We start from the raw sequence: 60948 nt of genomic DNA, 5'->3' as shown, positions 1-60948 counted from the left end.
GACTCCTTCTGCCTCCCCGCCCTCAGCTTGTTGAAAACATGTGCTGCTTGTTGCCTCGTTGTCATTACATGGCTATGTAGATTTGAACACAGCAAGTCTGTCCAGAGATTAAAATCTTTACTTTTCCTTCATAAAAATTTTTTTAAAATATTTATTTTTATGTGTCTGAGTGTTTTGCCTATATGTATGTGTGTACACTGTATGGATATGGTACCAATGGAGGCCAGAAGAGAGCATTAGATCTCCTCATACTAGAATTACAGAGAGTTGTGAGTTGCCCTGTGGTGCTGGGAAGAAAATCCTGGGTATTCTGCAATAAACCCTAGTGCTCCTTACCACTCCTTATCTCTCCAGCCACTGATACCCCTGTTTAAAAGGCATGTTTTGTTTTAAATTATATGTATGTGTCTTTGTGTGGTAAAGTGCTTGTAAATGGCATTGGGTCCTGGGAATCTTTAGTTACAGCTAATTGTGAGCCATCCAATGTGAATGCTGGAAACCCAAACTTGGATCCTCTGCATAAACAGTTCATGTTCTTAGCTAGTGAACCATCGTTCTTGGAAAAATCACTGGAGGACGAGGGAGTGTATGGTTGGTGTAGCAAAGAGACATAACTCACTGGAATGAGGTAGGACCCAACCCTCTCTGAAAACAAGTTTTGTCTACAACTTCTAAAGCCAACTGTGGTTCTATTTGATAGAAACTGATGGGGAACAATGGTGAGTAGGCAGTAATTTCTGCCATGTCTTTACATCAAAGAATATTCCATTCTTTTAAAAGAGAGAGAGAGAATGCTTTAAGGCTTTCATTTTAAAACACACTAAATAAATTCATTTAAAAGGTTTAATATTTTCATAATAGTTTTTTTTATCAAGAACCATTATGAATCCCTGTCTATTTTGAGCCTGTTTTAAAAATTCTAATAACATTTTGGGCTTCCTTAATATAACTCCTACATCTCTCTGGTTCAATATAAGCCCACATAAATATTTTAGAGTATTTGTGTAAATGGCTAATGGAATCTTTCCCACTGTTTACAATCACTTGTAGGCACAAATCCCTCATGCCCTGACACCTTTCTATAGTATGTCATGATGAAAATTCTTCACAACACTTAATAACGTGAGATCTAACCTAAGGAGAGCCACTTTTGACCCAATTTCTTTCTTTCTTTCTTTCTTTCTTTCTTTCTTTCTTTCTTTCTTTCTTTCTTTTTTTATTTTTCAAGACAGGGTTTCTCTGTGTAACCCTGGCTGTCCTGGAACTCACTCTGTAGACCAGGCTGGACTTGAACTCAGAAATCCACCTGCCTCTGCCTCCCAAGTGCTGGGATTAAAGGCGTGTGCCACCACTGTCTGGCACTATCTGTATGACTGTCTTTGGGTTTCTATTCCTATGATAAAACACCATGACCAAAACAACTTGGGTAATTATTTATTTCATCTTACATCATCAAGGGAAACCAAGACAGAAACTTAAAGCAGAAACCTGGAGACAAGAACAGAAGCAAAGACCATAGCGGAATGCTGCTTACTGGCTTGCTCCCCAAGGGCTTGCTCAAACTACTTTATATCTACTCCAAAACCACTGGTACCATTACCCTCACTGAGTGGGAACCCTATCATATTAATTATTAATCAATGTCGCACAGATTTGCCTCTGACACTTAGATGGCGGAATTTTCTTAGTTGAAATTCTTCCCAGATAACCCTAGCTTGTATTAAGTTGACAGAAGACTAACAAGGATAGAGACTTAGTCAAGTTACTACTCCTGATCAACTTCCTTGTCTGCAGAATAAGTAATGATGCTTTTAGAGTCTGTTACAAGGATTTGAGTGTCACACATATAAAGACTTACGCAGTCCTTGGTACATAATAAATTATATACTAAGAAGTTCTATGATTATAAAATAACATCTTGGGGATGGTGCTGGGTATTAAAGCCAGGGTCTTGCCCATGCAGGGAAATTTTCCTATTACTAAATCAAGTCCCAAGCCAATTGATTAATTCCCATCATTTTAGAAATAGAATATCTTGAGTTATCTAAAGATGTAGCCATTGTATTAGCAAAAAGAGGTAGTGTTCTTGCCCAAAGTATACAATTGTTATTTGCTTTTATTGAACTTATCTTCCACTATTATGGAGGCACAATGCTAGTAGTTTGTTTAATTAAAATTAGCATCATTCTATTTATTATATTTGGATTTGGGTCTTGGTAAAGAGCCTCTTTTTTATTTGTTTGAATTGATTTATTCTTGTTTAATTTAAAGATGTTATTGGGAAAAGATGTGATTAGTTATTTTTTTTTAATTTTTACACTTTACTAAATCTCTTTTGGCATCTGATAACAAAGTGAGCAAATTTGTTGCACTAGACTGATAGATCTACTGGTGTTTCCTTTGTTAGGTTCAATTCTACTTTAGTTATTGTTCTTGTTTTGGTTCCTGCTGCCATGATAAAATATCCAGACGAATGCAACTTAAAGGAAGAAGAGCTTCCTTGGCTCACAATTCTAGGTGACACACAGTCCATCATTTTAAGGAATCAAGCGTATCAAGAACAGCTAGTCTTATCCTCAGTCAAGAGCAGAAAAAGTGGAACTGCACACATACTTAATCTTCACTTACCTTTCCCTCTATCACCTGAGCTCCGTTTAGAGCTCAAACCCACACCAATCTCCACAGGTATGCCAAAGGCTACCTGACCTAGACAGCTCTTCATTAACAGCTCCTTCCTACTTGGGAGGCAAAGGCAGGCAGATTTCTGAGTTCGAGGCCAGCCTGGTCTACAGAGTGAGTTCCAGGACAGCCAGGGCTACACAGAAAAACCTTGTCTTGAAAAACAACAACAACAACAACAAAAAAGAGCCCCTTCCTGCCCCTCACTTGGTCCTTTCTGCTGGGGCAGACTCTTAGCTGGTCTGCTCCCCTGAAGACACCATATCTTGACCCATCCTAGAGGTACTTACAGCCACAGACAGTCTACTGCACTCAGAGCACTTGAGGAAGCTGGATTCTCAGGAGGTCTAACATACCAAGGATCATAGGATATCAGGATCCCCAAAGAGCCAAAGGAGCTCTTCTACCCAAGATCTCAGGATCACAAGATCACTGAAACAGCTGGACTCTTGAGAAGTTCTGACACAAGCAAGATAACAGGAGAGACAAGCTCCAGTCAGAGACAGTGAGTGAAGGTAGCACTAGAGATAACAAGATGGCGAAAGGCAAGAACATAAGCAACAGAAACCAAGGTTACCCGGCATCATCAGAACCCAGTTCTCCCACCATAGCAAGTCTTGGACACCCCATCATGCCAGAAAAGAAGCCCACAGAACTCCAAATAGACTAGAACAGAAAAGAAATTCCTCCTGTCACATAATAATCAAAACATCAAATGTACAAAACAAAGAAAAATATTAAAAGCAGTAAGGAAAAAAAGTCCAAGTCACATATAAAGACAGACCTATAAGAATTACACCAGACTTCTCACAAGAGACTATAAAAGGCAGAAGATCCTGGGCTGATATCATACAGACCCTAAGAGAACACAAATGCCAGCCCAGACTACTATATCTAGCAAAACTCTCAATCACTATAGATGGAGAAACCAAGATATTCCATGACAAAACCAAATTTACATAATATCTTTCCATAAACCCAGCCCTACAAAGGATAATAGATGGAAAACTCCCAACACAAGGAGGGAAACTACAACCTAGAAAAAGCAAAAAAGTGATCTTCCAACAAACCCAAAAGAAGATAGCTACACAAACATAATTCAACCTCTAAGAACAAAAATAACAGGAAGCAACAATCATTTTTCCTTAATATCTCTTAACATCAATGGACTCAATTCCCCAATAAAAAGACATAGACTAACAGACTGGATATGTAAACAGGACCCAGAATTTTGCTGCATACATGAAACGCACCTCAGTGACAAAGACAGACACTATCTCAAAGTAAAAGGCTGGAAAACAATTTTCCAAGCAAATGGTCCCAAGAAACAAGCTGGTGTAGCCATTCTAATATCAAATAAAATTGACTTTCAACGAGAAGTTATCAAAAAAAGAAAGAAAGAAAGAAAAGAAAAGAAAAGAAAAGAAAAGAAAAGAAAAGAAAGGACACTTCATACACATCAAAGGAAAAATCTACCAAGATGAACTCTCAATTCTGAACATCTACACTCCAAATGCAAGGATTTTTTACACATTGATAAAAGAAACTTTACTAAAGTTCAAAGCACACATTGCACCTCACACAATAATAGTGAGGGATTTCAATACCCCACTCTCAGCAATGGACAGATCATGGAAACAGAAATTAAACAGAGACACAATGAAACTAAAAAACTTATGAACCAAATGGATTTAACAGATATCTATAGAACATTTCATCCTAAAACAAAAGAATATATTTTTTTCTCAGCACCTCATGGTACCTTCTCCAAAATAGACCACATAATTGGTCACAAACCAGGCCTCAACAGGTACAAAAAGATTGAAATAATTACTTGCATCCTATCAGATCACCATGGACTAAAGCTGGTCTTCAATAATAATAACCAATGGAAAGCTCACATATATGTGAAAACTGAACAATGCTCTACTCAATGATAACTTAGTCAAGGAAGAAATAAAGAAATTAAAGACTTTAGAATTTAATGAAAATGAAGGGTCGTCATACCAAAACTTATGGGACACAATGAAAGCAGTGTTAAGAGGAAAACTCATGGCTCTAAGTGCCTACAAAAAAGAAACTGGAGAGAGCACACACTAGCAGCTTGACAGCACACTTGAAAGCTCAAGAACAAAAAAAAGCAAATAGACCCAAGAGGACTAGACAGCAGGAAATAATCAAACTCAGGGCTCAAATCAACTAAGTAGAAACAAAAAGAAGTATATAAAGTATCAACAAAACCAGGAGCTGGTTCTTTGAGAAAATCAACAAGATAGATAAACCCTTAGCCAGACTAACCAGAGGGCACAGAGACAGTATCCAAATTAATAAAATCAGAACTGAAAAGGGAGACATAACAACAGAAACTGAGGAAATTCAAAAAAAAAATCATCAGATTTAACTACAAAAGTCTATACTCAACAAAACTGGAAAACCTGGATGAAATGAATAATTTTTTAGACAGATACCAGGCACCAAAGTTAAATCAGGAGCAGACAAACCATCTAAACAGTCCCATAACCCCTAAAGAAATAGCAGAAGTCATTAAAAGTCTCTTCACCCCCAAAAGCCCAAAACCACATGGTTTTAGTGGAGAATTCTATCAGACCTTCCAGGAAGACCTAATACCAATTCTCTTCAAACTATTCCACAAAATAGAAACAGAAGGAACACTACCCATTCGTTCTACGAAGCCACAATTACGGTCATACCTAAACCACACAAAAACACAACAAAGAAAGAAAACTTCAGACAAATCTCCCTTATGAATATCGATGCAAAAATACTCAATAAAATTCTTTCAAACCTAATCCAAGAACACATCAAAACAATCATCCATCATGATCGAGTAGGTTTTATCCCAGGAATGCAGGGATGGTTCAATATTCAGAAATCCATCAATGTAATCCACTATATAAACAAACTTAAAGAAAAAAACCCCACATGATCATCTCACTAGATGCTGAGAAAGCATTTGACAAAATTTAACATCCCTTCATGGTAAAGGTCCTGGAGAGATCAAGAATTCAAGGCCCACACCTAAACATAGTAAAAGCAATATACAACAAGCCAGTAGCCAACATCAAACTAAACGGAGAGAAACTTGAAGCAATCCCACTAAAATCAGGGACTAGACAAGGATGCCCACTCTCTCCCTACCTATTCGATATAGTACTGGAAGTCCTAGACAGAGCAATTAGACAACAAAAGGAAGTCAAAGGGATACAAATAGGAAAGGAGGAAGTCAAAATATCACTATTTGCAGATGATATGATAGTATAGTTAAGTGACCCCAAAGCGTCCACCAGAGAACTCCTAAACCTGATAAACAACCTCAGAAAATGGCTGGATATAAAATTAATTTGAACAGATCAGTAACCTTCCTCTACTCAAAAAATAAATAGGCTGAGAAAGAAATTAGGGAAATGACACCCTTCACAATAGTCACAAATAATATAAAATACCTTGGGGTGACTCTAACCGAGCAAGTGAAAGATCTGTATGACAAGAACTTCAAATCCCTGAAGAAAGAAATCGAAGCAGATCTCAGAAGATGGAAAGATCTCCCATGTTCATGGATTGGCAGGATTAATATAGTAAAAATTATCATCTCGCCAAAAGCAATCTACAGATTTAATGCAATCCCCATCAAAATTCCAACTCAATTCTTCACAGAGATAGAAAGAGCAATTCTCAAATTCATTTGGAATAACAAAAACAAAACAAAACAAAACAAAAAACCCAGGATAGCAAAAACTATTCTCAACAATAAAAAACCTCTGGGGGAATCACCATCCCTGACTTCAAACTGTACTACAGAGCAGTAGTGATAAAAACTGCATGGTATTGATACGGAGACGGGCAAGAAGATCAATGGAATAGAATTGAAGACCCAGAAAGGAACCCACACACCTATGTCACTTGATCTTTGACAAAGGAGCTAAAACCGTCCAGTGGAAAAAGGACAGCATTTTCAACAAATGGTGCTGATTCAACTGGAGGTCAGCATGTAGAAGAATGCAAATAGATCCATTCTTATCTCCTTGTACAAAGCTCAAGTCCAAATGGATAAAGGACCTCCACATAAAACCAGATACACTGAAACTAATAGAAGAGAAGGTGGGGAAAAGCCTTAAATACTTGGGGCCCGGGGGAAAAGTTCCTGAACAGAATACCAATGGCTTATGCTCTAAGAGCAAGAATTGACAAATGGGACCTCATAAAATTGCAAAGCTTCTGTAAAGCAAAGGTCACTGTCAATAGGACAAAACAGCAACCAACAGATTGGGAAAAGATCTTTACCAATCCTACATCTGATAGAAGGCTAATATCTAATATATACAAAGAACTCAGGAAATTAGACTCCAGACAACCAAATAGCTCTATTAAAAAATGGGGTACAGAGCTAAACAAAGAATTCTCAACTGAGGAAACTCAAATGGCCAAGAAGCACCTAAAGAAATGTTCAACATCCTTAGTCATCAGGGAAATGCAAATCAAAACAACCCTGAGATTCCACCTCACACCAGTCAGAATTGCTAAGATAAAAAACTCAGGTGATAGTAGATGCTGGCAAGGAGATTCAGAAGGAAGAAAGATTGTAAGAGCCAGGGGTGATGGATGGCCCCAAGGAAACAGTGTCTTTCAGACACAATGGGATTAATGCTCACATGAACTCAGAGACTATAGCAGCATGGACAAGATTTACAGAGGTTCAAGCCAGACCTGGAGTCCCACCACTACCAGTGAAGTTATTAGCAATTGATACCTGCTGGCAAAGGGGAGATCTATTTGCTCCAATGGAGAGGATACCATACTCCAAGACCATACCCAGGAGTGTTGGCCAGTTCAAAATGAACTCTACGGTTTTGTTGTTTTTCTTCTTTTGTTATGTTTTGGTAAACTTTTTGTTTGGTTTTATTTTGTTTTGTCCTATTTTGTCTTATGGATATTTGTGTTTGATTTTTTTTATTCTTCTTTCATACAATACATCTAAATCACAGCCTCCCCTCCCTCCACACCTCCCAACACACACAACTCCCCTCTCCCTCAGGTCCCTGGATCCTCTATTTCCCTTTAGAAAAGGGCAGGCTTCCTAGGGATATCAATTAAACATGACATAACAAGATGCAATAAGTTTATCTTTGTTTTATGTGTTTTTTTTAAAGGGAGATGAAGAGAGGATGGAAGTTGGGAGGGAGAGGGAGAGAGGGAGAGAGGGAGAGAGAGAGAGGGGGAGGGGAAGGAAGAGGGAGAGAGGGAGAGGAGAGAGGAGGGGGAGGGGGAGAGGGAGAGGGAGGGGGAGAGGGAGAGGGGGAGGGGGAGGGGGAGAAGGAGAGGGAGGAGAGGAGAGAGGGAGAGGGAGAGGAGAGAGGGGAGGGGGGAGGGGGCAGGGGGCAGGGGAGAGGGGGCAGGGGAGAGGGGAGAGGGGAGAGAGGAGAGAGGAGGAGAGGGAGAGGGAGGAAAGGAGAGAGGGAGAGGGAGAGGGAGGAAAGGAGAGAGGGAGGAAAGGAGAGAGGGAGAGGGAGAGGGAGAGGGAGAGGGAGAGGGAGAGGGAGAGGGAGAGGGAGAGGGAGAGGGAGAGGGAGAGGGAGAGGGAGAGGGAGAGGGAGAGGGAGAGGGAGGAGAGGGAGAGGGAGAGGGAGAGGGAGAGGGAGAGGGAGAGAGGGAGGAGAGGGAGAGGGAGGAGAGGGAGAGGGAGAGGGAGAGGGAGAGGGAGAGGGAGAGGGAGAGGGAGAGGGAGAGGGAGAGGGAGAGGGAGAGGGAGAGGGAGAGGGAGAGGGAGAGGGAGAGGGAGAGGGAGAGGGAGAGGGAGAGGGAGAGGGAGAGGGAGAGGGAGAGGGAGAGTTGAGAGGGAGAGGGAGAGGGAGAGGGAGAGGGAGAGAGAAGTGGGCAGGGCGGTAGGGGGAAATTGGGGATGAGTTTGGGTAATGGAAAAACATGATCAAAATGTATTTTATGAAAAAAATAAATTAAAAAGAATGGAAAAAGCAAGGATTCCCTTCCCAGGAGATTCTAGATTGAGTCAAGCTGACAGTTAAAACTAACTGCTGTGTAAGCCTAAGCCGTCATGCTGCTGAAGCACTTCATGATGTGGAGTTCAGGCTGAGCACATAAAAAAGAACAACTACCTGTCCAGCTGTCATCATTACAGAATGGCAAAGCTTTCCGTTTCTAACTTTCACACCTCTGAAATCAGGTCATACATTACAACCAATGACATCCTATCCTACAGTGACTATTATCTGAACACCAGATACGACCTTGTTTCTATGGCCCAAGAACCTGTCAGTGTGGTCATAACTGTTCAGGTCACGGACCCCTTATTTGAATTATGTACACTATGTGTTTTTAAATTATATATATATGGCAAAATTGGAGGTAGCTGGAGAATACACATATGTTGTAAGAGTCTGAAAAATCGCTGAAGGAAAATTCCAGACTCACATAGTATGCAAGAACAAAGAGCACTTATCCTGCAGAAACAACCAGCATACAGGGGTCAAGCATTTTTTGAAATGGTGACCCCAGACAAAGGCACACAGGCTGTCTTATAGGGAACCATAGGAACTCTCTAGAATAATTCAGTAATCCAAAATGTTATTAGTAGCTGCTATGTGGTCTGCATTCCTATGTCATGAACATTTAGCCATAGAATGAGACAGGGCTGTCCAGCACAGCTGGCCCATACTGAGATAAGATATTTCCCCATTTTTGTGGTTATCTCCAGACTGTTCTTTGGGAGTGGGTTTTATGACCTTGTTTATGATCTGTTCCTGGAGCTGGTGCCTTATGGCCTAGTTTCTGGAAGTTATAGTCTGTTCCTGGAGTTAATGTTTATGGTCTTATTTTCAAAATCAGGCCTGGTCCTTAAATGGAGACAAATGGGGTTTATGTTGTCCTTTCTTCTTTCTTTTTTCTTTTTTCTTTTTTTCTTTTCTTTTTTTTCTTTCGTTTGTTTGTTTGTTTGTTTTGTTTGTTTGTTTTTCGAGACAGGGTTTCTCTGTATAGCCTTGGCAGTCCTGGAACTCACTCAGTAGACCAGGCTGGCCTCAAACTCAGAAATCTGCCTGCCTCTGCCTCCCAAGTGCTGGGATTAAAGGTGTACATCACCACCACCCGGCTTATGTTGCCCTTTCAATGTGAAGACAGGTGCCTACAGAGTTCATAAGGGGACATCAGCCCCCTTGGAGCTAAAATTGCAGGTAGTTGCAAGCTTTTCAATGTAGGTGCTAGGAACTAATCTCAGATCCTCTGCAAGTACATACTCTTAGCCACAGAGTCCTTTTCTCCTGCCCCTACGTACATTTTTATACTGTATGAGTTACATTGCCTTACTGTGTAAATCAACTGAGAGTATAAAGTATCATACTATCAGTTGGTACTGACCTGAAAAGGTCCTACCCACCTTTATGTAACCTGAGCTGGCAAACATAAATTTGATAACAATTGTCTTCATTAGGGTTTTATTGCTATGAAGAGATAATGTGACCAAAGCAACTCTTATATAGGACAATATTTAATCCTTTAAGGGGCTGGCTTACAGGTTCAGAGGTTCAGTCCTTTACCATCAAGGTGGGAAGCATGACAGAATCCAGGCAGGCATGGTGCTGGAGAAGAAGCTGAGAGTTCTACATCTTGATCCAAAGGTAGCTAGGAGAAGACTGTCTCCCGGGCAGCTAGGAAAAGGGTCTCCATCCTTCAACAAGGCCACAACTCCTAATAGTGTCACTTCCCATGGGTCAAACATATTCAAATCACCATAACAATGAAATAACTTTTATCATCAATGTTGACTTGATTTCCTTATTTTCTTGTAAAATAGATGAAAGACTTACAGTACTGAGGAAGAAAGGAACACAGCACACTTAAATGGAATCCTTTGTGTTCGTTGTGTTTGAGGATTGAGACACATAGCAAAGAACTGTAGTATACTATCAAAATTGCTGAATCTTTTAACATATGTAAGAAATTCCAAAGAATGAGAGGTTACAGTTAACATGTATGTGTTTTACTTTTTGTATTTTTGTTAGTTTTGTTGTTATTTTGAGATAGCTTCAATAAGCCCATACTGGCCTTCAACTCTTGATTTTCCCACCCATTTCTCCCAGATGAAGAGTTGGGACTCACATGTTCTGAGAGACCATCATTAAGGTGAAGAACTTGTCTTTATCTCACCTAATACTTCCACAACTTCAACAGCATGTTGTCCACAGTGACAGCATCCCTTAACAGGTACTGTGTCAGCTGGGCTGGTGCTGCAGGTTTCAACCACACAATTTGGACCACAAGTTTCATGTGAGCCTGTGGAACATAGCGTGATTGGGACTCAAAAAAATAAAATAAAAACTCAAACAAGCAAAATACAGACACACAAAGAAAGAAGAGGACATTCTTGGTAACTAATCTTTTGTTAGCCAGCTGATAATATTGTGTGCAAATCTAGACATCAATGAGTCTAAAAATAGCACAGTTAGCTTTGGTTGCAAAAAATGTAAGGGAGGAATGGAATGCCCTAACATGTTTGTTTCATTTCTGTTTTTATTCTAGATCCACAGTGATACTGACTGATACCAATCAGAGTACAACTTTACTGAGGCCACGGGACCAGACATCTCAGGAAAGCCCTGGTTCATTCATTTCTTACTGTGTAGATGTTCTCTTCATGATGGGTTCTAAGAACCATTTCAGAATGACTACAGCAGAATCAGCTTTAGCTACCAACTTGTGACTAACAGAGCAAGGAAGCAAATGAACCAGGGTCACTTCCACACAATTTGGGGGTAGGGTGTGTGTGTGTGTGTGTGTGTGTGTGTGTAAATAAAACCTTCCTAACTGAACACAGACCTGGTTGATAGGATAATAGAGGACGCCATAGAAGCCTTCTTCTTTAATCTAGAGAGAATGATCCCACCACTCATCCTCCAATCAGTCATTTGTTTATCTGATAATCTACTGGGAAGGCTCTAGAAAGAGCTCTGCTGACTTCGCTGTGAGGTACTCTATGAAACAAGGGCATCCTCATGCTTCAAAAAGTAAGGGAAACCCCAGGCATGATGATGCATTGGTAATCCCAGCACCCAGTAAGTGCAGACAGAAGCACAAGAATATGAGAACAAAAGAGGTGAATGGAGAATATTGACAAGTCAGGAAGAGCTGTGTAGCTCATCAGTGCCCACCCATTTTGTGGTTCATGGACAATTCTTGGTCTTAATTTGACTTTGTGTGCATATACAGGATAGGACTATGGACCTGTAGCAATAAAGTCAGGTACCAATTTTTGACATTTTGCATTAAATGCTAGCTTCTTCTTGAACTCTTCCCCTGTGAGCCCAAATGCTGTAGGGCTTTAAAGAAGCATGTCATGATGCCTGCTTGGGACACTGTGGAGCAAGAAGATGAAGATGGCTGAGTCTAAGGATGCCGGCCACTGAGTGATGAGTTTTTACCCAGCTCTGTCTCCCATTTTTACTGTTTGCTCTCTGCTCTAATGGCACTAGTGGTGCAAAATGTAACCTAATCCATCAAGATGGTAACATCCATGTTACCTAAGCTGTCCCCAGGCTTCCAGACAGCTTTAACTTTTATCTCCTTGGGTTCAAATTCTAAGGCTAACCAGGCATGACATAATCTCAGCACTCAGGAACTGAGGCAGGAGGATTACAAGTTTCAGGCAGCACAGGCAACATAACAACACCCTGCTCCAAAACAAATCTATCTTGTGACCTTTATAAGTCTAGAATTGCCTTTCTCTTTAAATCTTTCAGGGTACATGGATTTTGGCAGTGGGGATAGTTTCTGGTTTAGGGTTTTACTGCTGTTGTTGTTCTTGTTTTTCTTTTGAGACAAGATTTCAACGCATCCAAGGTTGGCTTTGAACTACCACAGAGTAGGTTGAACTTCTTATCCATCTGCCTTTACCTTCCAATTTCCAGTTCCTGGAATTGCAAGCATGTACTACTTACAAAGTTGACCCTAGGCTGGGAATCGAACCTGAACCCAGGACTTCATGCAATCACTCTGGTTAGCTACAGCCCCAGCCTATTATTCCAGGGTTTTGTTTTTGATCTTTTAAAATCTGCTGAGCTTTATAAATAAGTTTTTCTGTGTTGGCTTTCTCATAACTTATTTTTTCTGGTCTGCTGGCAGCTTAATGAGTTCAGTCTGTGCCTCCTTGAACAAAGGGAAACTTGGGATATTGGGTGCATGTTAATTAGCTCCCAGAACCAGTCTTTTCTTCTGAGGTCCAGAGATTTGGGATGTTAAAGAATCATAAATATAAGCATGTCATCTTACATTTGAGTAGTATGTATATCACAGCAGACTCTTAGTATCCCCCATCCAAGAATTCTATTGCTTTTAAACAGATGGCATTAACCATAATCATTAACCATCAAGCTCTGAATGCCCATGTCTCCAAGAACTGGCTTTCTGTTTTAGTCACAGTAGCAACCCCTGGGAATCTTCCTCACCTTTTGCCAATGTTCCTATTTCAGGCCAGATGCATAGTAAGAAATGAGGTGCATGTGAGAAAAGTCTTCCGGGAGTGGTGGTGAATTGGCATTTTATAAGTACACTCACACTGTACCAAATTATACTAAATCTTTTCCATGAAAGGTCAGATCTCTCAGGCTAATGACCATTGTCAGTTTAGACCTTTTATCTTTCACAACCCTCTCAGGTACATCTGGACGCTATTCTAGGACCAGGCTCTGGGATCCTAGCAGTGAAACAAAGATACTTATAATATGGCTCAGGAGAGCTCTCTGAACAGACTCTCTTGGTTGAATATTGCTATACATTTATATGGAATGTGAGGTTGACTATGAACTTGGGAGGCAAATCTGGAAAGTCTTTGGATATTGTACACCACTAGGTGTTTCCCAGGTGAACAGGATAGGGGAACACTGCTGCGGAATGATGATCTCCTCGGTTTGGGATATAGCTCAGCGGGTAACAGTACTTTCTGCTCAAGCATGGGAACCTGATTCCATACCCTTGGTATCATTAAAAATACAGATGTGATTGCAATAGTACAGGCTTGGAATCTCAGTGCTCTGGTGGGCAGAAATAGAAGGCTCACTGCAGCTTGCTGGCTACCAGCCTAGCTCCAGGTTCTGAGCGTAAGAAATACATCATTCCAGTATATCAGGAGGCACAAGGACTCTGCTCTCCCCCAGCTGTCAGATAACACCTATTTGTTTAAGTGCTCTGTTTATCTTAGAGTGGAAAGTTAGTTTACTACTGGGATGGCTAATTTTATGTCAACCTGACACAAGCTGGAGTCTGGAGAGGAGGGAGGTTCAATTGAGAAAATGCCTTCATAAAATCAGAATGCAGGCAAGCCACCAAACAGCACCCCTCCACCGTCTGTTTTTCAGCTTTGTCTCCAGGTTCCTGCCCTGTTTGAGTTCCTACCCTGACTTCCTTCAGAGATGGGCTATGATGTGGAAGTGTAAGCCAAATAAACCCTTTCCTCCCCAACCTGCTTTTGCTCCTGGTATTTCAGCATAATAGTAACCCTAATTAGGGCAGCTACTGACTAAGCTACTTATCAGGAAAGCAGAGTAGAGGCTCCAGCTCTAGAAGGAATGGGGCTTTGGTGTTGGGATGATGCTTTTGAGTAGGAATGACTGTAATTCTCCAAAGCATGCCACTGATGGAGAAGAGAGGACAAGAATGTTCATGATCAGGGCTGTACAAAGCATGTATAGCTAGACACCAAATAGGCAGGCCAGCCTTTTTTGTTTAACCTTTTGTCTAGCGTAACACCCAGTTCTACAAGATAGTAAAATAAAAAAAATCTTAAAAACAAAACAAAACAAAAAACCTGTCTTACCTTCCCTAGTCTCTTGAATTTGTTATTACATAGCAAGAGGCTTGCTTCTTACCGTGAGAAACATGAGAGGAAGGTAAAGACCAGGACAGCCTAGTCCTCTGGCCAGGCGCTCAGGCCCACACATGTGGACACCTCTAACACACACAGGACAGATGACCATTTCTGACCAGTGTGCTTGTCTGGCTACTGTAATACTTTTTTTGCAAACTGCTCTGTGATCTCTTTTTGCCTCTGTTTTCCCCACCCCCAAATTTAACTCTTCTCTGTGAGCCAGTTAATTCTCTCTCTTAAACTGTTCTGACTACAACTTTTATCCGACAGTAATGAACACTTATTACAGGAGTGAGAAAAATGGGTGAAAGCCAGGCATGGAGGCACACGCCTGTAATCCCAGCACCTAGGGAACTGCAGCAGGAGGATGAACAATTCCAGACCAGTCTGAGCTACATTACACAAACAACTACGAAAGAGTGAAAGACAAGCCTGCTACAGGGTTACTCCGAACCTAGAGGAGCTGGTATTATCCTTAGAGCCAGTTCTCAGCTGCTTTTCTTCATTCTGATAATCAGCATTTAGGGGTGAAGACATCAACAACCCCCCCTCCCACCCCCACCCCCCAACACACACAGAAAACTCTAGTTCCTAACTAGCGCTGTGGCCTTGGAAAGCGGCGAGCAAAGAAGAACCGCCCTAAGGCGACCCCAGTTCTAATCCAGTCTACAGGTCTGGAGCTGCGGGGGCGTATCTGTCACGTGAAAGTGGCGCGGTGGCGTAGGCGCCGAGCTGCGCAGGCGCGGGGAGAGCTTGGTGCCATGGGCTCTCAAAGCTGGGTTACAACGGAGGAGGCACCTGCTCCCACTGGCAGCTCAGGGGGCCTGTGAGGTCCGTGGAGGCGGGGTCCTTGGGGTGCAGGTGAGGATCGAGGCAGGCCAAGGGCCTCAGAGAGTGGATGCCGGATGGAGGATGCGGCCCGATCCTCTCCAGGTACCACTCTCCGATGTGCCCTCCGCCCACCACGGCGGTCTGGACAAACTCCACGCTTGGGGCCCAGAGACTCCCATCCCGGAATGGCGCTAGTGGCACCTAGCTGTCTGAATTGTTGAGACAGAGGATAGAAAACTCTTGTCCACCTTGCACCCAGATGTTTGAATTGTTGGGACAGAGGACTGGGGAAAAAAATAACGCTTGTCCACCACACGGGGGGTGGGGGTGGGGCATCCACCCAACGTGGGCTGAAGGCTGCCAGGGGTGGCTGTAGCTATCCAATTTCAGTGTTTGGGTGTCCTGTGAGGAAGTCTCTGAGATACCTGTTCCTCTTTCTCTTCCAAAGGTTACACACCTTTGACTTAGAAAGCTCAGTTGTAAATTTCAAAATGCTACTGAGGTGTGGTAATAAGAAGATAATAAGAGCTCCAGGACCGCCCGTCCTCCGAATTGTTAGGTTGTTGGAGTTGGCACGGGGAGGGCACTTTCCCAGAGTCCCACTGGCGTGCCTCCTATGGTTTCACAGCCCTGTTACCTAGGTTTTTGGTTTTATTTTTACTTCAACTTTTTTTTTTCTTGGTAATGATTTTTTTTTTCGAAAGGAAAATACTCCTTTCGTGGATTTTTATTTGGAAAAGCATTGGCATGGAACCTGCTAATAGAGTCTTACAAGTTCCTGTTTTGGACCATCCATGGAGACAAAATTAGGGTTCACTCTGCACACCCTGAGTCCTCAGAAGATATTCATCAGAAAATCCCTCGTTTCAAATATTTGGGGTGATCACTGACTAATCCAGGAATAAGTAAGAATTTACATCTTTGACAGTCTTTGTAAAGAGCTTATAGCATCTTCAGTGATTCATCTCTGTAGATGGTAATTAAGAAATTGTTCCCATTTTGCCAATGGCTGGTCCAGGCTCATACAACTTGTAGGTATTGGACTTAGTTCTTGGTCTGACCTTTCCTTAGTCTAACTTCCTTATAAGGGATGGCATTTATCTGAGACCCTTTGTGTTGTTCCTAAAGGGGTACAAAGCATTCATACCCCCACCTCTTTCCCCTTTTCTTCTTGGGGGGCTGTGTGCGTCTTATGTAGTTCAGGGTAGCTTTGAATTTCCCAGAAGCTTTCTTTGAATTTGCAGTCCTCCTCTCTCTGCCTCCTGAGTGCTGGGATTGCAGTCTTCATGTCTAATGATCATTTCAAGCTTGTGTGGCACCAGAAGGTTTGGTCAGGTCTGGTGCATGCCCCGACTTCATTAGTGTCTCAGATTAAAAGCAATTCTCCTGTTTGTTGGCTCTCTGTGTCTTTGAAATGCTAAGCTCAGAGTCTGTTTGGACAGAGGCTTGTGTGGCCGAAACTGTCCAGGGTGAGGAAGGAACCAGCCTCACCCATGAGCTCAGTGGCCCCTGCCAAGGGAGATTGCAGTTGAGCAGTAACCTTTGCCTTTGGCACTGCCAGAAGCAGTGTGAGAAAGCTCAAGAGTTAACTCAAAGTATGTGCTGGGGAGAATTGTGGACACAAGGCAAGGCTCCCCCAGACCTGGAACTTCCACCCAGAAAGCTGACTTGCAGTGACATTGCTGGAGAAATTGTTCCATTTTCGGTGTCTGTCTTACCCTCCTAGGACAGTGAATCTGAACCTGGGAAAAGATAAAGACCACCCAGTGGGGTGGTCCATACCTAAAATTCCAGCACTAAGGAGGCTGAGGTAGGAAGGTGGCAAGTTCTAGGCTATCCTGGGCCTCGTAGCAAGATCTTGTCTTTTTTAAAAGGGGAAAAGAATAAGAAAATGAAAAAACCATAATGAAGCCTTTTCAGTTTCCTAGAGTGTTGTTGTGTTTCATGTGTTCTTCTCAAACATGTACCACCACTGGATGCAGCTTGTTTTTCAGAAGATCCCAAGATAATAAGCTAGAAAATGGTCTCTGGGGGCCAGAATGAGAGTTGGGATTTGCTTGCCAGAACCCAGTGTCTTTTGAAGGTTTGTCTTTGTCTTCCTGTCCATCTTCATATGACTTGAGAGAGCATGTCTTCTGAGCCAAGGCAAGAGGCTGAAAAGTCAGCAGAATGCCCAGATCTTTGGAGGGAACCACTTCTCAGAGGAAAGGATTTCCCAGCCAGCTAATCCCCACTCCCAACTGTGTCTGTTTCTCAGTCTCTGAGTGTGTTGTCTTATTCTCCTCTGATCATATGTTCACAATGTTGACTCTGAGAGGCTCAGTGGAGGGTGGGACAGAGGCAGGCATTCACCCCAGACAACAGAACTGACTGTGGCAGATGAGTACAGGTCACTGCAGTGGCCATTTCCACAGGTGCTTGTGGAAGTCCTCTGCTGTCTCTCACTGTGACAGTAACCACTAACTAAGCTGGCATTTTCAATGGCATCCAAAATTAACAGGACCTTGTCACTGTGTATAGGAAAAAAAAAACAAAAACAAAAACAAAAAACAAAAACCACAGACTAGCTTCTCAGCAGAGAATGGGCAGAATGATCCTTAAGAAAACATTTGGCATTGGTTTGTGAGCTGCTTGCCAAGGATTGGACCTGGGAGAGACTGGGGTTCTCTCCAGACACCAGGCCCCATTCAGGAGGACTCTTGCTCTCAGCTTGTTCAAGGCCAGTGATCAGGATTCAGCTCCCGCTGTATCTGACATCAATGTATGTGCATATTATCCTATCTTTAGGCATCTGGTTCATGCCGGGCTATGTGGACCTTGAGAATCTAAAGCAGGGTAAGCTGCTATGGAATGGGAATTGGGAGACCCATACCTGAGTCCCAATGTAGACATTAGTGCCCTTCTTACCCATGTGACTTTGGGCTAGCCAGCTTCTCTGGGCCTTAGCTTTCCACTTACTCAATGAAGGGGTTACTGAAGTAGAGCTTTAAGAGCAGGGGATGGTAGAGGAGAGGTGAGGAACCATCTTTCCAGTCTGCTTACTGAAGGCCTGAGCCAAGGAAGTCATGTGCCTCTTCCCCTTGCTTTCCCTCCTTTTCCTTTCTTCCATCCCCTGGGTCTGCCTCAGGCCAGCTTTTTCTGAGATGGGAAGAGTCCCTGGGTGAGGCTGGGCAGGGCAGGTGTTCCCTTGCTGTTTAGAATTTTATGCTGTCCCTACTTGTTTCAGACAGGAGTTAACCCACCCACTGCTGATGCTTTTGTTTTGTTAAGACTTTATCGGTTCCTGCCTAGAGGCAGCTCTTTGAACAAGCATCTGCTTCCATGTGTGTGCCTGTGAGAGTGTGCTCACGCAGAAGGAGCTCAGTAGTGCTGGGTGCCCTCAAGACTCTCCCTGTGGGTGTAGTCATCGGGCTACGCAGAGCGTGGGTGTGAGCGTGGGGATTTCGAGTTTCTTCCTTCTATTCAGTGAGAACACTCGGCCTCAACTGTGTTAGCTCACCTTGCCAGTGAGCAGGGAGCTGGGACTCAACGCAAGGTCAAGTCCCTAGCTTGAGTATTTTCTCTGACGTCAGGCTAGCAGTGTCCAGAATGACTTTTCATGCAGAGGTAAAATTGGGCAGCAACAACTAGTACCAACTTTGCTCCACTGTGAAATTTCAAGAGTAAAATCCAAATCCCTTCGTTTGTGGCTTGATGCATTACATGTACATTATATTACCTGCATTACATGTAGCAGGTCCTCGGCAAGTTCTCTTGATGCAGGAGTTAATGCCCCTTGCCCTCTGTGTCCTGTGAAGTCAGACAGACAACTGAAACACAATGTATGAGGCCTGTTTTTTGAAGTATGCAGAGATGTTCACATAAACATGAACCCTATAATCAGTTGGCAATGCTTTCAAGAAAGAGTTTGCCACTTAAGTGGCTTCTCTGAACCTATCCACCCTTCCTAGGAGACCTGACCTACTTCCAATAGTACACCCACTGGCATGGCAATACCCTCCAAGACCCCATTCCTCTTTCAGACTCAACGTTTCCAGGTAGTGGGTGTTATATGGATCCTTTGCAGTATATCCAAAACTGACCTCCATCCACTACTGACTTCTAGAGCTCCGTAGTCAGTGAGTGACACAAGTATCCAGCCAAGAAACCAGAAACCTAGAGTCAGTTTTCCTTTCTTTGGTCTACACTTTACCAGTCAAAATTCTGTCCATCTCATACGAGTCTGCTCTCCAGCTTCTTCTTCCCTGACTGCTACAGTCTAAGTGCAGATCCCCATTATTCTGAGCTGCCCAGAACCAAATGAACTTGGCCAGGCTCTACTTGGGTTCACTTCACTTTCCATACTGTAGCCAGAGTGATTTCGATTTATTAATAATTGTATTCATGTGTAGGGAGAGCTGTTTTGCCTGCATGTACATCTGTGTACCATGTGCATACCTGCCGGGTGCCAGTGAGAACAGAATTGAGCTTCAGATCCCTGGACCTGGCATTTCAGATGGTTATGAGCTGCCATATAGGTGCTGGGACTGGAACCCAGGCCTCCAGAAGCCTCTGTAGTGCTTGTGCTCTTAACTGCTGAACCATCTCACCAGTCCCTAGCCAGAATGATTGTATCGCTCCGAAACCTTTATGTCAGCTTCTCATACAAAGAGCGTCTCACCTGAGCTGACAGGGCCTAACTTCAGCTCCCATTCTGGTCTCATCCCTGGCCACTACAGCATCCTCACCAAGCACTCTTCTTTCAAGACTATACTATTCACTACTTATACCATTCTTTTACCCAGAGATCCCTCACTCTGCCACTCTGAGTTCTCACACTCTGAGTTCTCACATGCCAACGAGGTGAATGCCTGCCTGTTGATAAGATCAGGATAAACAGTACTTTCTACCCAAACCTTTTCCTGAAAGCATTGCCACCTGAAGGCTCTATCTGATCTCAGGGCCCATGCCTAAGTGAGCACACATACACCTTTGCGCACTGAGAAGGGAAAAGAAAAGGGGGTGATGAATAGATACCAGGTAAGGATCCTTGGCAGTCCAGTTGACTTCTTGGATGTAGAGTAAGAAATGATTATAGAGCAGGCTGAGCAAAGAGCCTTGGACACAAGGACCTGTCCCTTTGATGCTGAGTGTGACATGTGGGCTGTGTTAAGAGTTTAGTATTGTACCCATAGCAAAGGGGAGTCTGCTGGCACTTAAGAAATGTTACCATCTGCATGGCTGCAAATTGCAAATGACTCAAAACTTTGCTCAATTTTTTGAAGAGCTAGGGGGCCTTGGCAGCTGGCCACTTCGATGCTTTCTGGAGATTAACCATTGGCAGCTGAAGGAGCCCCAGGGTTTCTGTGTGGCCCAGTCCTGCCTGTGGAGTGGCTAAGCTTAGGGGCCTAGGCAAGACTCCAGAGCTCCACCTCCAGCCCTCCCTGTGCCTGGTCACCCTGCCTACATACACAGCCTGTGGGTCAGAGTCCTTTGTCAGTAGAAGCAGAGGCGTGGACACGGCACATGGTAAGTGCTGTTCCCAGGTTTGGCCTGCTGAAGGATGGATATTTAGGGGAAGGGCACCAAGCTGGGTGAAGAATGAATCAATGGGTGGACCAAAGTGGGGTTAATGAAGAAGAATGTTGGGGCTCCAAAGTAAGCTGTTTGTGTTGCTATCAGAGGATGTCCCTGGAGTCTAAGGGGCCGTGTCACTCCTTCATTTTGGAGTTTGGAAGATGAGCCTGGGGAAGATGGCAGCAGTTTGGCTTGGGGGAATCCAGCTGGCTTCCCTCTACCCACCCTTTGCTCTCTCAGGACCAAAGCTGCCACTCTGAGCTCTTACAGCTGCTGTTTATTTACAGTCTTATCCAGCTTTACCTTCTGGGAGACATGGGGATCAGATAAGGCTCCCCCCCCCCCCCCCCGTGGGGAGCTGAGTGGTGTAGCTGTCAGGTGGGGGGTGACTCTTCTGTAAACAACCTTGCAGTTCTCTTCTGGAGACACTGGCCTTCTTTTAAAGGAAGGGGACAGAGGGGGTGGAAAGAGAAGGGACAGCTGGTCTATGGTAAATTTCCTTTAGACCAGACATAGTGGAGCTGCATTTGGTGACTGAATACAGTAAGCTTCCTGCTTGAAATTCTCCTGAAGGTGGAGGGTCGTGCCCTTGGCCTCCACGGCCCTACTTCTGAATGTGTGGTGAGGCCAGGTGTGACATCAGAAAGACTCTGAGCTTTGGAGTGTTGTTCTTGTCGACTACCAATGGCAGGACTGCTACCTGCTGGCCGTGTGACAGAAGGGAAGTTCCTGAACTCAGAACCTTAGTGTTGCCCCCTGCAAAGAGAATGTTCTCTGTTTTCACAAAGACAATTAAGAAAATAAATTTAAGCCAAGTGACATTTAGAAATCCGGGGTTACTGGCCTCCTTGCTTTTCTGGTCAGTGGTCTTGGAGACACATGTGGAAAGGTACTAGTTCTATTTAGTTATTAAAAACCTCTTTCCCTGTCCCCCTTGTGGGAGTGGGAGTAGGTGATTCAGGGTCTGCTGAGACTGTGCGGCACATTGTCGTGGTATCTGTTCTGAGATTTGCCAGGAGTTGCTTTGAGTTCTGGAAGCTTGGTACTTCTGGCGATTACTTTTCACTGCCTATCCCCAGCAAAAAAGCCACCTATTAGGGTGGGCAGTGTGAGCCTGTTCACTGAGAAGTCTGCCTCCTCCAGTACTGCCGATAAAGCCTGGATGCAGAGCCTGGATAGGATGTTCTCCCCAGAGGAGTGACTCCACTCCTTTTTAAAAAATTATTTATTTATTTATTTATTTAGAGCACAGTAGGGGTAGGGGTAAGGGCAAGGGTCAAAAACACAATGCCTAGGGTAGCTTTGAAGCTCACAACTTGAATACAAGCTTCTTGAACTTGAGGTAAGGAGATGGGAGTCTCTGGGCCATACGGACTTGAAGGTTTTTTTGTTTTGTTTTGGTTTGGTTTTTTTTTTTTCTTTTCCTTTTTTCTTTTTCTTTTCCTTTTTTCTTTTTCTTTTTCTTTTTTTTTTTTTTTTTTTTTTCTTTTTCTTTGTTTTCTGAGACAGGGTTTCTCTGTGTATCCCTGGCTGTCCTGGAACTCACTCTTTAGACCAGGCTGGCCTCGAATTCAGAAATCCGCCTGCCTCTGCCTCCTAAGTGCTGGGATTAAAGGCGTGCGCCACCACTGCCCGGCATGGACTTGAGTTCTTAGGGCACCCTCAGCCCATGATCAGATCCTGCAGAGGAGAGCTGAGTCTAGTAGGTGGTTCTACCCTAGACCTATCCCCAGTGATTTAAACACATGGAATGAAGGGAGCCTGAGAATACTTGAGATCCTAGGATGGCATGAGAGCCATGAGGAAACCTAGATGCTTCAGGTGGCTGTCAGAAAATGGGCTGGATGAAGTCCCCATTGCTGTTACAGGAGTAGGCAGGCCACTTCTGGATTTCCTCTCCCAGGGGCTGTTCCATGCTAGGCTTGATCGTTCCTTGCCCAGCCAAGCTTCCATGTTGTTAACTGTGTCCCACACCAATTCCAAAGCCACTTCCTCTATTTCCGTGGTTGCCCGGACTGGGTCCTTTCCTTGTAGCACCACAATCTAAGTGTTCTTACTCTGCCAGCTGCCTAAGCTTCCTACTTACTTTTATGAAACTTTGGGAAGTCTATGTCTCCTTAAGGATCATGTGTCATCCTAGGTTTTCCAAAATCACTATTTAGGTTGATAGTAAATAAATCATAAAAATAAAATTTCAGTCTAGTTGAGTTGAATTCCTCTGATGTGATCATGAGAAAATAAGCCAAATGCTTGTCATTGAGTGGTGGGGGAATGGGGCCTTGGTGCCTCTAGGAGTGTGGTAGGGGGTGTGTTGGTAGGGCAGGAGGTCCCAGGACTTCCCAGATTCACTGCTGGGTTCCACTGGTAGAGTTGATATAAGCTGACTTCTTGCAGAAATGCTTACACATCTGTGACCGCACTCATGTGCTCCTAAATTATGTAAACTTGCCCATAATCCAGAACTGTTGTAGACAGTATAATGGTCCCAACATTTTTTCCAGGCTGTGCAAACTCTCCTGTTTACAGCAGGTGTCTGGGAATTGTGATTTCCCTCCTAATCGTTCTGTGAACTCTAATCCAGTTATGTGTAACTTTGCCAAAGAAAAATTGGAAGCGGGCCTGTGGAACGTTCTTTCCTGCTGAGCCTGAGACTGCGATTGTGTATAAGTCATGTTCATCACTCAACTGTATTGAATTCATTTCAGCACTTGTTTGCGGTGAGCCATGTCCATAGAACCACTTTGTGTGGTTCTAAGCCTTCCCTCTTCCCTCTCAGCTGAAATCAGAGATATAGTAGCAGTAGCAGCTACCACACCTTTAAACACCCATACCAGCTTCCTCCTTTCTCCAGGTGAATCAGTGCTAGATTCTTGATTCCTCCTCCTCTTCTTCCTCCTCTTCCTCTTTTTTCTCGTCTTCCTCCTCCTCCTCCTTCTCTTCTTCTTGGTGTCATAGTTATTTGGCCATCCCTTTCCTGGAGTTCTCTTTTAATTAGTTGGTTGATTAACTTTAATGATACTGAGGATTAAAACTTGAGCGTACTATGGAAGTTCTCTACCACAAGCTGGATCCCCAGCTTCTTATTGCTTTGAGACAATGACTCAATAAATTGGCCAGAATGTCCTTGAACTTCATAGGATCCTCCTGTCTCATCCTGCTGAGAAGCTGAGATACAGGCCAGTGCCACTAGACATGGCCTCTCTTTTACTGCATAACTCAAATTTGAACTTCCTAAGCTGGCTTCAGTCCTGGTGTAACCCCCCCCCCTTTTTTTTTCACCCCATGGGTCACTCCCTCCCTCCTCAAAACCCTCTGTCTCAGCAGTGATGTGGATTTCCCAGTCTCCACTCAGTCTTTGGAGAAACTTCTAGGTCAAATCCTGCCAGCTGGAATTAAGAGTGTTAGGTGGTTTATTCCTGTCCCAGTTCCTGTCAATGTCTTGTCTCCAGTGACCCAAGCATCAGGCTGGGTTTGAGGGAAGAACCAGGATGGGTGAGATCTTAGAATGGAATGAGAAGCACTGTCCTCTTACTGGTGTTAACACTCCAGGTGGTGAGCTTCAGGCAGTATCTGCTTTCTTGTCAGGTGTGGTTGAAACTGTTGAAACTGTTTTATTGTTGTTGGTTTGTTTTTGTTTTTAATGGAAGCCTATTTCATTTTTTTATAATGAGTGAGAAAGCTATGCTCAGCTGGGAGAAATTGGACTGAGATTATCTGTCTCCCTGGAGCGAGGCCCTGCTGGGCAGTTGCTGGGGCTGTGATGAATAGAATGCTGCCCTTGTTTCTGGGAGATTCTTAAATTCCAGAGGAAGATAGATACGGCTAACAAAACAAGTATCCTCTGATCACAGATGAGAAGTCAGTCCCTACCCAGGGAGGTGATAGCTGAGACACTTGCCACCCTGGAGTGTGAGAGGGAAGCAGCCCGCTGCACAGCACCTCCCACAGAAGCAGAGGTGCAAGAAAAGCCCCTAGACAGCAGCCATTCCTCTCATTACTCCTCACGCCCTAGTGAGCTCCTTGGCTGAGCAGCTCTGAGCAGTCCCATCTCTCCCTGCTCCAGGCCCTCCTCCTCTGGCCCCCTGGCCAGTTGCACACTGGAGCCGTGGGCAGGAGGTCAGATTCCGGCTGTCCTGTGGGAACAGTAACATCTTCCTTCTTCTCAATCTCCAGACATGTCTTTTCTCCAGGACCCAAGTTTCTTCACCATGGGTATGTGGTCCATCGGTGTGGGAGCTGTGGGGGCTGCCGCTTTGGCACTGCTCCTGGCCAACACAGACATATTTCTGTCCAAGCCCCGGAAAGCAGCACTGGAATATTTGGAAGATGCAGACCTGAAAACACTAGAGAAAGGTAAGGGGTGACTTTGTCGGCCTCAGTACTTTTCCAGAGTAGTATGATACATGCTTAACTTCTTTCATTTTCCTCTGAAAATCACCCCCCCCTTTTTTTTTGAAGCAATATTAGGGAGACATCTAATAAGAATTTAAAAATTGCCAATAGTTGTACCAACCTAACACAATCATTTTATTTTGCTGTATTCCTTTCCATGCTTATAGTCACATAGAGGTGATCTTGGTATTAGCGGCTAATTTATCTTTTTCTTATCAAAGTCATTTTTCACTCTCTGTTACTATTGCCTTAACTGCAATGATGAATTGCTCCATAATATTTCATTATAGTTTACCATCATTTAATAAGCCAGCTATTCCGGAGAGTATTCTGAGGAACTCCAAGGCTTTCGAGATTGTCACAAAGAATAAAATATATAGGATTGTCTGCGTGGAATGAGCTCAAGAAAAACTACTCACCCCGTTCTGTGTTCCTGATGCATGGGGCAGGGCCTGGTGCACAGTAAGAAACTGCACATTGTAAAGGGGGGTCTGGGGAGCTGATGATACTTCCTGGCTACCCTGCCTGTGATGGAGCTGCAGCAGGGGAGCTGCAGCAGGGGACTGATTTTAGGACAAAGGAGCCTGTGTACCTGTCCTCAGGGACCCACCTGTGAGTCCATGGCAGGAGTGGTAAGCTCTACCCCTGCCAGGTACATTTTCAAGTCAGAGCCCAGGCTCAGCAGGGAAATTTCTTGGTAAACATTAGGGCTCACTGATTGAATGAACCTCTGGCTAGTACCCCTAGGGAAAAGCCATTATTATCGTAAGCTCAGCAGGTGAGGGAGCTGCCCTAGGAAGGCCAGAGTGTGGCAGCTCACATTCATGGCAGGTCACCTCAGAAAACTGCAGAGAGAGAAATGCCAAGGCTTTGTTCAGTCCCAGAGTTAAAAATCTCATGTGACTACAACCTCCCTTCTTTCCTGTTTTTGTTCACACTGTATCCCACAAGTGTGTGGATACCTCTGAGGAATACTAAAATCATTAAGGTTAATCTATACTGAGTCTGTACTAATTCTCCCAAGCAGTTACTTGTTGGGTATCTTCCACCTTGTTCTGTTTATAAGTATTGCAAGCATTGCCATTAAAATATTTAGGTTAATTCTTTAATTTGAATGTGCTTTTAAGAGTATTTGTGGAGGCAGAGGCAAGTGGATTTCTGAGTTTGAGGCCAGCCTGGTCTACAGAGTGAGTTCCAGGACAGCCAAGGCTACACAGAGAAACCCTGTCTCAGAAAACCAAAAAAAAAAAAAAAAAAAAAAAAAAAAAAAAAAAGAGGGGTGTCAAAATAATTCATTTTGGGCTCTACAGAATTATTAGACTGACCAGTGCTGCCAGCCATAAAAGGAATTTCAATTTTGCTAGAATTATCGCAATTTGGATGTTCAAGTTGCAAGTTGGTTTTTGTGGGGGAGTAACTTTTCAGTGTGCAGTTGGATCATTAAGTCTTACTAGTGTTCCTTGGGAAGACGAGTCTTCCCTGTCTATGCTTGCCTTCTCTTACGTATGGAGTACTCATCCTGGTCCCCTCCTAGCTGGATGTCCTTCAGGAGCATCTGAACAATTGAAGAAGGACTGGGCAAGCCAGAAGGAAACAGTAACTATTTCTTCTCTCTCAGAACCAAGGACATTCAAAGCAAAGGAGCTGTGGGAGAAGAACGGGGCTGTGATTATGGCTGTGCGGAGACCAGGCTGCTTCCTCTGCCGAGCGGTGAGTGCCTTTGAGGATCTGTTGGAAGGAAAGCGTTCAGGCTGTGGGGTCTGGAGTATTTCCATCAGGACCAAGGGCTTATGTGTGCTCTGAGCCTTATGACATTTCTGGATGCTTCTGTTATTTGCTCTATGCATTTGTTTTGACATTGGCTCTGATCGTGTTTTTAACAACTCCAAATATCCTGGTGGGGTTAGCCACACATCTGACTTTCTCTGTCCCTCAAGCCTTTTGCCCAATATGGTAGCAGCTGTGTCCTGCACTGCCTTTTCATTTAATCCGGGGCAGCAACAGAAGAAAATTCAGAGTTCCTATTGGTCTGCGTAGATGCACACTTGTTGACATAAGGGTCTAGACTGCAGAGGAACGCTCACTGTTCACTGTCAACTGTCAGCTGACAAAGCTGTAGCAAGTAGGGACCTCCTCAAGGAGGCACCTTAGAGCATTCCTGCTCCGTGGGACCCACCGTAGCCCATTTCCACTCTAGATCATGAAGCTGCTTTCCCCCTTTTGCTTTCACAGAGTGGGCAGCTGAGCAGGGAGGGATTCAGTTACACCACTACTGTGGATGCATTTGGCCTGTAAGCCTGAGTGAAGTTGAGGCTTACTTACAGGGTGGCTCCAGGTCGGCAACTCAAATGGAAGCCCATAACAGAGAACACAGGGCAAGAACTTTGGTTATTGACATGCAAACCGCCAGCGCAACAGGAATTTTACAGTGGCCTGAGCCTGGCCCCATCACTCTATAAATTAGTAAAAAGAGGGCAAGGGTAGTTTGATAGCCTGCCCAGGTGGTACCAAAAGCCCCAAGTTCTGAGGTAATTGCTTTGACTAGGAGAAAAATGGACTGGGGTTCTCTTGCCCTTGAAACCACTTGACTTCCCAAGTAACATCCTTGGCCCCATCTTATTTCTCTGGAAGCCTGAATCAACCCTATGAGATTTCTTTCTGCTTCTGTGTGTGATAAAAAAAAAAAAAATCCACTGACATTATTGAGTACACACACTTTGCAATGTCTTACCTGCAAGGCACCTTTTTTTTCTTCAGTTTTTTTTTAAGACAGGATCTCATGTAGCCCAGGCTGACCTCTCATTTTGCTATATAGCCCTTGATTTTCTGATCTTCTCATCTCCACCTCCTGAGTACTGGGATCAGAGACGTGCACCTCTTCGTCCAGTTTTCTGTGATGCTGGGGATGGAACCCAGGGTTTTGCGCTTGCTCAACAAGCACTCTACCAACTGAGCTCCATCCCCAACCTGTGCACGGCTTCTCATGCTTCTCTTAGAAACACAACTTGTTGTCACCATTCTCACTTTACAGAGGAGACAGCAGTGCAGAGGTTGACACAAAGCCAAACTGCCTGCTTAATGTGTTTTCAGTTACTGCTGCTGGAGCAAAATGACACACATTTGATGACTTTAATTGCAGTCACTATATAAAGCTGGGGATTGGAATTCCCAAATGGCATCTGGTTGCATCCCCCCTGGAAGCTGTAGTGGAAGTCCATTTCTTTGTCTTTGTACCCTTCCAGAGCCCACCAATGTTCTTTGCTTGTGAGTTCCCCTCCATCTCTAAAGTCAGCACTAGCTGCTCAAGTCATTGTTACATCACATCCCTCCAACACTGACTTTCTTCCTCTCTCTCCCACATTTGAGACCCCAGTGATGACATTGGACCTGTCCAGTTAACATACTTACTTTAAGGTCAGGTGATTGGCAAGCTAAGTTTCCACTCAGTCTCAGTTCCCCCTGATCCTGTGACAGGTCACAGTCATTTAGACATGGCTGTCTTTAGGGGTTCATTATTTTCTTTCACCCTGGAGGTTAAGTGTAAATGGAGGGCTTTTAATTCCAAATCTAATATGCCTCCAGACACCAGAGGGGAAACTGCTCTGACATGATCTGTTGGAGCCAGTGACACAGAGAAGGTCCCAGGAACAACGCTTCTTACTAATTGCAGCCTGTTCTCCTGTGTTCTGCTCTGTGCCCTGGCACAGCATTTTGTGGAAACTTACAGTGTCCAGAAATGTGGGTGGATAGAGATGTGTGAGTGACTCAACCGAGGAGTGTATATGACTCTGTTCCTCTCAATGGCTTTATATAGCGACATCCCCAGAGGAAAGAGCCCAGGAAAGCAGTGAACCGCATCTCCAGCAGGTGGTCTGCAGCCACATCAGGCACTATAGCCCCTCCCTTCTGTTACAGTCAAACTTTACCACTCAGTTGAGTTCTTGGAAAATGTGTTACAATCAGTGCTGTTCTGTCTAGCTGTGCTTTTGCTTCTTTCTGCTTTTTCTTATTATAGAAAATACCATTGCTCTCGTGTCTCGCTGTATTTATATCAGAGGCGGGCAAGCTACATTTAAAATAACTTCCTGATGGTTCTTTAGTTATGACTTCTAATGTAAAAAGGCTTCTTAAGATTGAAGCTTTTCCATGATTCGTGGAGTATCGTTTATCATTACAGCACATGGTTCACGAGGATCAAGGATGCCTGTACCGCTCAGCGCAGCCACACCCTCCCTTTATCCATCTTCAGCTCCTTCCGCCAAGTATTTAGTGCCTTCCATATATCCAGGCATGATCTAGACACTGGGATGTCTATGAAGCAAAAGACAGAGTTTCCTATAGTAAAACATTCTTAGGAACCTAAGTGACTGTGCTCTGTGGTGGCATGAAAACCTACCACCAAAAAAGCCATGGGCTGGAAACAGAAAACACGCTTGAGAAGTAGGACAGGCCTGGGAATCTTTCTAGAACAAAGATACCATTCCAGTCAGTTAGACTAGAGCTGGACAGAGAAAGAAAGTTCTAGCAGGGATTGGGGGTAGAGGGAGGCTCGCACAGAAGCCTGGAGGCCACAGTTGCTGTATGGCCTACATGCGTATGTCTGATGGACCCTTGGGCTAGTTTGGTCTAGTGCGGGAATGAGCTGGAAAGATAAAGTAGGAGAACATGTCCTGGCTGAGAGTGAAGGGCGAGTTTGGGAGCAGCCGCTGTTATAGAGGCTCCCTTGGGCATACTTGTCTTTCCCACTGTAAGAAGATAGAAAGCCTGGCTTGGTGAGTGCAATTGAAACCCTGTCCTGTGGCTGAGTATCTGCCTAGGACAGATGTAGGCTGGGCTACATAGGCCTGACTTGTTTCTGGAATTTTGTCACCTTCATCCCTCTGCTCAGTGTCTGTCCCGGGCCATGGTTTGTTTTTTGACTGCAGAGCTCTGGGAGCTCACGGAGCCTTCCTGTCTCCCACAGGAAGCAGCAGACCTGATGTCCTTGAAGCCCAAGTTGGATGAGTTAGGTGTCCCTCTCTATGCAGTGGTGAAGGAGCAGGTTAAGAGAGAAGTGGAGGACTTCCAGCCTTACTTCAAAGGGGAAATCTTCCTGGACGAAAAGGTGAGCGAGTTGTGGCTTGGAGAGGTGGCTCGGTGCTTAAGAGTTCTTCCAGAGGGGCCCCGTTTAGCTTCCAGTACCCATGCTGAATGCCTGACCTTGGCTTGTAACACCAGCTCCTAGGGATCCAGCGGCCCCCTCTGGCCGCCGAGCACTCTGCTCACATGCACAGACTCACACAGAGATGCTCAGATACACACAAGTGAAAATAAAACACAGAAAGAAGGAGTTTGTTATGGGTTTGTGACCCCTGGGCTGTACACTGGTGGGACTTGTCCTTAGCTGGGAAAGGTCACTGACTTAGGGTGGGTTTGTTCTGGAGCTGGAGTTTCCCTGAACTTGCAGGGTCCCCCAGCTCTCTGAGCATAGCACAGGCAGACTCTTGAAAGTTCTCCGTTATTACTAAAGCCTTTCTTGTCCATGGACCCAGAAGGGTGGGAAAGAACTGAAAACTCTGCCCCTTAGCCAAACCCTCGTCCCTTAATTTATGCGGCTACCTCCTTTGTTTTCTCTCCCTACAGAATGTTGTAAGGACTGTGAGAAAGCGCATGGTGGGGGTGGCAGGAGGGGGGTGTCCTCAGATCCTCAGGTTGAAACTGCCTTGAGAGCAGAAGTTGGACGCAGTGGGGGGAGTACTTGCCTAACATACATGTGTAGGGCCCTGGGTTCAATTCCTGCATCACAAAAATAACATAAGATTAAATTATTTTTTTTTTTTTTTTTTTTTCTTTTCTTTTCTTTTCTCTCTATCTCTTTCTTTCTTCTCCTTCTTTTTTTTTTTTTTTTTTTTTTTTTGTTTTTTTGGTTTTTTGGTTTTTCGAGACTGGGTTTTTCCAGTGTAGCCCTGGCTGTCCTAGAACTCACTCTGTAGACCAGGCTGGCCTTGAACTCAGAAATCCGCCTGCCTCTGCCTCTCAAGTGCTGGGATTAAAGGTGTGCACCACCACTGCCCGGCTTTTTTTTTTTTTTTTTTTAAAGAAGTCAGAGCTGTTTCCCTAGGAAGTTGAGTGTGATCCTAGGAGAAGTGACATGTGTTAGGCTGCAGAAAAAACATAAAGTAGCAGGCTCTGGGGCTTTTGGCTTTTGGCATCCTCCTTAGAGATGAGAGACATGCAGACTGCTCACACAGGATCTTCCTTGCTCTGTAGAAAAAGTTCTATGGTCCAGAGAGGCGGAAGATGATGTTCATGGGCCTCGTCCGTTTGGGTGTGTGGTATAACTCCTTCCGGGCCTGGAATGGTGGCTTCTCTGGAAACCTAGAAGGCGAAGGCTTCATCCTTGGAGGAGTTTTTGTGATAGGATCTGGAAAACAGGTAAGATGTCAGTATTTACTACAGACCCATGGGTATCTGGAATTGAGGCCGCAGACAGGGGCTGAAGTAGAGGGCAAAAATGTCCATATGTAGAGTCTTCCATCCTTCCTCCCAGCAGTTGTCACTGGCCACACATCTGCTAGACTTGCATCTCATACATGCACTTTACAGTCAGGCCACCAGACAGTCATGCTGCCCAGATTGCAGTTGATGAACTTGAGACCCAGAGCAGGTGAGCAGCTGGACCATTGACTTAGTCCAGTGTGGCACTGCAGAGACCTGAACCCGACTTCCCATTTCAGGATGTGTTTCAGTACTTGCCCAGGTAGCTCACTTTTATTTTATTAGTGAATATACTCAATTGACATGTTCCCACGCCATGGAGGATGGATGTGGAGGAAAATAAAAAGGGAGAAGGAATAGAAGCAGCAGCAGACGACAAGGGAGTGTGGCAGGAAAATATGAGAGTCCTGTGGAGCTCTTGCTGTCAGGACTGTGCCTGGGGAGAAAACTGATTGTTCTGTGAGCACCATGTTAGGAGTCCTGGCAGTGAGGACCCAGAATCAATATGGAAACCCTGAGGAAGAGTATGGGAAAGAGAGATGAGATCTCCGTGGGTCTGGGAGGCAGGTGAGTGGACAGTAATGGGTCACAGAAGGACCTGGAGACAAGCCTACATGGAAACCACACATATGACATGCACATGTATAGGGCATGGTTCGATTTCTGTTGTTTTGTTTTTGTAGAAAAGCAGTCTTAGTCTGCATTGTTAGATCTCACAACATAAAAGAAATAAGAATAGGAAGCTTAATTTCTAATCTTTAAAAAAAAATCTGTTGGCAATTGTTCTTATTTGTATTAGAATTCACCATTAAATGGTGTCTAATTTGACATAATTCTGTTTCTTGATTTCTAGTAAATGTATTAAAATATCTTAAGAGTAATGGCCACGAAGCACGTGTCTTGTTCTATGTGCCCATAGGTGTGGTTTCATGTCTTCCCTATGACTGACCAGCCAGTCTAGGTTGTCAGTTTTCCCATTCCCATCTACATGTACGTAATAGTCCTAGATACGGGAAACAAGTCAGCCAGAGACACGGCTGGTAAGCAGCACAGGAGAAAGTAAACTCAGGAACCCAGGAGGACAGCACCCACTGCACATTCAGATATTCTTCAGGAGTGGCTCTCAGTGGCCTGGTCTAGGTGACCCTAGAAGGTGGCCCCTCTCCTTCCTACTCTAGTCCTGTGGCATTTCATTGTCTTACCTTGGCCTCCTATGGTGGCCTCTAGGGCAGGGTTTGGCACACCTGCCAGCCTTTTCTTGCCTGGTGATGATTCACTGGGTACTCATGGCCCAGTTAGCACATTCCTGGTGTTGTTAGGTGTGGTGTTTGTTGGTCCCCTCAGAGCTTCTGGCGAGGTAATGGATGAACTGGGTTGGCTGGGCAGTAGGACTTACCTAATTCCTCCTGGAGGGCATTTTCTGCAGTCCTGTTATGTCAAGTACCTCTAGGTATGAAATTTTTTTTTTTAATGATTTGTGAAGCATTTGTAAAGAATATAATAACCTATATTCTTTATGTCTGTGTTGTATAGAGTCTCTAAAAACAGCAAAATAGTGAAAAGTGGATGGAGCCTTCCCATCGGGTACTCAAGGCAGCTCACTAGAACGGAGCTAGGCGGCAATTGGCTTGGTTTCTCTCTCAGCAGTGATGACGACTGTTTCCCATGCCGTTAAACATTCTTTCCCTGGCTTCCCATTGTCTGCGTTTGGCTTACACAGTAAACCATTGCAGTTTCCTTAGTCACTTCCTAATAGCCCAGTGTGGTGGACTTTTCATTATTATTTATTGGTTGTGTATGTGAGTGCAGGCATGTGCACATCACAATGTGTGTATGGAGGTCAAAGGACAACTTTCAGGATTTGGCTCCCTCTTGTCTCATTGTATGAGACCCAGGGATTACTCTGGGGTCGTGAGGCCTGTATATGGCAAATGCCTCTGCTGGACAAGCCACCTTACCGACTGGACTTCCTCTCTTCTTACTTTTTTTATTGTCTTTATAATGACAGGACACCTTATAGATTATTTGAAATTTAAATCAAATGTCCAGATACCACAGTGATGACGATCTCAAACACATCCTTTTATCATTTCACTACTTCAGGGTAACTTTGGGATATCCTCAGTCTTGCTGTGTTTGCTTCGCTGTGTTGGAAGTGTGACCCCAGTTTATGAGGTTTAAAGAAAAGAGTGGGTCTACCTTCTCAGATAGTCATCTGGTACCCATCTAGGTGGCCTCTGAGCTCTACTTCATAGGGTTTTTCTGTTTTCATTCTCTTCTCTCTTGATGGAATGTTCTCTTATCTGCCTGTCATCCAGGAAGCCCTCCACATACCCTTGTTTTAATTAACCATGATTAGCTTCATATATTCCAAATACTGGGACATGACTTCTTCAGTCCCCTTCCACAGAAGACCGGACTCCATAAGGGTAGGTGCTGGGTCTGATTCAGATCTGAGCTCTCAGCTGCCCAAGCACAGGGCTTGATGGACAGCTGGTATCCAGAGTCTGTTTCATGAGTGAACACCTCCGAGTGGAGACTGACATCCCTTCCTGTTTCCCCTTTAGGGCATTCTTCTTGAACACCGAGAAAAAGAATTTGGAGACAGAGTGAACCCACTCTCTGTTCTGGAAGCTGTGAAGAAGATCAAGCCACAGACTCCAGCCTCGGAGAAAAGCTGATCCTGAACATCTGCTGACTGGGGGAGAACGGGGCCTGTGTAGTGTTCACCAGATGACCTGTGCTTTCATTATGGCCCCAAGAGCTTGTAGGCCAATGCACCATATTCACTAAGAATCGGTGATGTATTTTAACATTATCTGTTTAGGTCCCAGAACGTTCAACATTCTGTTTAGGCCCAGTAGGGCAAATAGGTCCCAGACAGAACTGAGTAAAATCTAACAAACCAGTGAGAGTTATTTGAGGAAAGATCTAGAAAATTTAAGGTTTAAAGTTTACTGTTACTCCTCCTTTCAACAGAATAGGTCCTAAGTGCTGGTATCTGAAGTGAATTTTACTTTCATGCCTAATTAAAAAAAAATCTGAAATCTGAGAAAAGTAGGGCTAGGGAACAGTTCAGTGGTTGAGCATTTACCTAACATGTACATGGCCCTGGGTGGGATACACAGACAGACAGACAGACAGACAGACAGACAGACAGACACACACACACACACACACCTAAGAAAAGCTGATGGGTTGATGATTAGAGAATATAAGTCTTTTGTTTGATGTGTTTTCTGTTAACAGCTTGTTACTTAATGTCAGATACCACATAAAGCAATTGCTGTGCTGTGTTCTTGGATAGTCTGACAAAGGTAAATTACAAAATGAAGTTTCTTATAGTCTTCTTCAAAATGAAGTTTCTTATAGTCTTCTTTTTTGGGTGCAGAGATTTGTTTCACTGGAAAAAGCTGTCACCTCTGGCTCTAATAAAAATATGCATCAGGAATCGCCTCTTGTTTCTCTTGTTCTTGTTCCTCTTGCTTCAGCCTCCTAAGCTCAGGTCTTACAGACATGAGCCACCACACCCAGCAGGACACATGGGTTTTCTGGTGATGAGTAACAAAAGCTAGACTACTAGCTACAAGTGAAAAGTGTATATTTTCCCGGGATGAGCAGTGAGGAGGGGCAGCTGTAGTGACTTGTCGTCTAAGGTGGTTGAGGATGATCAAAAAGATGCATTCCATGAGGATAGTCAAAAAGATGCATTCCATCATCATCATCATCATTATTGTTCATTTTTCAAGACAGGGTTTCTCTGTGTAATAGCACTGAATGTCCTGGCACTCACTTTATAGACCAGGCTGGCCTTGAACTGCCTGCCTTCCAAGTGCCGAGATTAAAGGCGTGCACCACCACACCCATCTGCATTCTGTCAATCTTGTTATAAGTTTTACTATTTTCTCTGGATAACGATCTTGACATTTAAATATGGTGGCTTTTGGGTTGGTCTTATGGCCTAATCTGGTAAACTAGGAAATGGACTCACCAATGATGAAATACATCTCCATTCGTTTGCTGTATTTGAAGTTTGTCTTATAAGTAAACAGTCGACAGAGCCCCAAGGAGAGCCTTCCTCCAGGGAGTCTCCACCAAGACACCAAGTGGTCCAGTTTAGAGGGGTAGCTGTGGGAATCAGAAGAGGATCAGGCTGGAATCTGCCCTTTAGGAAAATAGGAGAGCAGACAGGATGGCTATTAAACCAGGAAGGGAGGCAAGATAGGGGCTGGGTGTGCAGAGTGAACAGAGGAGGATGGCATAGGACCAAGATCAAACATGGGTTTGACTGTGGGTGGGGATGGCTGTGTGAACTATACACAGTCCTTGCTGTGCAGGCTTCTGTAGTCTTTGCAGCAGCACTCTTCCGGTACTTGCATGGGGTTGATATGACTTGATATGATATGACTTCTTTCCTAGAAGCTATACTCCCTGGGCCTTCGGTTATTGCAAAGATAAGATAAGTAAATATGTTCTTTGGAGGCCCCAGAGACACTGAAGGGCTCTTGCACTAAAAAGCAAGCCTTAGGGTGGGGAGATGGCTCATGGGCAAAATGCTTGCTGTGTATATAGAAGGATCTGGATTCTCAGCAGTCAGCTAAAAAGCAGTGTGTGGCAGTGAGTGCCTATAAACAAGTGAAAGGTGGAAATGAGGGACCTTGGAGAACTGGGGTAGGGTAGGGATGGGAAGGATTACATCAGAAAAGCACACTTCCTTCACAGATGAACACAGACATCTTACTGTGATCATATTCCCCAGCTGTTTGTTCTTGGAGTCCTCTCTCCAGTTAGCGTGGCACTATGGAGACAGCACTAGAATGAATCGTGAGAGCAGCGCTGTTCCTTGTTTGTGACTTTAAGCAAAGTTCCCATCCTCAGTGCTGGTAAAGTGGGCACGAAAATTGTGCTTGCCATTCAGAAGCATCTATGAAGAATCCCTGAGGGATCGACAAGTTGGATGCCACCACTTTACAGGAGCATCTCACTAAGATGGAGACTTGAAGGTGGATGCTGAGGGCAGAAGTAGATGTCATTCTCTTTATGGGACAGTGGGGATAATCATTAATCAGACCTAGGGTCTGCACTGCTCTGCATAGTTGTGGCTGAGAATTTTATTTTATTTGGTTTGTTTTAGAGATTTACTTTATGTCTGTATATGAGTGCCTGCATGTATGCCGATGTGGTGTCAGATGCATGGAAAGGCCAGAAGAAAGTGTTAGAGCTCCCGGAACTGTAGTTACCGATGGTTATGAGCTGCTGTGTAGAAACTGGGAGTCAGATTTTAGTCCTGGAAGAGGAGCAAGTGCTCTTGACTGCCAAGCCGTCTCTCCAGCCCCTTATTTTATTTTATTTATTTATTTATTTATTTATTTATTTATTTATTTATTTGGTTTTTCAAGACAGGGTTTCTCTGTGTAGCCCTGGCTGTCCTGGAACTCACTCTGTAGACCAGGCTGGCCTCGAACTCAGAAATCCACCTGCCTCTGCTTCCCAAGTGTTGGGATTAAAGGCATGTGCCACCAATGCCCAGCCTTATTTTTTTTTAAGATTATTATTTTAGTTTAATTAAGTATGAATGTTTTACCTGCATGTATGTCTGTGTGCTCTCTCTCTCTCTCTCTCTCTCTCTGTGTGTGTGTGTGTGTGTGTGTGTGTGTGTGTGTGTGTGTGTGTGTGTACAGTGCCTGAAGAGGCCAGAAGATAGTATCAGATCCCCTGGGACTGAGTTACAGTTCTCAGCCACTCCGGGAGTGCTAGAGATGGAACCTGGTGCTCTAGAAGAGCAGCCTAGACCTTTAACTAGTCCAGCCCCATGACTCTTTAAAGGAAGGGCATAAGGAGAGGAGTAGGCTGAAGTAGGGCCAGAGAAATGAAAAATTACAAAACCTGGTTAAATGTGTCTGAAAGTTAGACTTCTAGTCTCACATGAGTCTAAGAATTAGCGTTCTTAGATATATGATAGCTATATTTTGATGGTGTGGCTTGAAGGTCCTTGCAGACACTCTGTCCGTAATAAATACATATATGTATCAAAGGAATAGGGAAAAGGCTGATAGGAACAAATTGTGATTTGTGGGGTGGGGGTGGGGCAGGGTCTCGTGTATCCCAAACTCACTATCGAATGAAAAATAGGGACATGATCATTCCTTGGTATGGTGGAAGAGAAAGTTTACTGTAGATACACGGGAGAGCACAGCCAGACCAGCGGACTGAACCAGGGCATGGGAGGAGAGAGTGGCAGTGGAGAGCATAAAAGGAAGAAAGGAGAGAGTGGTGAAGAGAGGGCAAAAGAGAAGCCGTGGTCCAAGAAGCCAAGAATGAGCCAGGAACCCCAAACACCCCATGCCCAAAATGGCAGGGTTATGTGGGGATCAGAAACTGGGAAAGGGAAAGAAAGCCTAGCCCCCTGAGAGGCAGGGGTTTAGCGTGGGGGGCTGGGTGAGAAGTTCTGGGAGGAGCCACAGGTACCTAGTGAGACTTGTCCCTGGTTTCTTTGAGACCTAAAAACTATGTGGCTGAATATAGTCTTAAACCTCTGCTATCTTCCTGCCTCTATCTCTCCAGTGATGAGAGGCGAGCCTACCTACCTAGTTTAAATGGTGCTGGGGAGGGAACCCAGTGTTTCATATATGCTAAGCAAGCACTTTATCAACTGAATCACATCTTTCTGGCCTGACAATTGTAAATCTTACAAAGTAAATGTTCTGGCTGGGAATATTGCTCAGTAGTAGAGTTCTTGCATAAAATAAATGTCCTTTTAAAAGGAGGTTATCTGCCTATAGTCAATGTATTAGCTGGGACAAATGTTAAACTCTTGTGGTAGCTTTGATCCCTCCCAGGCTGAGGGGACATCTAGCCTTGAGCTGCAGGAGATTGTGTAGTGCTTGTTTAATTCTCTTGTTGGATGGAAGGTGACCGAACCATTTGAGCCATTAAGATTTAGCCCTGTCAAGATTTCTGTATAGCAAGGTAAAGCCCGCAGGTCTGAGTGTTTGACAAGATCAAGGTGATCTTGATGTTAGGTTACCCCACAGGCCACACTTGGAGCGGCAAGGCTTTAATGAGGACCGTGGAAAAGTATTCTTGTCTATGAGCTCTGGGCTGGAGGCCTCAACAGTTCCATCCAAGTGCCAACAGGCTTTCCTTTTCTTTCTCTGGGAAGTCATGGGAGCATGCACAGTGGACACAGGGAGAGAGTGCAACCCCATCTTCTGGCTCTGAAACTAACAGAGATAATCATTTCCTTCCTTTTTCACTTTTTAAAACAACTTCTGATGCTGAAGCTGCTGGTTGCTCCAGCATCTCTGTGGTGGGTTCCAGGCAACATTTTTTTTTTTAATGAGACAGAATCTTGAAATATAGCCCCAAGTAACCTGGACTGCTTCCAATATACAGCAGGGTTGAGGAGGACCTCTCTAAAAACACAGAGTAAAGTGAGAAGAGCAACAGTCATCTTTTAAAGACCTTTCCAGAACTAAGCTTCCCCCAATCCTGACTGGTGACTGTGGAGATATGATGTCGTCTCTCTCTCTGTGTGTGTCTCTCCCTCCACCCCGTGTGTGTGTGTGTGTGTGTGTCTGTGTGTGTGTCTCTGTGTGCGTGTGTGTTTGTGTGTCTCTGTGTGTGTGTGTGTGTCTGTGTATGTGTCTGTGTGTGTGTCTCTGTGTGTGTGTCTGTGTGTGTGTGTCTGTGTGTGTGTGTGTGTGTGTGTGTGAGTAAATGCAGGCACAAGCATGGAAGCTATGTAGGTAAGAATACAAGCTTTGGGAGTGGGTTTTCTCTTTCTACCACGAGCCCTGGAGATCAGATCAAACTTTGGTCTTCAGGCTTGAGTGAGAAGTGCTTTCATACACTGAACCATCCTGTTGGCTTCCAAGTGCTGAGTTTTTGTAACCAAGATGGGAGTCTGTTGGAGGGTTCTAAAGAGGAGAAACAGGATCCAATGCCTGGTATTCTGGCTGCTTGTAGAGAACAGACCATAGAAGATCAAAGCTGATAAGCAGGGAGATCACTGAGGAATGGGGGCTGGGATCTAGGGGACAGATATGGTGGCAGGAACAACACACAGGCAAGGCTGGCACTGTGAACTCTCAGGAGCTGAGTGGACTGAAAGCACAGCCAAGGGGATCCTAGATGTGAAGGCAAGGAGTCAAGGCTCACCCCACAGCTTGTGGCTTGTAAAATTTGCGTAAAGAAGGGCGGTAGTCCATAGGGCAGTGGAAAATTCTGATGTGCTGCCACAGTGACAAGGAATGAGGTAGAGGAGTAAGTATCAACTTGTTCACATTATAGCGATGCTAAGAGACCCACACCAAGGACCAGCCTCAGCAAGGGTTTTGAGACAATGGGTGTCTGGTAGTGGTGAAAAGAACGACCCAAGTCAAATCATGTGGTCCAAGCTGCTGGCCGCCTAGGTTCTGCTAAGATGGCGTTCCAGACTGCTCTCTCTCTCTCTCTCTCTCTCTCTCTCTCTCTCTCTCTCTCTCTCTCTGTCTCTCTCTCACCTGTCTCTGTCTCTGTCTCTGTCTCTCTCTCTGTGTGTGTGTGTGTGTGTGTGTGTGTGTGTGTGTGTGTGTGTGTGTTCTGCTCTCCTCTAGACAGCTTTTTCTTGCTATTCTAAAAACTCTCTGGTTAGGACAGCTCTCTCTGCTAGTAAAACTATCTGGATAGCTCATGGGTTTTCTGACCCACATCAGAGCAAAGCTGCTATAAAAAAAAAAATTATTGCCAGGCGGTGGTGGCGCACGCCTTTAATCCCAGCACTTGGGAGGCAGAGGCAGGCGGATTTCTGAGTTCGAGGCCAGCCTGGTCTACCGAGTGAGTTCCAGGACAGCCAAGGCTATACAGAGAAACCCTGTCTCGAAAAAACAAAACAAAACAAACAAAAAAAAATTATTGGATCTTCCAACCAAATCAGAAATCCTGTTAAGAAAAAAAAAAATCTTGAAGAGCTGTTTTTGCTCTTCAGAGATCTCCAGACTGCTCAGCTCTTGCTAGAGAAAACTCGAGAGAACTGTTATCACTTTCTGCTAGCTAGCTCATCTCATGCTGACCAAGGCCCAGTTTTTTATTTAGATATCAATTCAGCTATTTACTCCAGGTTTCATTTTGATTATCCTACGAATCAGCATCCCAGTGACTTTAGCCCTTTGATTCTTAGGAAACTGCAAACACAGTTTAAACTTTCTTTTAACACTGAAAAGAATTCAGAGATCTGCCTGCCTCTGTTACACACAGATGCTAAGCCAGCTGGCTGGGACCTCAGCCTGAAATTACCTTTCTACCGCACCTGGGCCTGACCTTGCTGGGTCCCAGGCTGACCTTGAACACAGGAAACTACCTGCCCTTGTATCTACCTACGTTTCTATCTCTTTGACAAACTGGCTTATTAACGTAGCTGCCTTTGTTCTTCTAGATTCCTGAAGCTCCTCATATAATTCATATTGCATCCTTATTTTTGCATAGTTGAGAAATTACATATTTTTGAACTCATGTATTTAGAGCCCTTTCCTATAGCCTCAAGAGCTGTCTTGAAGGTCCTAGTGTTTACCATTTGGCTGAGACAAAGCCACACCTTTGACCCTTGGACTCATGCTATTTCTAATTCTCCTGGAGTTATTAACGTTAACTGGGAGGGCGTTTCTCAGAGGAATGTGAAACACATACACAAACAAGCCTTCTGCCCACAGCAGCCATTGACAGTCGTGGAGGCTCACAACCGTGCCTTGTCCCAGGGGCAGGAACTCTGTCCCCACCAGGGCCATGCCAGGTTCAGCAAACAGCCAATAGGATTCCACTCACATACATATTTAAATCATCCCAACTGTATGGTTCAGGGCTCCATGCAAACAGGGTAAAGTGCCAAGACAGATGTAGAATGACAACCACTGCAGACAGTGTTGAGTCTCACCCAGGAGCTTGGCACCTTAAAATACTATTTCTGGGGGCTCGAGAGATGCCTCATGGGTATAAGGTGTTTGCTGTGCAAGTGTTGAGGACCTGAGTTCAGATCTCTAGCCCCACATAAAAGCCAGGCATGGCTGTGGACACTTAAAAACTTAGCACTAGAGGGTGAGGATGGGGGAGATAGGATCTAAGGCGGGGAGTCGGGGGGGCAGGTTGCTGGCTAGCCAGTTTAGCCAAAGAAATGCCAAAGGCTAAGTTCATGGGGAGATTATTGCAAGTAAATAAAAAGAAAGCAGTACAGCAATAAAGCCCAGTGTTCTGCTTTGGCCTCTACATATGCATCACACACACACACACACACACACACACACTGTTTCTCAGACAAGACCTCAGTCCAGTTAAATAAAGAACCAGGGCTAGAACTTGGCATATGTATTCATAAAAACTCCTTAGGGGATTCTAGTATGCAGGCAAGGTGGAAAACCACAGCTCTCAGCTGAGAAACAGTTGTGAAATCTTCGACAAACAAAGGAATTTTCCCCGTTGTAATTAATGCTCTACTAAGCCTTTGTCAGTGCCTGTTTTGGAGTTAGGTAATAGATGCCCATGCCCTAAATTCCATGATGTTCTTCCAGGATACTTGGGTAAACTGTGCTGGAAGCAGCTGAGCCCAGACTGTGGCTTTGCAATATCAGTCTTCATAAACAAGGAACTCCTTAGGGAGATGGCTGATAACTGAACTCGAGAGAACCTGGTCTTATCAGATGTCAAACAGGCTCTCAAAGACCCTGAGGCTGGAGGAAGGAATAGACTCCAGAGGCTCTCATGTGACAGAGACTGGATGATTTGAGCATCGATAAGAATAGCTGCACTTGGATGGTGCTTAACAGAGAAAGTGAGAACTACTCAGTGTTAGTGAACATCACCTGTATCAAACACAGAACCACCACCCCAGGTTCAGGGACCATCACGGAAGTGACACATAGATGAGGCAAAGTGATGCAAATTTCTGCCTCCACATCCTGGGAGGTTGTGTAAGACTCTTGTGAGCCTTAGCTTACAGGAGACCCCATGAGTGAACCACTTGGAGATGCAAAAAGCAAAAGGAATTTTAATGATCCACTATATTAGGGTTGTCCTGCACCCGAAGGAGAGGCGGTGACCCCAGGCAGCCCTTTTGGTCAGTTTTTATACAGTTTAAGGGGTAGGCTAGAGAAACAGTGACTAGGCACAATATGATTGGCAGAACAGTGTGACTTTTAAACTGATTGGTCTTTGGGGAATGAGGTGGCAAGGACCTCCCTTCTCTGTAGGTGGCAAGGGTTAGTCCATCCTGCGGAATGTGTCTACCTGCTCTGGGCCTTCCCCACTGTCAGGTGGGTTCCCTCCTCTGTGGCCTGAGGAATGAGGAATGTTAATCAGCCTCTCCCCTCCAGCAAGTGTCCCATGACCTTTCCAAAGTTCCTGAGCTGACCTCTTCAGTTGCTGTGCATATGAAACAGACTAGTGGGATGGGGAGATGGCTCAGTGGGTAAACAACTTGGGACACAAGTATGAGGACCTGAGTTCGAATCCCTAGAAGCCATGGAATGCCAAGTGTGGTAGCACGCATCTGCAATTCCAGTTCTTCCACAGCAAGGTAGGAGGCAGAAATACAATTCCTCCATACGCTTGGGCCAGCGGCCTGGCTTATACGAATGAGTCAACAACAAAAGAAACATTGTCTCAAACAATATGGAAGGCAAGGGCTGACAACAGAGGTGATCGATTCCGACCTCCACAGAGTAGCTGCACTTACATGCATGCGTGCATGCACACACAGGGTTTCAAAAGATTCGAAAGGGCTAGCTTTTCTAAGGAGAGTACTGAGCCCAGGAAAAGGCTACAGGATAATTCTCCGTGTGACTTTGGACACACAGCTCTCTACTCTGTTTCTTTGAGCCCGTTAAATATGTAGAGATTCTAACATTTTGAGATCTTGAAATAAAGAGGAACTGGGGAAACTAGATGGAATTCTTTTCCTACCACGTCTACAGAAAGAATATTAACGCTTTAGCCCAATTAGTCAGCCATTTTTCTTTAAGGCATAACACCCAGGGTTGACTAATTTCTGGGGTCTGTTGGCTATAATGCAGGTGGGGCACAAAGAGACAAAACACTACCCACCCATAGCCTTGGCCAAGCCTTAGTAGGACCTGCTCATAATGAATCTTAGGTTTCTATTGTTTCTTGATACTTATCTGTAAATAATAAACCTGATTCATGTACTTTGTTTTGTGTATTTTCTGTCAGGCAAGTTAGCGAGTAGGTCACAATGAACATACTTCTCACAGAAATAATAAGCCATTTAATTCTGCTGGAATTTTATCAAAGCCAAATTGACCAAGTTGGAAGTGAAATGTCCAAGTCCAACCTATCTTAGCAATCTTGACCCATCAAAGGAGGAGGGAAAAGGAAACAGAAAAGCTCTTATGAAAGTCACATTCCAGAAGTACATGCTTCCTGAAATATTAAGGATTAATCATAGGACTAAGAACGCCTTCTCTTCCTCCTATTACTAAATTTTATCACAGTATCACAAAGCAGTAACTTTTATTTAGTACATTATGTTCAAGTATCAACAAAACCCACAAGGCATACTAAGGTTCCAAAATTATAATTTGAGGGCACAAAGCAAGCATTAGCACCAGACTCAGACATGGAGGAATGCTGACATGATCAGGGCCTGAGAACTGGAATCATCTCTAGGGCTGGAATGTGGCAAATTTGCATTCTGCACTTGCCTAGCATATATGAAGCCCTGGGTTTTATCCCCAGCACCACATAACTCAGATACTCCTGAAATCCCAGCACTCGCAGAGGCAGGAGGATCAGACATTCAAAGTTATCCTTGAATTGGTAAGGTTTAAGGTCAGCTGGGGGTCACAGATAGAAAAGCCTAGAAGGACAGGCAGATAGGTAGATAGGAGGGAAGTATGTAGAAAGACAGGCAGACAGACAGATGATAGAGTAAATAAGTAGACAAATAAGAAAATCATTAATCTGCTGAAGTTCAATGACCAAAGTAGACAGCACACGATGACATGCAGGAAGTATAAACAGATGGAAATTGTAAGAAAGAAGGAAAAACATGCTAGTGATTGGAAGCTAGTGATTTAGAAAAGTAATGAAACTGCTGAAATGGAAAGGAAAAGGAAGGAAAGAAAGAAAGAAGGAAGTGTAGACTGAAAAATTATAAAGATCATTTTATAAAATATATATAGGCTTTTTCTTTACCACTAGACCTGAGCAAAAGAATGCAGGCTCCAGAAATCGAAACTGAATGTAAGATTTCAGGCCTTCACTGCCCCAATACATTCCAGGAAGAGTAACATTCCTCAAGCCTCAGGGAAGAGAACCCACCTGTGGGTGGGGAAGGCCCAAAGCAGGAAGACACATTCCTGACCACAAAAAGAAATGCAAGTCATCTAGGTGAGACTGAGAAATAGTTGAGTTAGTGACAGGGCAAGACTACATTTTGAGAATACAGAGTGTTTTCCACATGACCCTGATTCACTTAGGTTGCGTTCCTCTGGAATTCTCCGCTATTTTTATGTTATATTTCCTTAGCAACGTTTCACCCCCTCCTCACTCTCCAGGTTTGTGGTTTCCCCCTTTAAAAACCCTTTTCAGACTGACTGGCTTTGTCAATTCAACTCCTGTGTGAGTGAACCGAATTGACCTTGGCTAGCCAACTCTCCCTAATAAACCTCTGCTAATTGCATCCAGGTACAGTGTCTTGCTATTTTTTGGTGGCCATGATTTCCCGAGACTTGAGTAAGGGTCGCCCGAGTTTGGGGGTCTTCAGAAGGAAGGAAGACAGGCAGGCAGGCAGGCAGGCAGGCAGGCTAAAAACCCAAACAGGGTGAGATGACTACAAAAGATAACAAATGCTGACTGAGAAGAATACTGGAATAACAAGAAGGAGAGTAACAGTAACAAGGAGTGAGAATTAAATCTGGTTACTAAGGACAATAAACTCTTAGGTTTGTGTGCCAGCACCATCATATAATCAGTTACTTTTGGGTAATTGTGACCAAGCTACCTGACAGAAAAGACTGTGGGAGGGAAGGTTATCTGGGCTCTGATTTCAGAGGGATTTGGACTCACCATCATAGGAAAGATGTGATGGGGACACTTTCCACCAGAGTGGTGGGAGTGTGTGGCAGAGATTCCTCAAATGTTGGTAGACAAGAAAATGGTAGGCAGAGAATGGCTACAACCAGGTAAAACTCTTCAAAGGCTTGCCAGACTCTCACTAGCCAGGCCCCACTTCTGAGTTCCCTACATGAATTTGTGGGCACATTTCAAATTTACATCTTAACAGTTTATCTTTCAAAATGAAAGAAAAAAATCTTGAAAGAAACCACAGAGGAAAAACACTTATAAAAGAGCAAATAATTATATCCATTTCCCCCAAGAAAAGAAGAAAGAAAAATAAAACCACTAAGACAATAAAACAGTGCATAGTTGACATACGCCTGTAATCCCAGCATTAGGGAGGCTGAGGCAATAAGGTTTTGAGTTCAAGTCCAAACTGGCCACACGGTGAGACACTGTCTCAACGACACAAAACAGGGGCCTGAGAGATGGCTCAGAGGGTAAAAACACCTGCCACACAAGCATGATGATCTGAGTTCAATCCCTGAACCCACGTAAACATGGAAGGAGAACCAACTCCACAGAGTTGTCCCCTGACCTATACTTGTGCACAGCATACACACACACACACACATTCTCTCTCTCTCTCTCTCTCTCTCTCTCTCTCTCTCTCTCTCTCTCACACACACACACACACACAAACAACAACAATAATAATAAATAAAATTTTAAATAATGGTCTCTCAGAAGCTAAGGAAACTACTACATACTTCAGAACCAGGTTGTTTTTATTGAGCTGTTGGGATTAATCTCTTCATGACTGCCAGTAACTAATTATCCAAAAGTCTATGATTTTTTTTAAGATTGTACAGATAGAGTAAAATATATCATTTAGCTTGCCAATAGAAAGCTCTAACTTTTCAGATAGGATAATATTTGGATTTTCAGAAGGCGCCTCCAAAAGGTCCTTTTTCTAGTTTCCCTTTCTATAACATGTTCATGTGTACAAACTGTAGCATTTGTGGCTAGTTAGTATTCCATTTATTGTGTTTTTCAACTCCCAAACTGAAGTTGCAAGAAACTAACGATTAGTGCAATTTAATATTCACAAAGTCACAGCTAACACTGATGGGAATATATACTTAAGTGTATGTTGACATGAGACTGTGAATAGTTTTTAAATGTCCCCATGTGTCCTTTTTAGGTACACTGGTTCCTACTAGTAAGTGAATGCTTATTGGGATGTATTTTTACAGTACATTAAAATGCAGATAATTTCATAATATTTGATGTGTGAAATATATGATCTAGGCTACCTCGTCTTTCACTTTTTTTTAAAGGCCAAAAGAGTAGAAGTTGTTTGTGAGATTGATGTTTATCAAAATAAAACTACCCTTTAAAAGTCATGGCTTCTGCTGGGTGTGGTCCATACCTATAATCTCAGGAGTTAGACAGCAAAGGCAGGAGAATGGCCATAACTTACAGGCAAGACTGGTGTATACAGAGAGTTCCAGGCCAGCAGGGGCTTCATAGATCTTTTTCAAAATAGTAACAACATAGCAAAGCAAAAATATGACCTCCTATAATATGATAAATATGTTAATTAGGTTGATTATTTCTAGAAGAGGGAAATAGTTCAAACATTACATACATCCTGTTAATATATATGGCTATCAATTTAAAATGTTTTAAAAAGTTTTTTAGTCTGAAATACAAAAATAATTCTTAAAACTCAACACTAGTGAAATGGATCTATGTATTTATTTACATATGAATGCATTTTAAAATACTTGGTGTGTGTATGTACATGCAAGTGTGACTGTATGTGTGTATGTGTGTATGTGGCCACCAGAAAACAAGTGAAGGTGTCATCCTTAAGAACACTATCTACTTCTTTTGAGACAGGGTCTCCTATTGACTTGGGGCTCGGTACATTGATATTTTTACCTGTCATTAAAGGGTCATCAATAGCAACAAACCTAGTCATAGGCTATTGATTATGGGGGAAAGCTGTGGAGATATAAGGTTGGGGATACATAGAGAAGTCTATTCCTTTCACTAAGTCCTATTGTGGACCTAAAACTACTTCAAAAAATAAAAGTTTATATTTTTGTCATTTGTTTTGTTTTTGGCTAACAGCTCAATCAACTGGGCAGAGATATGAGCAGAACTTAAGAGAACAGGAAACAAAATTGGATCTTAAATATATAAAACTACCTAGTTTTATTCATAATTATTATGTTAATAAATTGATCAGTATATTTATGTATATATATATATATACACATGTATGTATGTATAACACAAAACCCCACTGGTGCCAAATAACATATTGCTATGAAATAATTAAAAATAAAGTTTTTTGTTTTGTTTTGTTTTGTTTTGTTTTGTTTCTGAGACAGAAACTCTCCACATAATCCTGGATGTATTGGAACTCACTATGTAAACCTGGCTAGTCTCAAACTCACAGAGATCTGCCTACCTCTACCTCCCAAGTGCTGGGATTAAGGGTATGTGCCACCATGCTCAGTGAAGGAAAAAAACGTTTAGTGTGCTTGGTGAGTATATCATGCATCATATATCAATATATTTGGGGCTTGGTTTTTGAGACAGGATCTTGCTATGTTTCTTAAGTTGGCCATGAACTCTTGGACACAGATAACTCTCCTTTCTCCCTTTCCTAAATAGCTGGAACTATAGGCATATACCACTACATCAGGCTTACAAGGTATTTGTCATACAAAATAAGTTCAGTTGGTATAGTAAAAACTGAAGTATACAGAATTCCATGCAATTTGTCTAGATCAACCTATAGATTGTTAGGTAGGGTGGAAAAAGAATGGTATTTATTTCTCTCGTGTGTAAAAATCTGTACATAAGCAATTCAGGCTGAAAGGGTCAGGGAGCTGTTTTTTCTGTATTGTTACTTTACCATCCTAGGATTATGTCTTCTGTCTGAAAGGTCCCCATAGTTCACCAGAGCTGGTGTGGAGGTGGCATACCTTTGTCCCTTAAGGCCCTACTTGGAAATTTGTATACCCCACTTTTGAGGGTATAGTTAACTGCAAGAATAGCAAAAAAAAAAAAAAAAAAAAAAATCCATCCTTCTTTCTTTCCTCTCTTCCTCCCTCCTCCTTTCTTCCTTTCTTTTCCCTATCTCCATGAATCTCCTGGTGCCAACATATCTAAGCTTCTCCCCCCAAGCCCAGAAATTGTAGTCTTTCTTGTACATGGCTTTGGCCTTGTATATTTCCATGGTTATAAACTTATCCCTTCTTTCCTCCCCAAGGAATCAATTTCAAGGGAAACCAACTGTGTGTGCACTGATATACGTACAGAAAAAAAATACATGAAAACCTGGCAAGAGCATTTGTCTCTAGGACAAGGTGCTAGTAGTTGGGGACATGGGTGGGAGGAGAATGTTTCATTTAATACGCTTTTGTACATTTATAACTTTTTCCATATGGATGTATTAACTAGCCACACATTTTGAACAAAGCAAATACTAGCAAATTATGTGCTTAGTAAACCTGCTGCCTGGTTCACTGATGAGGAATTTGCTTGTTTTCCTTCAGCCCCCTCAGAGAGGGTTATAGATAGATGTGGTGTGAAACACAGGCCACATGAACTGCAAAAAATCCATATGGTTTGAGGAGTCTGAAAAACCCTGTGGGCAGCATGAGCAGGGGGCTGGAAAAGAACACAAATCCAGATAAGGGTCGGGGAGAGCCAGGCTTCCTGAGCTAGCAGACCCAGCTGGCCCTGGCCATTCTTCCAGACCATGCTTGGCTTTAACTCATTAGAAAGACAGGAGGCTGCATCTGCTTCCAGGTGCCTGCCACAAATGCAGCTCAAACAGAATAGAGGTGGGGGATGCAGGAGTTCTTCAGGCAGGGCAGCAGGGACTGAGAGAGGGGCCTGGAAACCAAAGCAAGTCCAGAAAAAGGTGCCTGGAAACTGAGGCACAGCCAGCTCCTAAGGCAAAGGGTGTCACTTGCCCTTTGAGCTGGGATCCTTTGAAGTCTCTGCCAGGCACAGGCCAGACTGTCCTTCTCTGATTCTTGTTCCTTTTCTAGCTTTTGTGGATCAGGGGAACCTTGAGGTAAACTTCTAGGGTGTATGGGCGGGGCCTAGGAGGCCCTCGTGCAGGAGGACATCCCTTTCCCTGCCCCGCTGGGGCTGTGGAGAGATGATAGAACTGATGCTCTTCTTCCCAGTCAGACTGCTCAGACCTGCTGGCTGGCCTGACTCCCAGCATCCTCAAAGGATATCCATGGGGTTCTGTGCACAGAGTGACATAGCTACTCCACATTTTGTCTAACCTCCAATGGAAGAAAACAGAAACAGTTCACAGCCCTCTAGATATCCACATACTACTTGTATAATTAGTAAATCAGGATTTTATACTTTTAACTCAATAGATATCCCCAAACACTTAAACATTAAATGTGATCGTCTTTCCAGTAATGACTTAGAGTTTCCTAAATGTTCCAAGCACCTTTGAATGTTGAAAATAACAGCATAATCATTGCAAGATTGCATCAATGGACTCACTGAATCTGCTCATGGTGCTGGTATACACATCCAAGCGGCTTTGTTATATCTTGCCATTAGCAGTCCTAGGAGCAGGAGGAACAGACCATATATGCCCATGTGTTGCCCATCACTGCCCTCTACTGGGAACAACTATGCCCTACCCACTTAGACTGTCCATGTTCTTTACATTTGCAGCCTTTTGCTGAAACTATTGTACAAGACTCCAGGTAAATTGCCACATAAAAAACAAATTGGTAGCTGGCTCGATGATTTAGCAGGTAAATGTCCTCCATACAAGCCTGATAACTTGAGTTTGATCCCAAGAACCTACATAAAAAGCCAGATACAATATAATGCACACCTTAACCCAGCATTCCTATAGCAAGATGGAAGGTAGAGTCTGAAGACCCTTCAAAGCTCATGGGTCAGCTAGTCTGGAGTATGAAGCATGGTAGGAACAAGCAAGACACTGCCCAATGGGGTGGGGGTGGGGAGTAAAAATCAGTTGTCCTCTAAACACCACACCAGCACCCAAGAATGCAAATACATGCCAATACTACATTCAGAAAAGCAACTTGGGTCCTGATGGGATGGTGTTCTTGATTGTTTTTATGTAAAGAACTACATCTTGGATGTAGGACACTGAGCATCTTTGATGCTTTTCAAAGCTGATCCACACTGTCATTTATAGTCATCAACGCCGAGGGCCATTTTAGAAGTTGCTGAAAATACTGTCCTAGACACAAGCCAAAAATCCATCTAATGATTTTTTTTTATGAAATTCAAGCCACTAAACTCAAACAATAATTCTTAAAGTCAAACAGCGAATGCCCATGCCACAGGGTAACTCTATGTAAAGTTCTTGTTTATGTATATGTTTAGATTTTAGGATGCTTCTCCCGTAAGGGTTTGCATATTGAAATACATTTAGTATTAATTAGCCTCCTCTGGATGCCCTCCTCTACCCTGATTTCCACCTTGACTTCATTTAACCTTTCTGTTCCACGATTCACATTTTCCCTGTTACATCACTGCATGCTGTCTCCTGTCCCCTGAACAATACCCCATGGCCCCTTACTAGCTTCCTGATCTCTATGACTATTTCAAATGAAACACACATATTGAAAAATTCAAAGTCTGCATCCATATTACAAACATGTAGTATTTGTTTTTCTGGATCTGAGTTCCCTCACTCAGGATCTCTCAGGAGTTCTCTCCAGCTCCAGTTTAGCTGCAAACTTCATAATTTCATTTCTCTTTTCTCTTCTATAGCTTTAGAATTCTTTGAAAATTTAATACAATGTATTTTGATTACATAGTCCCCAATATCTCCCCTTAATTCTCCAGTTTCCTCTACTCTCCCAACTTTGTGTCATGTCTTTATAAAACTAATAACCCACTCCTCTGCTACGTACTATTGGCCAGCAACTAAAATGTCCAGTTTCAGGAATGGGATGCTTCTTTTGGAGATTTTGACCAGTGGGATCCCAAAGACACCCTCGCCCTCCCCCAGGAATTATAACTATTGCCATTGCTCTTGATTCCCTTCCAGAACTTGACATTAAGACCCTGTTACTGAAGACACCATACATTTGAGTCAAAGAATGTAGAGGAATCAAGCTGGTACTGACCTGGGATCTCCATCCCTACTGCTTAGGTTTTATAGTGCTGGGATGTACAATGCACACTACCAGAGGAGAAAGGTAATAATCATCAGTCTTACCCAACCATGGATCCCGTGAGATACAGTGATGACTGACCTGGCAGAATGGTGCATGCCCAAGCAATAGTAACACAGGTATTATGGAAGTAATCAGACACTCTCAGATTGGCTTTAAGGCTCAATCTACAATATGCAACCCCATACCTGACACTGGTATCAGGACCAAGAGCCTGTGGCTAAATTGGTGATAGGCCCTAGGGGAGAACCTACTGTGACACACTTCCTTTTACAAGGCCACACCTCTTACACCTGCCCAAACAGTCCTACCACTGGGGAACAGGGGTTCAAAAGCTGGAGACTCAAAGGGCGCATCTCATTCAGACCACCAAAGACCTTACCTCAAAAAAGGAATATAGTTGGCAGCAATTGAGGAAAACACTAAATGTTGACCTCTAGCCTACACACACATCACATACCACACACACATACCACACACACACACACACACACACACACACACACACACACACACACACACACTGTTCTGTTACATGTTCTTCCCCCAGGTTACAGTGACTGGAACTGTAATGATGGGAGTAGTGGCTCCTACCTATAATCCTAGCCCTTGGGTCACTCAGGCGATAGATATCTGCAAGCTTGAGACCAGCCTGGGCTACAGTTTGATCCCTGCCCCTCACCCTTAACAAAGAACACTTTGTCCAAAAAGGAACCCATATGCTGCTTGCCGGCTCGACTGACCAGCACTCATTTTAAGATGTCTAAGAGCAGGGAGCAGAGACCAAAGACCCACCAATGGGCAAATCTCTGGCATGATCTTGAGAGTGAACACAGCCAGAAACTGCTGGGGTAGTAAAAAACCAGCAACGGAGAGTGAGTGACATAGGACAGCACTAGACCTGAGCCCTCCAAGTTTGTTCATCAAGTTTGTTCACGGCTGTGGGGCCATTCCAGAAGGCTTCCTACCTCCCTGCGACTCGGGGGAGGCAGAAAGGTGACAGTGTGTGTGGAGGCAAGCATAGCATACAGGAAACAGACTGTTCCAGAGGTGGGTGTGCAGGAAGGAAGGGAGGAGGGTCTGGGTGGAGAAAGAAATGGACCTATGAGGCCCCACTAACCTCATAAGCTGCTGAGAAATGAGGCTTTGTAATGTCGCCCCAGCAGCCTGTGAGTGGGGGCTAGACAGGAGGCAGTGGTGGTGACTGGAGTAGAGTCTGGGCTGGATTGCTTTCTTCTTCCACCACAATTCAAGGTGAGTTACCGAATTCAAACTCTAGGTCTTTTTTTTATGCAGCCACTATGTGGAAGGTGTTGGCCCTGGGTCACAAAGTGTGAGGAGACCTGCTGTCAGACTGTGGTTACTACAACCCATTTTGAGGCATGGCCTGGTCAGCCTTTGTGTAACACAGGAAGATGTTGGTATTTAGTAGGAGAGACTGATAATCAGGTTTTTGTTCTAAAGATGGAGTAGGGGGTTGGTAGTTGATTGGAAAGAGAGATCAAGTCTGCCACAGCTTGGTCAGGTTTATAGAAGTTATCTAAAGACACATGAATCTGAGAGCACAGACAGTTTGTGAAGATGGGCTATAGAGCTCAGGCTGGAACTGGGAAGAGCAGCATGTCCTAGGTGTGGGGAAGTGTAGTCCTGGGTGGGTAAGCAGAACAGAAAACCAGGGTGCTCCTGGGAGTGCCATAAAAACACACTTGAAGACCTTTCTTTTCTCCCTTTGTAAGTAACACACACACACACACTCACTCAGAAACCTGATAAATTCAAAGATTCAGAGAATGACCCCTAGGTGGCAGTGTGCACACGAGACATCTACTGCTCCGTACAAATTGTCCCAAGAGGCCGGCTATGCCCCACTCACTCTCTGTGATGCCTGCAACATCCATCTGTGCCTTTCTCTGCCTTTTGGGTGGGAGCAGGGGGTGCTTCTTAGGCTCTTCTTCTGGCAGGGTCTGAACATGCCGATCTTCAAATATAATATCTGAGTATAATATTGACAGGACTCCATTCCAGACTTAAAAGTAGATAGTCTTGCTTCTACCACTGTGGATTAGCTGACTTCTCGGAGCCTCCTTTCCACATTTAGCTTACTGATGCAGAGCTTTGGAAAGGCATGATATATGAAAATGTTCTAGGTGTAACATGCTATATACTGTCCAGTGGCTTTCATGTATGAGCATATCCCATAATTCCGTGAGTGAACACAAACAACTCAGTTGGGAATGAGCAGTCTTTTAGGGTCACAGGTGGGAATCTGAGCAGTCTCACTTCTGGGCTCTTGTGTTTTATATGACCTCTTCTTTGGTTTACTTTGGATAAACTATATTCTCCCATTTGGAGTAAACTATGGTTGCATCAAAGACAAGGCTGGAAGGATCCAGACAGTCCACTTAGTGGACAAAATTTTGCTCTCTCCTGCCTGTAGTCTGTGGATGTGATGACAGGCTTGAGAGATGGTGGGCTACTTGTCACCACCATGTGTTAGTTCCTTTCTGGCCTCTATCATGCCAGCATGCATCTCTGAGTCCTATGCTTACACACGGCTTCCTATCACAAATAAAATTTCCTGTAGGAAATCCATTAGAGGGCAGAGGTCCCATGACAACAGCTGCAGTTATCAGAGTAAGAGGTGCTTGGATGTTCGGATGCTCTTTTGTTGTTGTTTTGTGTTTTGTTTGTTTGTTTGTTTGTTTTTGTGGTTGGTTTAAGATCATTCTAAACCGGGTACAGTGGCACACACCTTTTTTCCCAGTGCTCAGGAGGTAGAGTCAGGTGGATCTCAGTGAGATTGAGGCCAGCCTCATCTACACAGCAAGTTCCAGTACAACCAGGAACACACAGAGAAAACCTATCTTGAAAAACAAAAAAACAAATCATCAAAACAAACAAGCAAACAAAAAAATCATTCTAGAATAAATCAGGTAGGCACTGTACCATAGGTCAAGAAATAAATTTCTCTTTTGTTCTTGTCTTCTTAAGGGACACTATTTTAAGAAGGGCAACAGTAATTCAAAACTGATCTTGGAGAGAAAGGTCCATCCAAACTGTTGGCCCCTGGCAACTGTCGTTGTCTGCACCCTAAATCCTGCCATGCATTGGTGAGGTAACGCTCACTGACCCTCAAACTGGCCTCTTGGTCTTAACCTCCTCACTCTAAGGCCACTGACTGCTTCCTTCTGTTCTTCTTGGTCATCCACAAGCCTCTGCTCGACCACAGCCTCATGCCACCATACCTGGGGTTTTCACTACAGTGTCCTCCAGCCCCTCCCCACTTCTGTTCTCCCAGTCTCCCAGCCCCTGCTGCTAATCTTTCTTCCCACTAGTCAATACTCATTATGTGGGCTGGGGAGTATGGGGACAGCTAAGTCGGCAAAGTGCTTTCCATGTAAGCACGATGACCTGAGTTTAATTCTTAGCACCACGCTGAGAACGTTTCCAGCCCTGTGCTTTGGTTTTTCTATTGTGCCCTTTTTGGCAACCCCCAAACCTTGGTTAGAGCCTACTGTCCATGCTCTCTGCAGTTGTGCTGACCCCGCTGGCTAAGGACTGTTGGAGCAGATCACATGGTCTGGGATGGATGCATCCCATCTCAGTCAGGCCCACAATCTTTCCCTAAACCTCTTGCCTGTTTTCAGAAGTGTATCTCTCCCTTTCCTCAGTTTCTCTGGTATGCTTGGATTTTGTCAACTCCCTTCAGCAGATGGCCATTCCTCCTCTGCCTCCCAGGAGCCTGACTACTGACATCTTCATCCTCACAACCTTCTCTTCCTCCAGGTTCAGGGAAGGGGCCTCTGTTCTCCAGTCTGTGGCTGCCTTCTTATTCAGAAGCCCACCTCCTCCCACTCTTTCCCAGCAAGCCTCTTCTGGGTCTTTGCCCACAGTCTTCACTCTCTTCTTTGCCTCTTCCCTTCATCATTTATACATATTCATGACCGTCTTTCAAAACACATTTTCCCTTAATCACTTTCCAGCTAACATTTTCCAGTTAACATGTCTTGCCCACTGTTAACTGGCTTCACCGTTAAAAGGCTCTGGGCCCCACCCCAGAAGCCATGCCCTTTTCAGCCTGACTCGCAGGCCGCTCTGGAGCCTCTCTGGAGTAATTTTCACCTTCTTGAAACCCTCACTACCTCTTACCTTTCATATAGATCACCCTCCTGGCTCCCCTCCTTCCTCAGTAACCACTCTTCCTTTTTCTTTGGTTTTCTTGTATTTCTCTATGTCGTCTAGGTTTTGTCCTTGATCCTTGTCCTTTTCTTGAGAACAGAGTCTTTACTGCACAACCAGTCTTGGTCAGTAACACAGGAGCAGCAGACTGTGGGACTCTCTGTGGGAAGTACTGTTTTCCTGAGACAGGAACAGCTCTGTCTTCTTTCTTGCTTTCTTCTTTTATTTAAGAAGCTGGAACTGGAGCAACCAATATATGGCCGAAAGCTGATTCCAACGAGCATAGAGTTTACCTATTGCACAGGGCCAGCAGCCTGGTCCAGCCCAGTGAATCTGTAACCAGGGTGACATTGCAGAGATGTCAAGCAGCAATGTTTACCTTTAAATGTCTCACTGTGTCATGATAGAGTTGTTTTCAACAACTGCTGTGACCACTAGCAACAAAAATAATTTAGTTAGTTGCTGAGTCATTGTTGTAAGAAGGAAGTACAATTCTGGGGCTGGGAAGAGGGCTCAGTCTGTAAGGTACTTGACATGCAAGCACATGAGGACTCGAGTTCTATCTCTAGTATCCATGATTACCAACAACAAAAAAGCTAGACGTGGTGGTATTGGCTTATAATCCCAGCGTTAGGGAGGCAGAGGCAAGTTAATATCTGGGGCTTGCCTAATCAGAGATCCATAAGACAGTGAAAGACCCTGTATCAAAACCAAGGTAGATGGCACCTGAATGAAAATGATACACAGGGTTGTCCTCCGGCATCAACACAGCACATGTACATACATGTACCTTCACACATGCAAACACATACACACGTGTACTCAGAAGTGAGCACAATTCCCCAACTGATATAAAACTCTCAAATTTATAGCTTCTGCTTAGGTATCTCTTCTAAACTCTATAAAACAATAGATTGTTCCCCTCTGTTTAGAAGCACTTCAAAAGGAAGAGGTGTAAGCCACCATTTCTCAACACACACACACACACACATACATACCCCCCCACACACACACAGCACTTATTAATGTCACTACCCATGCAGCAGAATGCGGCGTCTCCTTATCCCTCCCTTTCCTATCCACTCAGTCCCCATCAGATCTGTCTCCTAAGTGCATTGTGAAGCTGCCTACCTCTTTCCATTTTCTCTTCATCTTCCTCCTAACCCACTGCAGTAGTTTCCTTCATAACTGTTTGAATTTAATTTTGCTCCATGTGAGCCACTCTTCCTACGATGGCCTTAGAGAGCTTCTGAAAGCACAAATGTGTCAGTGTCATTGTTTTGTGTAAAAACTTTCCAGCCAGTGCTCAGAACCTGAGGATATCTGGTAGACCAGACTCTGCCAGGAATTATGATGTGATTTCTGCAAACATCACTCCTTTTTATGGCATAGTCCCTGTGCCAGGGATCATTGGCTTGGGCACAGGACAAGGCCTTGTTCAAATAGTGTATCCCATCTCCTTCACAATGGTTGGCTTGTGAGAGATTAGGCATGTGACCAGACCTGGACCAATTATAAGCCCCTCTTGAATTTGTTTTTACCAGCCTCAAGATCAATTGCCTCAATTGCCTTGAATTTCCAAAATAATTTTGATTTCAAACTCTTCCAGTGGTGTCAGTGACCTGAATGTAACATCACCTTCTCCTGTATTTGCCTAGAGTTGTTTAAGTATAGTCCTCTTGTTGGCCACCAAAAAGTCCTCAGGATCAGTTGGGTGATGGTGTTGCATGCCTTTAATCCTAACACACTGGATGCAGATGGAGGTGGTTTTCTAAGTTCAAGGCCAGCCTGGTCTACAGAGTGAGTTCCAGGACAGCCAAGGATTCCAGGGAAACCATGTCTTAAAAAACAAAAAGCCTCTCATAAGGTGGCTAGGGCTAGCAAAGAAGCATCAGCTCTGACCACGGAGGCATGCTGAGGGAGCGAGGGTGTCGTGTTGACTTTGTAGACATCTGACCTCCTTCATGTCTTGCAGCATTGTGGCCAACTGCTTCAGAAGGGAAATGTCCCTAGAGGCTGGTTAGCCTCCAGGACCGCTGACATCACCTGGTCCTTGGTTCACAGGGTTGGCTTTACTCTCTCCTCCCATCTTGTCTGCATCTTGTCCTCCCACCTTCTCCACAACCAGGCAGTCATCAGGTGAATACAATCATGTTCCTCACCGGAAACAGCTTCGTAGCCTTATACCCTCTCCCTCATGGTGGTGGATGTAACTTCATTAAACCCGTATCTAATGGAGGTCATGAGATAGACCATTCTGTTGTGTGCCTGTATCCCAACTTTGTTCATCTGTTCATCAGACCATTACTCCTTCCTCCCCCAGATCGTTCTCATCACTATACAAACCTCCCATAGTTTTCTCCGTAGTCTGAATCCTCCTTTTCCACTGGCTAACCAAATTAAAGTTAGAAAATAGTATGCTGCAAGTATCATCAATTCAAGCACTAGGAGGGCAGAGACAGGCAGATCTCTGTGGAGTTTGAGGCCAGCCTGATCTACATGGAAGTTTCAGGCCAGCTAGGGCTCCAGAGAGACTTTTTCTCAAAATAGATAAATAAGTAAAAATTTAAAATGAAACGTAGATAAATGTGAACACAAGATAATTTTCTTCCTTTCATCTACATAGTAAATAGGACTACAGCTCAGAAGAGGTGATGCTCTAGACCTGGGAACCCAGTTATCCTAATTTGGTTTTTCAACATCCTCAAAGCATGACTTCTGCTACAGACACCCATGGCTACTGGAGCCATGTATCTCAACAGTACATTCCTGGAAAGAATGCTGATCAAGGAAAGCATGCACGTTGCTTCCCTTTAAAGCCAGTTTAGAATTTGCACATGGACCCTTCCATTTTCTATTGGCTGGAACTGAGTCACATGGTCATAGCATTTGCCTTTATTTTGTGAAGCCATGCATGTGGCCAGATAGAATCGGAAACTATGCTAGGAAAGGCAAAAAGCGAGATGGCAATTAGAGCTGCCTAGCCGTCCCCACCAAGGTCTGGATCACTCATGGGTCTCTGTTCCCTATTAGGTTATTAATGTACAATAGCTCTACTGCTGTCTGGCTTCCACCCCACTATACCCGGAGCAGTGCTGTGAACATGTTTACCAGTGGCTTCGTGCTGCTAAAAGCAATGGACACTTCTCTGACCTTATCTTACCTGAGCCCCAAGCAGCATCTAACAGCTAAGTCCTTTCTGGAAACAGCTTTCTCAGTCTTGGGCACGGCATCTAGCATCCTTTGTTCTCCTCTGGCCTCCCAGCCTGCTTTTCAGTGATCTTTTCTTGCCTTCTATCCCCTCTCACTCTCTGGGTCCCCATGGAATAGAACCTTCTCTTCTGCATCTACCTTTCCTCCTGTTAGGTAACCTTCTCAGCTCCTATGTTCTATACTACCGACGATCTCCCAAAGTGCACCTTCAGTCCACACCCTTCTTCTGTGCTTTTAGTGACTGGACAACAACCCTGGGTGTCTTATCAGGCAGTCAGTACGGCCAAAACAAGGCAATATGGCCAAAACAAGATTGTTAATGGTCATCTTGAAGCGGTCTTCCTCCAGGCCAGCCCACCCAATAAACGAGGCACTGTTTGCTCACTCACAGTAAGACACTTAAAAACTATCCTTTCGTTTCTACATTTCCTCCTCCTGTATCCCTCTTTTGGTCTTAAGTCCAAAACAGTATCTCTCAACTACTCATCCTAACACACCCACCGCTTCAGTTCAAACTTCCTTCATACTTGACTTGGATTAAGGCAAGAGTTTAATTGGCTTGCTGCTTTTAATTTTTGTCTGACAACTACTACATTTATTCTTCTCACAGCAGCAAATCAGAATGTTAGTCTTTTCTTTTTTCTTTTTGTTTTGATTTTTCGAGACAGGGTTTCTCTGTGTAGCCCTGGCTGTCCTGGAACTCTGTAGACCAGGCTGGCCTGGAACTCAGAAATCCTCCTGCCTCTGCCTCCCAAGTGCTGGGATTAAAGGCGTGCGCCACCACTGCCTGGCTTAGTCTTTTCCATAAATCTTTCAATGGCTTAACAAAAACAAAAAAACGATCCATCATTTGACAGTTTATAGACCTGTTCTGTCCTGGTCTGCACTCTATCCCTACACAGCCTTGTACCCAACAGTAGCCTGACAATAGCCATCTAGTTTTCCTCCAACTCCTTGACACATTAGAGTGTGCCCTTATCAAGGCCTTGGGACCTCTGCTCAAAACTTGTACTTTCTGAACCAACTGCCACTGCCCAGCCCCCAACTCTTCATTCTTTTGCTTTCAGTTTCAACATCAACCTCTTACCTTTCCCTGACCTTATTTTATCCCAGACCTTTGTCTTTGTCTCAGTCTTGATTTCATCTTGAAATGATTTATCTTTTCTACTGAAAAGTAACTATGTGGAGGGAGGGTTCAGCTGCTGCACTCCTTGGATAACGCAAGGCCTGGTGCTCACCTATCACATACCCAGTCATGCATTTTGGTTAGTTAGAGGTGACAATATGGGCAGGTTTCCTTGCCAGAGAGGTCCTTTGAGCTACCTGGGGTATTCTAGAAACAGGCTACATCCCCATTGTTAAATAACCACAACAAGCAGGGGAAAGGTACACTCTATTTCTAGATTTTTTTTTTCTCTTTACAATGAACTTAACCTGTTGGCTGCATGTGTTAAAACACAGCCCCAGTCT

At 44.1% G+C, this 60948-nt stretch overlaps 1 protein-coding gene across 8 annotated transcripts; it reads left to right on the top strand.

Annotated features, from left to right (window-relative positions):
* The first annotated feature begins 15291 nt into the window (after positions 1 to 15291).
* On the top strand, positions 15292 to 35276 carry Prxl2a (peroxiredoxin like 2A). Of its 8 annotated transcripts, none has more exons than XM_034498876.2 (6): positions 15292 to 15430; positions 25130 to 25309; positions 26967 to 27058; positions 30312 to 30452; positions 31598 to 31762; positions 34393 to 35276. In XM_034498876.2, exons 2-6 carry the CDS (start codon positions 25132 to 25134, stop codon positions 34504 to 34506), a joined length of 690 nt encoding a protein of 229 aa, XP_034354767.1. In that variant the 5' UTR covers positions 15292 to 15430; positions 25130 to 25131; the 3' UTR covers positions 34507 to 35276. The 8 variants fall into 8 exon arrangements, with proteins under 8 accessions (XP_034354767.1, XP_076787621.1, XP_034354770.1 ...); XM_076931506.1 differs by having other exon boundaries at positions 15299 to 15400; XM_034498879.2 differs by having other exon boundaries at positions 15300 to 15430; positions 25147 to 25309.
* Positions 35277 to 60948: the final 25672 nt, after the last annotated feature.

Source organism: Arvicanthis niloticus, chromosome 3, assembly GCF_011762505.2.
Source record: "Arvicanthis niloticus isolate mArvNil1 chromosome 3, mArvNil1.pat.X, whole genome shotgun sequence".
Classification (NCBI taxonomy): domain Eukaryota; kingdom Metazoa; phylum Chordata; class Mammalia; order Rodentia; family Muridae; genus Arvicanthis; species Arvicanthis niloticus.
Note: the sequence above shows the minus strand (reverse complement) of the source record. Positions and strands in the feature narration are given on the sequence as shown.

What these genes read in the sequence shown, in the direction of transcription:
- Prxl2a (XM_034498875.2), top strand. Translation starts at nt 15,475, where the DNA reads ATGGAGGATGCGGCCCGATCCTCTCCAG. An exon ending in AAATCTTCCTGGACGAAAAG is followed by an intron (nt 30,453 to 31,597) that starts GTGAGCGAGTTG and finishes CTTGCTCTGTAG; the next exon opens with AAAAAGTTCTATGGTCCAGA. An exon ending in TGATAGGATCTGGAAAACAG is followed by an intron (nt 31,763 to 34,392) that starts GTAAGATGTCAG and finishes TTTCCCCTTTAG; the next exon opens with GGCATTCTTCTTGAACACCG.